The 72,089-nt window shown below is 36.7% G+C and overlaps 2 protein-coding genes across 2 annotated transcripts; one reads left to right on the plus strand and one right to left on the minus strand.

Annotated features, from left to right (window-relative positions):
• The first annotated feature begins 19,272 nt into the window (after window positions 1-19,272).
• On the plus strand, window positions 19,273-33,924 carry LOC131625958 (uncharacterized). Its single transcript, XM_058896797.1, has 3 exons — window positions 19,273-19,342; window positions 19,561-19,790; window positions 32,728-33,924. Exons 1-3 carry the CDS (start codon window positions 19,273-19,275, stop codon window positions 33,922-33,924), a joined length of 1,497 nt encoding a protein of 498 aa, XP_058752780.1.
• Window positions 33,925-51,246: 17,322 nt separating this feature from the next.
• LOC131625959 (uncharacterized) lies at window positions 51,247-52,119 on the minus strand. The gene is made up of 2 exons (XM_058896798.1): window positions 51,765-52,119; window positions 51,247-51,716 (listed from the first exon to the last, which is right to left on the minus strand). Exons 1-2 carry the CDS (start codon window positions 52,117-52,119, stop codon window positions 51,247-51,249), a joined length of 825 nt encoding a protein of 274 aa, XP_058752781.1.
• Window positions 52,120-72,089: the final 19,970 nt, after the last annotated feature.

Here is a 72,089-nt window from a genome sequence, read left to right on the forward strand (position 1 = left end):
TTGGCCCACAAGTAGCACTCATTTGAGAGATAAATCTGGAGATATAGTTCAATCGTCCGAGAAATCCTCTTACTTGCTTTTCAGTTTTTGGTGCAGGCATCTCTTGAATAGCTCTGACTTTGTCGGGATCTACTTCAGTACCTCTTTGGCTAACAAAGAAACCTAAGAGTTTTCCAGATCTAACTCCAAAAGTACATTTGTTAGGATTCAAGTGAAGCTGATATTTACTTAGTCGTTGAAACAACTTCAAAAGGTATTCAATATGTTCTTCTTCTGTGCTGGACTTGGCTCTCATGTCGTCCACATAAACTTCAATTTCTTTATGCATCATGTCATGAAAGAGAGTAGTCATCGCTCTTTGGTAAGTCGCGCCTGCATTCTTTAATCCAAATGGCATCACTTTGTAGCAAAAGGTACCCTATGGGGTGATGAAAGATGTCTTCTCCATGTCTTCAAGAGCCATCTTGATCTGATTATAACCAGAGAACCCGTCCATGAAGGAAAAGACGTTGAATTTAGCGGTGTTATGAACCAGCATGTCAATATGCGGTAATGGAAAGTCATCTTTTGGACTGGCTTTGTTCAAGTCACGATAGTCAATACACATTCTGACTTTTCCATCTTTCTTCGGAACTGGCACTATGTCGACTAACCATTGAGGATATTCAGAGGTGACGAGAAAACCTGCGTCAAGCTGTTTTTGAACTTCCGCTTTGATCTTGTTAGCCATATCAGGGTGAGTCCTTCGCAATTTCCGCATAACTGGCGGACATTCTGGCTTCAACGGTAAGTAATGGTGAACAATATTGGTATCCAACCCAGGAATGTCTTGCTAGGACCAAGCAAACACGTCAACATATTCTTTAAGAAGATTTATCAACTTACTCTTGATATCAGCATCAAGCAGCGATCCAATGGTCACTTCTTTTTTGTCTTCTTCAGAACCCAAGTTGATCTTTTCTAAAGGCTCTTTGTGAGGCATAATGGCTCTTTCCTCAAGCTTAAGTAATCGACACATCTCGTCCGGGATCTCCTCTTCTTCCTCTTCTTCGGCTTCGAACACAAGAAACTCAAAGTTGGGAGAAGGCATAGGGTTATTGCATTCAATGGGTTTATTAATAGTTAATCTGCACATATGATTTATGCTTGTTTCAGAAAAAACTGTGAATGCAATAGTGTATGCAGAATTTTTTTTTGGGTTTTTTAGGATTACCATTTCCAGAAAAAAGCAAAATAAAACATATAATGTAGGGAATTCAAAATGACACTTTATTTATGATTCATTTTTTAAACAAAGCCCTAAACACAAACTCTTTTTTCTTGGGCAGGATAAAGAGGGAAACTTTTAAAACAAAGCACTATACACAAACTTATTCGGGCAAAACATTCAAAAGCAAAGCCCTATAAAACATCTCTCTGCTTTGGGCCAAGCAGGAGGTCAAAATAACAGCGAGGTGATTACTTTGAGCGGCGAACAACATTCGGGACGTCGACAGCTTTCCAGTAGCAACGAACTCCTCTGTGTATTATGTATTCAGGAAAATTCTCCTAAGAATTATCTTCAGTATTGACATTGACCGCTGGTCGAGCAGGATTTGAAGGTCCTGGTTTGTCACCCTTGTTCTTTGTAGAGTTGAAACGGTCTTCTTCTACTTCTTGAAGAGCATAAGATGAGTCACAATCTTCAGAATTTTCAGGATGTAATTCCCAATCTTTAGGATGAAGAGACTCATTGTCAGAGACACTTTCTGAGTCAACTGCGGGGCCATCTTCCCCTTCATCTTCAAAAATGGCATTTATGTGATAATAACCATCTTCAGGATTATAAATCTTGGTAGATGTATTGAACCCGAAATCTTCAGTAATTTCAGGCTGCTGAGAAAATTGAGAGGGCTGATAAGCCTCTTCTGGTTGACTATTATATTCCAAGGAATCTCCCCATCCAGTTGGTTGGATATCTTCAATCGCAATCTTTGAACTTTCGGGTGCAGTATATTTCACCATATAATCATACTTGCCACTTGGTTGTCCCAAGGTGTCCCAGACTTCTGCAGGAACAGGCTCAGTTTTGTTGCCTTTGGATTTCTCTGAAGGAGGATAGAACGGTGCATACTGTTCTTCCTGAGATATATATCCCGAGTCATTGAGATAACACTTCCATTCTTCTTCAGGATCAGGTAGACCTTCTTCGATGCATTCTTCGATAAGGACATTGACCTCTTGAGGAATTGGGTTAAGGAATCCTCCACTAATGAATGTTTCTTTGATCGGACGAAGGGTTTCATCCTTCTTGGTGCAATTTGAGAACATTGGTGAACATCCGAGTACTGCTCTGGTTTCATTCTTGGTAGGGATCACAACTTGCCCCCAGCCAGTGGTAGTTCCATCCTTCACTACTTTCACTGCCTCTTTGTAAGAAGAAATTGACGCTTTTTTCTTGGAAGATTCGTCTTCTAAAGAGAGACCTTGGAACTGCGTTCCTTCCACATTATCAGCGCCAATGAAAGAGAAAGTGGATAAGTGGCTCACCATCAAGGCTTGTTCTCCACTTATTGTTACCAATTTTCCATTTGTTACAAATTTTAACTTTTGATGGAGCGTAGAAGTTACTGCCCCTGCTTCATGAATCCATGGTCGTCCTAACAGACAGCTATAAGTAGCTTGAATGTCCATGACCTGGAAGGTGATTTGAAATGTATGTGGACCAATTGTCATGGGAAGGTTGACTTCGCCAATAACAGATTTTCGCGATCCATCAAATGCTTTAACAACTACACCACTGAACTTCATAGGCATTCCTTGGTAAGATAAACAAGCAAGAGTCGTCTTTGGCATCACATTCAAGGAAGATCCGGTGTCTACCAACACATTAAAAAAAGAATCTGACTGACAGTTCATAGAAATGTGTAGAGCAAGGTTGTGATTTTTACCCTCCTCGGGGAGTTCTTCATCACAAAAGCTTAAATTGTTGCAAGTTGTTATGTTAGCTATTATCCCATCAAAATGGTCAACAGTCACATTATGATCTACAAAAGCTTGATCCAAGACTCTCATCAAGGCTTCCCTGTGGGCTTCAGAGTTTAAAAGCAATGAATGTATTGAGATCTTTGAAGGAGTCTGCATAAGCTGATCCACAATCTTGTATTCACTTCTTTTGATAAGCTTCAAAATTTCATCAAAGTCTGGATTGACATTGGTTCCACTGGATTGGCCAACATCAGTGTTTGTATTACTGACAAGAATTTCCTAAGGATTCCCCACTGGTGTATCGATAGGATTTTGTCCCGTTGCAGGAGCAATAGGCTGCTTTGGAGGTAGTGGAGTATACACGCGTCCACTTCTTGTTACTCGACTCACATCAGCGATGTTTACGACAGATGAAAGAGTAGGTAAAGGAACTTCTTGTCCATTCTTTAACATTGTTGCATTGTAGTAGTAGGGAACTGCCTTGTCAGAGTCATAAGGAATAGGTCCAGGTAGACAAATGATCAAAGGAGAAATAGGAACCTTTGGCTTGTTGTAGGTAACTTCTATACGCTCGGGCATGTTGAAATAAGGAACGATGATGTTAACTTTAGGCATTTCCGAGTTGATATCTGAGACTAAAAGCTCATGCGGATAACATCCTATCATGTTAACTTCATCTTCATTCCTATTTCTGTAGATATGAATAGTACCATCATCTAGCAAAACTTGAAGATCTCTTCTCACAATCGAACATCTGTGACGATCTATGCAACATATGCTATAGGAACCGTAGTGATGCTGGCGAAAATTCTGCCCTTGATAGAGAGTGGCGTGCATTTGTACCAAATCTGCTCTTGATAAATTGATATTATAGATTCGGTATGGACCAGGACATCCATACACCATGTTTACAACCTGCCCTCCATGATTGGGTAGCAGATATGCTTGCACATTTGGGTTCAAATTTCTGAAAGAGAGGAAATTATATCTAACCAACCTCTGAACTTCATATTTCAAAGCTATACAATGCTCAAGATTATGGCCAGGTGCTCCTTGATGATAAGGGCACGAGACCTCAGCTTTGTACCACCATGGGAGTTTCTCAGGTACTGGTAGTGGTGCTTTAGTTTGAACAAGACCTCTTTCAATCAAGGCAGGGTACAATTATATATAGGTCATTAGAATTGGATCAAACTGTGGAGCTTGTTGCACACGATTCTGATTATTATTAAATTGTTGAGCCTGTTGTCGAGGCTGTTGTTGTTGAAACTGCGGGGCAAATCCCGGATTCGGTGTTGTATTAACGATTGGCGCAATAGCAGAAATCTGTTGTTGACGATTGACGTACCCTCTTGACTTTCCTTGGGATACCATGTCAACACTTTGTTCTTTCTTCTTTTGGAAACCACTTCCGAACTTTGTGGTTCCGCTTGAAGATCCACCTTCTTTAGTTAGACATCTGGTTCAGACTCATTCTTCTAGATGCATCCCCATGTTTACCATTTCGGTGAAATCACTTGGAGCACTAGCAATCATGCGTTCATAATAAAACGGGCCAAGAGTATTCAAGAAGATCTTTGTAACACCTGTAACACCCCTCTAATAACCCGCGGCAAATAAATAATTAATAAATCAGAGTAGGCATGCAAGGGGGTATCACAATTCATAAAATAATAAAACACCACGTCAGTATAGTCATGCATTCACTGAAAACAACTGAAATTATAACTCGGTAATAAAATCATGTTTTACACAGCGGAATTAAAAACACACAGAGTCAACATTCATCATAATGTATTCTGACTCAATCAACAACCAAATAGAGTTATAACCAACTCAAAGACAAACGTGTTCCCAGTGTTACATCTACCAGAGCATGACACCGACACTATAACTAACAACCGACTTATGAGCTAATCCTCACCAAGTCGCGCCGCTATCCTCAATCTGAAAATGACAACAAGTAAGGGTGAGTCTCATCACAGTTAACCAATGTTATCACATCATAAATAATAACATATCATAGTTATATCATTCACCCAATCGTTTCATATTCAGACAATCACCGTTCATATATCCACAGATAAACAGACAATCAACACATAACATATACGATCATGTTATAACAAATCATGCACATGTATGAAACTGACACTATGCATGTGGTACCAATCATCACCAGTGGAATCATCCACCGACCGATCTATCATCAATTCAGAAACGGCCCTGCCAGCACGAATTCCACACAGTGGGAATTCTGCCCCTCGCTGAATCCTCTCATCATATAGGATTCAGCTCATGTTTATGAATGCATGTAACATATATATAACATACTTTCATCATTACCAATTTATGAGTAGCATCAACTATACTCATTTCATCATCATCATCATCAATAACAAGCATGTTCATATACATATCACATCATTCAACATAATCAATCATCAGTAAACCACAGAATCACATCACAAGGTTTACACAGTACCAAACAGTACACAAACAGGCATACCAACCGAAAGTTACACATCATCGAACTTTCCAGAAAAATCACAGAACATAAATTTCACACACAGCACGCCATACGCGTATCATATGGCCCATACGCGTCCATACGCGTTTCACCCTGCCTCATACGCGTATCATACGCAATCCACCAGAACACAAAATGGCCTATAAACCAACTCATACGCGTATCAGCTCGTCATACGCGTATCACCAGAATTATTTTCCTCTTTCCAAAATCCCATACGCGTATCAGCCTTGCCATACGCGTATCACCAGAATAATTTTCCTCTTTAATTATTCTCATACGCGTATGAGCATCCTCATACGCTCTCATACGCAACACACCAGTACATGGTTCTTGGGACAGGGCAACTGTGTATCATACGCGTATAGCCCCTTGGGAGTGTCCCCCATACGCGTATCAGCCTCATTCCATACGCGTATGGTACTGTTTCATACGCGAAACACCAGAAAACGCCCAGTGACCTGCAGAATTCGACACAGACCAAAACCCATTCGTTCCTACTCATACCAGTCCACGAATTTGAGTCCAAAAACCAGATAAATACATATAAACAGTGTACGAATTCATCCACAAACATAGCATGTGATTCTCTAACCAATTCTATTCATCATACCCTAAATCTATCAGTTATTAGGGATTAACAGTTCAAACCCAATGATGAACACAGATGAATATTTCAGAATTTAGAACCAATCAACCAAACAATACTCATAATCAATATCACTACTCATAACACGATAATAGAGATTAAATGGAGAGTCCCCCCTTACCTCAGATAATTGTTCTTGATCTTTGGTCTCTCCCTCTACAAATCTCCTTCAGTTCTTCGTGTTCTCAGCCCCTTTGCTCTTTCACGTTCTTTCTTCTTCCCAAATCCCAAATGTTTATGAAAATAATAATATTTTAGTAAAAGGACTATAAAATTATCCTCCCTCTTTTACTAATTACTCATATGGCCCAAAAGCCATAAACCATTATTTATTCATTATTTTCATCAAAATCCCTAATAATTCTAATTATTAATTCAATATTCCAATTAAATCAATATTAAAATTATACGGGTGTTACAACTCTCCCCCACTAAAAGAGTTTTCGTCCTCGAAAACATACCTCAGGTAAAAAGTTCTGGATAAGAGTCCTTCATCTGACTCTCAAGCTCCCAGGTGACATTTCCCCCAGCTGGTCCTCCCCAAGCTACTCTGACCAAAGCTATTTCCTTGCCACGCAATTGCTTCAGCCTTCGATCCTCAATCCTCACAGGTAAAGTCTCAACCGTCAAGTTATCCTTCACTTGTACATCATCTACTTGGATCACATGGGACGGATCTGAAATGTATTTCCTCAACTGAGATACATGAAACACATCATGCAAGTTCGCAAGCATCGGCGGTAAAGCGATACGATAAGCCACTTCTCCCACCCTTTCAGAAATTTGGAATGGTCCGATAAAACGCGGAGTCAACTTCTTTGACTTCAATGCCCGACCAATCCCTGTCATAGGAGTAACTCTCATAAACACATGATCTCCCTCTTGAAACTCAAGTGTTTTCCTCCTCTTGTCATGATAACTCTTCTGTCGACTCTGAGAAGCTTTCATCTTCTCTTGAATCATTCTAATCTTCTCTGTAGTCTGTTGTACAATTTCTGGACCGATCACGGCACTCTCGCCAGATTCGTACCAACACAACGGCGTCCTACATCTCCTACCATACAAAGCCTCAAACGGAGCCATACCAATACTCGAATGATAACTGTTGTTGTAGGTAAATTCAATCAAAGGCAGATAACTATCCCAAGTACCTCCTTTTTCCAACACACAAGCACGCAACAAATCCTCTAACGACTGAATCGTCCTCTCAGTCTGTCCATCAGTCTGCGGATGATAAGCAGAACTCAATCTCAGCATAGTACCCAAAGCTTTCTGCAAACCTTCCCAGAACTTAGATGTAAACCTCGGATCTCTGTCCGACACAATACTCGAAGGAATACCATGAAGACTAACTATCTTCTCAATATACAACTGAGCTAGCTTCTCCATCGGATAATCCATTCTCACCGGTATAAAATGTGCAGACTTCGTCAACCTGTCTACCACAACCCATATAGCTTCACAATTTCTGATAGTTCTCGGCAAACCCGAAACAAAATCCATTGATATGCTATCCCATTTCCACTCCGGAATAAACATCGGTTGCATAAACCCAGATGGTTTCTGATGCTCAATCTTCGACTTCTGGCAAGTCAAACAAGAATACACAAATTCAGCAATTTCTCTCTTCATTCCCGGCCACCAAAACAACTTTTTCAAATCATGGTACATTTTAGTAGCACCAGGATGAATACTCAACCCACTACGGTGTCCTTCTTCCAAAATACGCTTTCGGAGTTCATCAACATCAGGAACACAAACTCTGTCACCAACCCTTAGTATACCATTCTCGTCGACTCTGAATTCACCAGTCTTGCCTTGATTAACCAAAGTCAACTTATCAATCAATCTAACATCAGCTTTCTGACCTTCTCTGATTTCTTCAAGAATACCACTAGTCAGCTTCAGCATACCCAATTTGACACTAGTAGGAGTACCTTCACACACTAAACTCAAGTCTCTGAATTGTTCAATCAAATCCAATTCCTTCACCATTAACATAGACATATGCAAAGTCTTCCTACTCAATGCATCAGCCACGACGTTTGCCTTACTCGGATGGTAATTCAAACCAAAATCGTAATCCTTCAGAAATTCTAACCACCTTCTCTGTCTCATATTCAGCTCTTTCTGATCAAAGAGGTACTTCAAGCTCTTGTGATCACTAAACACCTCAAATCTCGAACCATACAAATAGTGTCGCCACAACTTCAAAACAAACACCACAGCTGCCAACTCCAAATCATGAGTCGGATAATTCCTTTCATGCACTTTGAGTTGTCTCGACGCATAAGCGACCACTTGTTGATTCTGCATCAATACACCACCTAAACCCATCAACGACGCGTCACAATAAACCACAAATGATTCTGTCGGACTTGGTAAAATCAAGATAGGGGCACTAGTCAATCTCCTCTTAAGTTCTTGAAATCCTTCTTCACACTTTGCATCCCAAATAAATGCTTGTCCCTTCCTGGTCAGTTTAGTTAACGGCAATGCTAACTTTGAAAATCCCTCAATGAACTTTCTGCTTCCCACTGAGATACAGCTTCTATCTTTGTAGGATCCACAGCAATACCATTCTTAGAAATCACATGTCCAAGAAAACTGACTTCTTCCAACCAGAATTCACACTTCGACAGTTTGGCAAAAAGTTGCTTCTCTTTCAACAATTCTAACACAGTTCTGAGATGCTCTGCGTGTTCTTCCTCATTCTTAGAATATATCAGAATATCATCTATAAATACCACCACGAACTTATCGAGATAAGGATGAAAGATCCTGTTCATATATTCCATAAAAACACCAGGTGCATTAGTAACCCCAAACGGCATTACAGAATACTCATAATGTCCATACCTCGTTCTAAAAGCAGTCTTCTGAATATCGTCATCTTTCACACGTATCTGATGATACCCAGACCTCAGATCAATCTTACTAAATACACGCGCTCCAACCAGTTGATCCATCAAATCATCAATCCTCGGTAATGGATACCGATTCTTGATAGTAACCTTGTTCAATTGTCTGTAATCTACACACAGCCTCATTGAACCCTCTTTCTTCTTCACCAGTAACACAGGCGCACCCCACGGCGAAACACTAGGACGAATAAATTTCTTCTCAAGCAATTCCTCTAACTGCTTCTTCAGTTCAGCCAATTCAGACGGCGACATACGGTACGGTGCCATCGACACTGGACTAGTTCCCGGAACCAATTCAATAGAAAACTCCACTTCTCTTTCCGGTGGTAATTCACTCACATCTTCTGGAAAAACTTCTGGAAACTCACACACCACAGGCAATTCGCCACTCGCCACTTTTTCCTTCACATTCATCAATGCAAACAACATAAACACTGTTGCACCATCTCCGATAGCCTCATTCACCTATCTAGCTGTCATCTCCAGATTATCATTACTAACCTCTTCAGGAAAGATTACCGTCTTTGTAAAACAGTTGATATGAACACGGTTGAACTCCAACCAGTTCATTCCCAGGATTACATCAAGTTCTTTCAACGGAAGGCACACTAAGTCCATCCCGAATTCTCTACCAAAAATGTCAACCGGACAATTCAAGCATGCAGACGAAGTAGTTACTGAACCCGACGCAGGAGTGTCAATAACCATACTTCCATTTATATCAGATATCTCTAGATTCAATCTCATAGCACAATCCAAGGAAATAAAAGAATGAGTTGCCCCAATATCAATAATTGCAACTAAAGGTGTGCCATGAATGAAACACGTACCTTTAATCAACCTGTCCTCTGGAGTAGTCTCTGACCCGGTCAAAGCAAAAACCTTTCCTCCTGACTGGTTCTTCTTTGGCTTAGGACAATTAGGACTGATGTGACCTTCTTCTCCACAGTTGAAACAAGTCACAATCCTTTTCTTGCAGTCAGCAGCAATATGACCCACTTGGTCACACTTGTAACACTTCCTCTGACCAACCTTGCATTCATTCCTACGATGTCCCATCTCGCCACAATTGTAACACCTGATACGAGCACTGGAATCTCCCCCACTGGGTTTCTTCCAATCAACAGGTTTACCTCTACCATATGGCTTACCTCTATCCATAGGCTTCTTACCCTTTCTGTCAACCAACTCGCGAGAGTGAGATGACCTCAGCTTGATATTATCTTCCTCAAAAATCCTACTACAGTCTACCAGGTCAACAAACCTCCGGATTCTCTGGTATCTGATACCCTGCTTGATCTCATCACGAAGACCATTCTCAAATTTGACACATTTCGAGAACTCACTGGCTTCGTCCTCATTATAGTGCACATAGTACCTTGCCAGTTCCACAAACTTGGCAGCATATTCCGGTACTGACATATTGCCTTGAACCAGTGCCAGAAATTCAACTTCTTTTCTTCCCCTGACATCCTCAGGAAAATACCTCCTCAGAAATTCCCTCCTGAATACAGTCCAGGTAATTGCTGTATCACCAGCATCCAGCTCAGCTTTAGTTGACAACCACCAGTCATCAGCTTCCTCAGATAACATGTGAGTGCCAAACCTCACCTTGAGGTTCTCAGCGCAGTCAATGACTCGGAAAATCCTCTCGATATCCTTGAGCCATTTCTGAGCACCCTCTGGATCATGCGTGCCTTTGAACATTGGAGGATTGTTTCTCTGAAAATTCCCCAGTTGCATATCAGCACCAATCCCTGCTCCTACAGTCCCTCCTCCGAGCACACCAGCAATCATGCCCAGAGCCTCAGCGAGTGCATCATCGTTTCTTCCTCTTCCTGCCATTGTTCTGCTTAATCACAAATAACCCAGTCAGAACAAAAGTATCGACAATAACTCTTATTAGTCGCATACACAGAAAGGCTGACACAAAGACTCTGGTCACAACGACCGACTATGCTCTGATACCACTATTGTAACCCCCCTCTAATAACCCGCGGCAAATAAATAATTAATAAATCAGAGTAGGCATGCAAGGGGGTATCACAATTCATAAAATAATAAAACACCACGTCAGTATAGTCATGCATTCACTGAAAACAACTGAAATTATAACTCGGTAATAAAATCATGTTTTACACAGCGGAATTAAAAACACACAGAGTCAACATTCATCATAATGTATTCTAACTCAATCAACAACCAAATAGAGTTATAACCAACTCAAAAACAAACGTGTTCCCAGTGTTACATCTACCAGAGCATGACACCGACACTATAACTAACAACCGACTTATGAGCTAATCCTCACCAAGTCGCGCCGCTATCCTCAATCTGAAAATGACAACAAGTAAGGGTGAGTCTCATCACAGTTAACCAATGTTATCACATCATAAATAATAACATATCATAGTTATATCATTCACCCAATCGTTTCATATTCAGACAATCACCGTTCATATATCCACAGATAAACAGACAATCAACACATAACATATACGATCACGTTATAACAAATCATGCACATGTATGAAACTGACACTATGCATGTGGTACCAATCATCACCAGTGGAATCATCCACCGACCGATCTATCATCAATTCAGAAACGGCCCTGCCAGCACGAATTCCACACAGTGGGAATTCTGCCCCTCGCTGAATCCTCTCATCATATAGGATTCAGCTCATGTTTATGAATGCATGTAACATATATATAACATACTTTCATCATTACCAATTTATGAGTAGCATCAACTATACTCATTTCATCATCATCATCATCAATAACAAGCATGTTCATATACATATCACATCATTCAACATAATCAATCATCAGTAAACCACAGAATCACATCACAAGGTTTACACAGTACCAAACAGTACACAAACAGGCATACCAACCGAAAGTTACACATCATCAAACTTTCCAGAAAAATCACAGAACAGAAATTTCACACACAGCACGCCATACGCGTATCATATGGCCCATACGCGTCCATACGCGTTTCACCCTGCCTCATACGCGTATCATACGCAATCCACCAGAACACAAAATGGCCTATAAACCAACTCATACGCGTATCAGCTCGTCATACGCGTATCACCAGAATTATTTTCCTCTTTCCAAAATCCCATACGCGTATCAGCCTTGCCATACGCGTATCACCAGAATAATTTTCCTCTTTAATTATTCTCATACGCGTATGAGCATCCTCATACGCTCTCATACGCAACACACCAGTACATGGTTCTTGGGACAGGGCAACTGCGTATCATACGCGTATAGCCCCTTGGGAGTGTCCCCCATACGCGTATCAGCCTCATTCCATACGCGTATGGTACTGTTTCATACGCGAAACACCAGAAAACGCCCAGTGACCTGCAGAATTCGACACATACCAAAACCCATTCGTTCCTACTCATACCAGTCCACGAATTTGAGTCCAAAAACCAGATAAATACATCTAAACAGTGTACGAATTCATCCACAAACATAGCATGTGATTCTCTAACCAATTCTATTCATCATACCCTAAATCTATTAGTTATTAGGGATTAACAGTTCAAACCCAATGATGAACACAGATGAATATTTCAGAATTTAGAACCAATCAACCAAACAATACTCATAATCAATATCACTACTCATAACACGATAATAGAGATTAAATGGAGAGTCCCCCCTTACCTCAGATAATTGTTCTTGATCTTTGGTCTCTCCCTCTACAGATCTCCTTCAGTTCTTCGTGTTCTCAGCCCCTTTGCTCTTTCACGTTCTTTCTTCTTCCCAAATCCCAAATGTTTATGAAAATAATAATATTTTAGTAAAAGGACTATAAAATTATCCTCCCTCTTTTACTAGTTACTCATATGGCCCAAAAGCCATAAACCATTATTTATTCATTATTTTCATCAAAATCCCTAATAATTCTAATTATTAATTCAATATTCCAATTAAATCAATATTAAAATTATACGGGTGTTACAACACCCTTCTAAACCCCCGCGGAAAATACAATAATAATCAGAGTAAACATGAAATACAAGGATGTCACAACTTTTTTAACATAAAATACCATAGTCATTTGTCATGCCACACGAGGAACCATTTAACATAAATACAATTCATGTTCAACACAGCGGATTATAATTCATAACATTGCATATTCATCATCATTCATGCGAGTTACTCTAATACAATTATAAAACAACAAAGCCAACAGAGTAATTCGTCTCTAAACTAGCGTTCCCCAGTGTTACAATCAGAGCATGACTCGACACGAACTACGGGCTAGCCTACAAGCTATCTTCACCCAATCAAGACGCCGCTACATCCTTAATCTGAAATCATCAAAGTAAGGGTGAGTTTCATTCGAATTAATAAGCATTATGCAATCATAAGCAATAAAATCTCATAGTAATTATCATCCACTCAATCATACACATAATCGGAATTATTACAACAAGCAAGCATCAATCCAACAATATTGGCCATCGTTCCACAACTCATCAATTTCATCAATGATCAAGTTATATTAACATCATCTTCTCAATACATCAATCACGTAAACACACCAAGGCATAACACTGGATCTCATCCAATCATGTTATAACCAATGCATATGATGCAACTGACACTATGCATGTGGTACCAAAATTCGTGAATCACATTCACAGGACTTCTCTCTTTGATACTGCCCTCTAGTCGCTCACACCCCACATGGGCACACGACTACTGCCTCATCGCTCACACCCCACATGGGCACACGATGACTTCCCGCTAATCTCCGCACAATGGGAATTAGCCTTCCAATGCAAATGATTTATGAATAATGCACACATGACACATACTTACATCTTCATACATCATCATCATTCCGATGCTTAACATCGCTTAACACCTCTTACCAATAAGGTCACAACAAGTATGTACATGTATAAGCATCATGCAATCATTCACATACATACACCACATCATCACAATAACATACACATCATTGTAATGTTAATTGCCACCATAACCAACATATTAATATTAACAACATATTAATATTCAAAATCATCAATCATCACCATCATCATACATCGTTACATCTATCATCATTACACACCATGTAATAAATTGATAAAACAACTCGACAACATAATCACAAAACATGTATTCATTTACGACATGTTATAAACCAACATCACCCAATGAATATCATAATCCCATCACCAGTACAAAACATGTATCAATAATCATATATAAATAAGCACATATACATATACTATATTCCAATTCATCAACAATCAAATCGAATTAAAATAAAGTCGGCCACTGCCCATTTCATCACTTCATCGAATAAAGCATCTCATTAGCTTCGCAACGCCCAAAACGGCACATAAAACAGATACACGGATCAAAAGTTACGGGTTTTTAAAGATAAAACATTTTTAGAAAATATGCTGCAGAACCCGGGTTGTCCCTACGTGGGAACCGGTTCCTGGCAGCTTCAAAAGTCTCGTCTCTGGTTTTTACTATGGGGAACCGGGTTGTCCCTAGATGGGAACCGGTTCCCAGCTGCCCAGAATCCATACTTCTCTGTTTTTACAAGGGGGGACCGGTTCGTCCCACATGGGAACCGGTTCCTACGTACCTGCACAGCAAAAATCACCATTTTGACAGCATTTACCATATCCCATTTCCCCAATTTCAGGTACATACGAACATACACACGATTATCATTGATTTTCACACAATTACACATTTCAAACAAGTTATTGACATGTATTAACATCATAAATCACAAGTATCAACAGAATCATGTTAATTCATACGATTCATCAAAACCTAACATAAATCCCAAACCCGACACGTACGATTGAACTAGATAACAATCCTAATCAATCCTACTACCTACAATCACATAAGGAATACTAACCCGAAGAATCCCCCCTTACCTCAGAGTCGAATCTTCGAAGTTCTTCTCCCCCTTTGGCTCTTCTCACTTTCACGTGTTCTCTTTTTCCAAAATCTGCTTCTACTGCTTCTCTTTTCCCAATTCCTTTATTTTATGAAAAATAAAATAAAATATTATAATGGGCTTGCTTAGTTAACACCCCCTTACTGCTAACCACCACTCTAGGCCCAATGCCAATATTTCATCATTTTCCAAATAATTCCAAATAAAAATACTAAAATTCCAATTATTTAATTTAAATCCAAATTAAATTAATAAACTGAAATTATGGGGTGTTACAATCTTTGTCATCTCTTTCTCTTTTAACGATGGATTAATCTGAGCAGCAGTTTCTCTCCATCGTTGGCATATTCTTTGAAAGCTTCATGATCTTTCTGAGCCATGGATCGGAGCTGTTCTCTGTATGGAGCAATATCCGAGTTGTATTTGTATTGTCGGACAAAGGCCTCACCTAGGTCGTTGAAAGTCCGAATATTGGTGTTATCCAAACCTGTGTACCACTTCAGTGTGGCACCAGTCAAATTGTCTTGAAAGTAATGGATAAGCAACTGATGATTATCTGCATAAGTAGACATCTTTTTAGCATACATTACAAGATGGCTTTGTGGACAAGAACTACCTTTGTATTTCTCAAAGTTAGGGACCTTGAATTTAGCTGGTATTTGTACACTGGGAACCAAACATAGCTCCTGGGCATTCTTTCCAAACAAATCTTTCCCACGAATAGCCTTGACTTCCAGTTGAATCTTGTTGAACTGTTCTTGGATATCTTTCACAAGGTTACGCTGATTTGTGCTATCATCTTGATCATGATAAATCTCATTGCCACCATAAGGAACTGTGTGAACCGTAGAGGTCGGAACTGTCATAGTGGGTTGAGAGAGTGCCATAGTGATTTGGTAAAAAGTTACCCCCTGATGTGGAGTGAACACTGAACCTTGTGTAGCAGGCGCTTCAGCTGTGGTTGTTTGAACCCCAGAGAAATTATGGCGGAAACCTGCACCAAAGCTGAAAGGCGTGCCCCAACCTTCTGGCATGGAGAAAGATGGAATTCTGAATTCAACTGTAGAAACTGGAGTAATCACCTCGTATATCACTGTTGCTTGACTGTTTGGTGGTGGCTGCTGATTCTATACGGCCATTAAGGAGTCAACCAGAGTAGTGAGACTTTCCAACTTTTCTTGAAGGGTGGTCATTGTACCACGGAGCTCAATATTCTCTTGGTCTATGTTTTCCATCACTTTTCTTTTGCTTGAACGAGTATTGTATCTATGATCTTATTGCGAGCGTGGTCGAGAAACTTTGAGACGCGATAGCTTGACGATCTATTGGAGAAAGATCCAAAAGATGAGACTCTATACAACAGACTCGATATGCAGAATGATGTATGCAAAAAGAAATTTATGATTTTTCCAAACATTTTAAAGATTATTTCCTTGCAAAGATTTGAACACAAACTATTCTTTTATTGAAATAACGGGGAATGTTACAACATTGGAGCGTAGCTCCTTACAGAAGCAAATGATAAATAAAAATCTAAACAAATCCTAAACATCCTCATCGGACGAAGAACCAAATGCATTATGCAGCTTGAGCTTCATGATTTGTTTCCCATAATAAGCTTTCAACTCGGCCTTTTCGGTCCTCAACTTGTCAACAACATTCTTCCAATCATCAGGCATCGGAGCGTTGCTTGTTGAACCTTCAAGATTTCTCTTGCTTTCTTTGATGTACCTCCTGATTGCAGCGTCTTTCCGACGAATTTTCTCATCTTTACTCATGATCCATCCATCTTGATTATAGAGAGTTTCTTCGTGATCTTTCACCCGTTTCTTCAACTTTCTGTTTTCCACATCAGTTTTACGAAATTTTTCTTCCCAAGTGTCTTTTTCTAACCTCATCTTAGCCAAAGTCTCTTGGTATTCTTCTATAGTGCCAATGGGAATATCGGGTAGTCGAGAAACCACAGGGAACATGGGTTTTTCATAATCATAAGGCATTTGAAACTCCCTTGCCCTTTTCTTCACCCAACAAGTATAGGTGTCTGTAGCAATGCAGTTTCTTATCCCACCTTTTTCTTTTCTTCGGACGTCGTACCAAGCTCTTACCATTCTTGTTTTCAACCCTTGAGGATCCCCCCTTCTTTGTAGAAGTAGCTTTCTAGTGCGAGACCAATGAGTTTAGCTGAATTTGCATACCCGAGTTGTCGTCGGGCTAGGACGGGATTGTAGTTAATTCCTCCTTGTGTACCAATGAGGGGTACGTTGGCGAACTCTCCACAACTATCAATGGTTTCTGTACCGCAGCGAGCCAGATTATACCAATGGATATCATTATTAGTAAGGGACATAAGTCTTCGAGGCCAACGCAAACCTTCCCGGTTTTTTGTGAAAATAGGAGACTTAGGTAAGTGTGAAACAATCCATTTGAACAAAAGAGGTGCACAACATACAATGATTCCACCGCCTTGGCGATTCCTATGATGAATAGAGAAATACATATCACCAAGCAAAGTCGGAACAGGATTTCCAATCAGAAAGATCTTTATGGCGTTGATATCAACAAAGTCGTTGACGTTGGGAAACAGAACCAACCCATATATGAGCAAGGCTAATAAAGCTTCAAAAGCTATCATGCTACCAGTTTCGATGAAATCAAAGGCTTTCTTTATTAGAAACTGTGAAGTCAAACCCGGAAGGTTTCCTTTGATAATCCAATTGCTCTCTACTTCATATTTCTTCAAGTGGATACCTGCTGCAATGACTTATTACTTGTCAATGGCTTCCAAGCCATTGAAAGGTATTTTGTCAGACACAGGAATACCCAAAAGATTGGCATATTCTTCCAAGGTTGGTACCAGCTGGTAGTCTGGAAAGGTGAAACACTGGTAGACGGGATCATAGAACTGAACCAGAGTTTTGAGAAGTCCTTCATCAACATGAGTGTTCAAGATAGGCAAAAGCTTTCTGTAACAGCCCGAATTTTATTATTTGACTAATTAAATTAAATAAGGATTTATTAACTTAATTTGGACGAAGTTTGATAATTAATTGGATCGTAAGTGTTATTGAGAAACGTGTTTGGATTATTAAGTGAAGTTGGAATTTATTCGATTAATCGAATAATTAATAAAGTGGAATATGTAGAGAAATAATATTAGAAATAATATTATTATTGGATTTTTATTTAGTTGAGATAAAGTCGGATTTAATTGGATTAATTGGATTAATTGGAAAATAATATTAAGGGTAATAATTTTATTTGTTGGAGCATAATTATTTATTTGAACTACTCTATTTCATCAATTGGGCCTAATTAGTTAGGAAGTGGAATTATATGGGTTAAGTCCAATATGAATAATATAGTAAGGGTTGGAAGAGTAGAGGTATCATAACTTTGTTCATTTGCAAAAGAAGAGGAGAAAAGAGACTAAGAGAGGAGAAAGAAGAAAAAGCTAGGGAATGAACAACAAGGGAGAAAGCTAGGGTTTGAAGCACATTGAAGAGGTTCTGGAGTTTAGTAGCTCGTGCGTGATCTAGCCGGAGATTCTTCCGTGTTTGTTAGATATTAGGTAGTGAGTCGATGCTCTGGTCATGTAACACTGGGTAGACTAGTCGTGTTGAACTCATGTTTCTATTTGGTTATGTATTATGTTATGACTTGAGAACCTGTTTATTTGGCTACTTGTTGTTGAGAGGCTTTTAAGCCAAATATTCTGATTATGTCTTATTTTGCTGAGATGAATATTGAGATATGATCATGGTATGGGACATGAATCATTTTATGAAATACATGAGTATTTTAGTATTTTCCGCTGTGAATGCATATTCTGTGTGAATTTTAATTAAATGTTTAGGTGTTATTTGAAAATGACCAGGTGTATCGTATATTGTAGATAAATGCTGTCGGTTTTTAAAAGCTTTTAGTTTTTGAAAACGTCGATGTGACGCCCTTTTGAATTATATGCATGCTTATTCTCTGATTATATGCTTATTTATTTTGGGGTATAAAAGGGGTGTTACATTAGTGGTATCAGAGCATGGTCGACCAGTTGGTCAAAGTTATTAATGTGTTTTATCCTGTTGTATTTGATTCGTGTATCTGACACGATCGATATTGTTTTGTCTGGTTGTTTGGTTGTTTAGGACGATGGCTGCAGGAAGGAATGATAACATTAATGTTGAGGCAGTGATGAGGTGGACTGGTGCGATTGGACAAGCGTCGCAAGAGAATGTCGATTATGGAGGAAAGGATGAGTTCCGTGCTTTTGGAGACTTTCAAAGGTTCAACCCGCCGATATTTGAAGGAGAGTATGGACCGAACAAAGCACAAGCATGGATGAGAGAAATTGAGAAGATCCTTCAAGTCGTGAGTTGCACTGATGTACATAAAGTACGGTTTGGTAGTCACATGCTGACAAAAGGAGCTGACGATTGGTGGAGTAATACTGTGCGGAGATTTGAAAGAGAAGGTATTAAAGTTACTTGGACTCTTTTCCGTGATGCATTTTTGGAAAACTATTTTCCAGAAAATGTGCGTGTAAAGAAAGAAATGAGGTTTCTAAAGTTGATGCGAGGAAGAGGACAATCCAGCAGGAAACCATATGATGACAAGAGAGAACAATCTGATTTTGGAAAGCTAAGTGGAGGAGGAACTTCTACTCCACTTAAGTGTTTCGGATGTTGTATTGAAGGTAATTGTGTCGTTGATTGTGATAGGACTCCTGTGATGGTCATAAAGCACACAAGTGTAGAATTGGTTTGAGTGTCATTTGTTACAATTGTGGTGAGCGAGGTCACATTAGTAACAAATGTGATAAGCCAAAGAAAGAGTAAGCGAAAGGAAAAGCATTTGCGTTGCCTGGTGCTGAGACCACTGCTAAAGAGAGGTTAATCTGAGGTACATATTTTATTATTGATGATGGTGCAACGCATTCTTTCGTTTCATTGGATTGTGGTGTGAGATTGGATCTTGTTTTATCTGTTATGCATAGAAGTATGGTTATGGATACAACTGTTGTGGTTTTGTTTCTACTTCTTTTGCGTGTCTGAATTATCCGTGGAGCATCTTGGAAGAGATTTTGGGATTGATTTAGTTTGTTTTCCGCTAGACCAATTTGATGAGAATTTTGGTATGAACTGTTTGGAGTCTAAGCAAGTAATTGTAATTTTAAGAGAGATGTTGGGTATTGGTGTTTTAAGTGATTTCGAGTGCGAGTTCTGAAGGAACACTATTATGGTTTAGTAACGATGGTTTATGTTTCGTTATGATTGTCGACTGTCTATTGACAAATTGAGGGCTTGATCACCCTTAATCTATTGTTGATAGGAGACGATATCATATTGAACGAGATAGACTTGTCTTACTAACTTGGTAGCGTGTAAAGCGACTAAGGAGAAGTTGGAGAGTAGATTTGAGGAATTGTTTGAGAAGAGGGTCATTGTATGAGTGTATGGTCGTAGAGTTACGCCTGTCTGTTAAGTAAGAAGAAAGAAGGTTCTATGAGGTAATTTTTCTTGAAGATATTTGATTCTAAGAGCGACGATGATCCTGTTGAACATTTAAGGATTGTGTTATCGGTGCTGAAAGAGAAGAAGGTCATGTAAAGCTTTCTGAATATGAGTTTTGGTTAGAAGAAGTGAATTTTCTTGGATATGGGATTTGGAGTTGAGGTGTATTGATGCAGATATCGATAAGTGGTAGCTTATGCTTCAAAGTAACTTAAAGTACATAAGAGGAATTATTCGATGTATGTATTGGAGTTGTTTGTCGTTGTGTTTGTTTTGGAGTGTAAGAGGCATTGTTTGTTTGGATCAAGGTTTGATGTGTTGAGTGATCACAAGAGTTGAATATGAGGTAAATAAGACGAGTAGAATTTCGAAGGATTTTAATCTTTGGTTTAAATTACCACCCTGGAAAAGCGAAGGTTGTGGCCGATGCATTGAGTAGGAAATAATTTTATAAGTTATGTTGAGAATTCAAGAATTGGGAATCGTTGGAATGATTTAGAGAGTTGAGTTGGTTGTGAAGTGACGTCTTCGTGTGTTAAGTTGGTATGTCGAAGCCTACTTGTGATATTTTGACAAGATTAGAGAAGGTTAGAAATTGGATATTGGCAATTGGTTGATAAGATCATATTGATTAATCAAGGAAAAAGTGATAACTTTTTGATTATCGAGAATGGTGTCATGAGATGTTGTGATCGAGTTTGTATTCCTGATGGTTCGAATTCGGACGAGGAGAGTTTTGGGTGAGGAACATCGTAATGATTTGAGTATTAATCATGGTGTTAATGATGTATCGAGATTTGAGGAAATGTGTAGTGGTAAAGTATGAAGAGAAATATACCAGAATTGTGTATTTGAGTTGGATTTGTTAGGAACCATTTCGTTTGGTGCAACAGTTATCTATTTTCGAGTGGAAGTGAGATAGTATCTCTATGGATTTTGTTTTGAGATTGACGAGGCATCGAGTGATTGTGAAGTGAGTTTGGTAAGTGTGGATAGTCGAGTAAATGTGCTCGTTTTATTCCGATGAAGATGAATTATTCGATGAAGAGACTTGCTAAGTTGAACATCGAAAGGATTATGTGTTTGCATGGTATTTTCTCCAGATATTGGAATGACATCTTTTGAAGCTTTGTGTGGTCGTAAGTGTAGAACGTTTTGTATCAGTATGAATTGAGATAGAGAGTGGACATGGTTTTGGTGTTGAGATGGTTGTGTCGACAGAATTTTCGAGGACGAAAATATTTTAAGTGGGGGAGAGTTGTAACAGCCCGAACTTTATTATTTGACTAATTAAATTAATTAAGGATTTATTTACTTAATTTGGACGAAGTTTGATAATTAATTGGATCGTAAGTGTTACTGAGAAGCGTGTTTGGATTATTAAGTGAAGTTGGAATTTATTCAATTAATCGAAGAATTAATAAAGTGGAATATGTAGAGAAATAATATTAGAAATAATATTATTATTGGATTTTTATTTAGTTGAGATAAAGTCGGATTTAATTGGAAAATAATATTAAGGGTAATAATAGTATTTGTTGGAGCATAATTATTTATTTGAACTACTCTATTTCATCAATTGGGTCTAATTAGTTAGGAAGTGGAATTATATGGGTTAAGTCCAATATGAATAATATAGTAAAGGTTGGAAGAGTAGAGGTATCATAACTTTGTTCATTTGCAAAAGAAGAGGAGAAAAGAGACCAAGAGAGGAGAAAGAAGAAAAAGCTAGGGAATGAACAACAAGGGTGAAAGCTAGGGTTTGAAGCACATTGAAGAGGTTCTGGAGTTTAGTAGCTCGTGCGTTATCTAGCCGGAGATTCTTCCGTGTTTGTTAGATATTAGGTAGTGAGTCGATGCTCTGGTCATGTAACACTGGGTAGACTAGTCGTGTTGAACTCATGTTTCTATTTGGTTATGTATTATGTTATGACTTGAGAACCTGTTTATTTGGCTACTTGTTGTTGAGAGGCTTTTAAGCCAAATATTCTGATTATGGCTTATTTTGCTGAGATGATTATTGATATATGATCATGGTATGGGACATGAATCATTTTATGAAATACATGAGTATTTTAGTATTTTCCGCTGTGAATGCATATTCTGTGTGAATTTTAATTAAATGTTTAGGTGTTATTTGAAAATGACCAGGTGTATTGTATATTGTAGATAAATGCTGTCAGAGTCTACATTTTTCTTTCGGATATTACCGGCATGCACGACTGAACTTGTGAGCTAGCAATATTCTCAAGAAAAACTCGTCTGAGTGTGGTTCTCCGCATGACAACTAATCCAAGTCTTCACCTGAATAGTTTCTGCGCCACAACCTAATAAGGCAAGGATGGGTTATGGGTTCTACAGCCAACTCAGCTTCTACAGTTCAATGAAAGCAATAATGTCTTCGAAACGAGACTTGCTAAACATATACTACCAACAAGGAACCTCCACTGAGCAGAAGGATTCTCATGCCAGCTTTTTAAGGACTGAACTCCTTGTATGCCATACATGACTACACCCTCCACCTAATTCTTATGTGTACTTAATCCGGGTTAGGATTTGTCCATAATGTATTACTTGTAACAGAACCACAGATGTAACAGAACCAAAAAACCACACATGTAACAAGAATGAAAACATAATAATTAGAATTAACCCTTTCTTTGGAAACAATAAAAAGTTTTGTCCCCAGTGAAGTCGCCATTTTTTCTGTCGCAGGGAAAAATCGATCGGGGATGAGACACCTGATGCCTTCTTTGGGCTCGAGTGCTCAAGAAAATGATTTTTCTTTTGTTTTTGTCACGACCAAACTTTTTATTGTTTCCAAACAGGAAAAGGAAAAAAGTTGCAATAACCTTAAAAGAAATGCAAAGCAAAGCAATGCAAAAGTGGGGGAGAGATTCCGGGTAAGAGGGTTGGTTATACGAAGGGAAGGAATTAGCACCCAACGTATCTATAGTACTCTATAGGCTTCTTTATTATGTTTGTTTCATTCTATGTTATGGTGGAGGTTCTTGTGAAATAGGTGGGACCTAAGGTGCTTGTTCGATTATGCTCGCAAAGATCATCGCGATCCTCTACATACATATCCCTTAGAGGGAATCAGAGCATCTGTAGCTCGGGGTCTACGGGTGCTAATTGTAACACCCCATATTTTCTAATTTTAATTTAATCGGAAATTAAATTATTATTTAGAATTATTTGGTATTTTGTTGAATTATTGGAGAATTATGGATTAAGGGCCATTGGGCCGGATGGTGAGATTAGTAGTATGGGGGTGCTAAGTGAGTAAGCCCATTACTAATTATTTTATGTTTTCATAAAATAAAGAAAATAAGGAAAAAGAGTCAGAACGTGAAAAATGAGAAGTGGAAGAGAAGAGCTAAGGAACGTAAAGAGGAACCAAAGAGGAAGAAGACCAATCAAGAATCTTTGGCTAAGGTAAGGGGGGACTCTTCCAATTATCATCTCTTATTGTGATTATAGATGATTGGTGCATGATAGTTGTGTTGTTGATTCAATTTGATTTGTATGTCAGATGTCTGCAGGTTCTGGGCATTTTCTGGTGTTTCGCGTATGAAACACTGCCATACGCGTATGGGATGAGGTCATACGCGTATGAGGGACATTCCACAAGGGCTATACGCGTATGATACGCAGCTGCCCTGTCCCAAATACCCTGTACTGGTGTTTTGCGTATGGAATTCTGGCATACGCGTATGGGATGAGGCCATACGCGTATGGGTCTGTTGATACTCGTATGGGAATTTTCAGTGTAAAATTAGTTGTGCTGATTCACGTATGGGATGCCTGAAATGTGTATGACTTTGGGCTATATGCGTATGGGAGGTGCCATACTCGTATGGGTTCTGTGTGTAAAAATTCTGTTTTGTGATTTTCTTCGAAAGTTCAATGATGCGTAACTTTTGATCCGTAACTCCGTTTTTAGTGCCGTTTCGAGTATGATGAACCTTATGAGATAACCTATGAGTTTAAATGATAAAATGAGGTGTAGATTTCAATTAATTTTGAATTATGAATTATTGTTTGATGAATGATGTATTGTACATATATATGATGAGATATGACAATACATGCTATGTTTTAAACATGATTCGTATGATGATCTTGTTTGATTGTGTAATGGAACTCATGAGATATTTCATGTGATAATATGAGTATGATTTGAATACTTTGTTCGTTTGATGGATGATATATTGTTGACATATGTGATGAGGTGTGACAATATAAGACGTGTTTGAAAACATGATTATGTGATGATTGTTGAGGATTGTACAATGATGATTGAATTGTTTTGGAAGATGTGAATACATGTATATTCTTACTTTTGATGATGATGATTAGTGTAATACATGTATGTTCTGTAATGATGGTGATGATGATTGATTGTATTGAATGATGTAATGTATATATGAACATGCTTAGTATTGATGATGATGATGATGGTGAAATGAGTATAGATGATGCTACTCATAGAATGGTGACGATGAAAGTATGTTATATATATGTTGCATGCATTCATAAACATGGGCTGAATCCTATATGATGAGAGGATTCAGCGAGGGGCAGAATTCCCATTGTGTGGAATTTGTGCTGGCAGGGCCGTATATGGATGATGATAGATCGGTCGGTGGATAATTTCCACTGGTGATGTTTGGTACCACATGCATAGAGTCAGTTGCATTCATATGCATGGATTTGATAACGTGACTGAATGTATTTCATTGTTATGATTGGTATTGTGTGTTTTGTGTGATGATGGATTATCTGAATATAGATGGATTGGGTGAATAATATAACTATTGATGTGTTGTTATTTATAATGCAATAATATTTGTTAATTGCGAATGAGACTCACCCTTACACTATATTTTTCAGATTGAGGATAGCGGCTCCGACTCGGTGAGGATTAGCTCATGAGTCGATATGTTGTTTAGCGTCGGGTCATGCTCTGATAGGTGTAACACTGGGGGAAACGCTGTTTTTGAGTTCATGATAATAACTCATTTTTGTTTAATTTATTTGAGGATTAATACATCGATGATGTGATGTAATTTGATGATGTTATTCCGCTGTGTCAACATGATATATTATGAATTATGAGTTATAATGAAATGTCCCTTAGTGAATGCATGACATATGACCGATGTTATTTATTTTATTTATGAATTGTGACGCCCTTGTGCATGTTACTCTGATTTATTTTGAATAATTGCCGCGGGGTTTAGAAGGGTGTTACAATAGTGGTATCAGAGCAGGTCGGTCCGTCCGGCCAGTTGTCGAGTCAGTTGAGTTGCACGACAGTTGTATACTGTCGATGTATAATTCCTTGGTACGCGACATGTGAGTGAATCACAATCGGTACTTGGTTGTTTGTTGCAGGTGTTAGATTGAAATAAGTGGGGGAGAAGCTTTGCTTCTCGGTTATGTTTCAGTTGTAAGATGATTGATTCAGTAGGCTGTTGTTGGCAACAGTGCAAGCGTTGTGGAAGTTTGTTGTTTCCCAAATTGAAGGTGACTTGGAATTAAGACCTGACTGGTAATTGAGTTGGGACATCTTGAAGGAAGATGATTAGAGTTAATTGACAATTATTGTAAGAGAAGGAAATTGGAAAGTTGCGATGTGTCAGCTTTGCTAGTGTGCTACGAAGTTGTCAGTTGAGTAGTCTTGGGTCTTGGAGGAGGATCATTGCAGGTTTGCAAAGAGGATTGCGGTCGTAATGTTTCAGAAATCGCACTTCAGCGATGGGATGTGTTGCTCAAGTTATAAGGATGTTTGGAAGTGAAGAGATATGATAAGGGGCTGTTTGGAATGTAATCGAGTTGAAGAGAATGAGTTTTGGAGTGAGATTTTCGTAAGAAAAACGCAGGAAAATTGCTGAATAGCTGCGGAACTTGGAAAATTCATAACTGGAGTTCTAGACATCCGAATTGAGTTCCGTTTGAAGCGTCGGAAAGCTAACGAGATGAACTTTGTTATAAAAATAGTTGCAGCAGCTGTAACATATTTAATTGTGACAGGATGACGTTGGAAAGAGGTGAAGTTGCGGTTACTCTCGTTCTTATAACTAGACTTGTTTATTGGTACTGCACGAGATGTCAGTGTCAGTGTTGAACGGATTGAAGGAATAATTAGAAGGTTTGTTAAGAAGTAATTTTAAGAATTGAATATAGCATTTGAAGAGTTTTGGATATATCGTATAGAGTGTCGCTGCATGATGTCGGTGTTGCATTTTTCGGGCAATGACTGGAAAATTCATATCATGAGTTCCGAGTGTCGGGTTAATGTGCCGTTGGAGCCTACGAAGAGGTGAAATTATGTTATACCTTATGGGAGAGTTATAAATACAGTAGATTGATCCTATAAGGAGATATTGTGAAGTCGGTTAAGGAAGAGTGAAACTTGTTGAATAGGAATGCCTACTACCGTGATTGTTTGAAACAAAATTGAGTATAACATGTCGTTGATAAATAAGTTGATGAGATGTTCGGTAATAAAGATGATTTGAGTGCCGATGGATTTTTGTGAGAAGAGACTTAGTAGTAAAGATGAAATAAACTTTAGAACTCTTGGAGTCGTATTTGGGAGGCCAAAGTAACGACAAGTATAAAAGAAGAATTGTAGAGAACTTTTAACACCTATTGATGTGAGTGAGACTTTGTTGAGATTTCGAGTGGAATGATATTTAGGCGCGAAAGATGTCAGGGGATTTAGAGTAAAACCACGAGTTATGAATGTTGTCGTGATTTTTTTGCTAAGACGAGGATTTTGATTTGGAACGAGATGAATAGTAATGTACGAGTATATTAGTGATTGTGAAGTTGGAAGTACTTAACAAATGTGTGATGCTAAGTGACTATGAAGAAGATTTTTTTTTTAATGTTGGACATTGGTGTCTCACCAATAAGATCCAATGAGAGGGAAGTGTGCGAGTTGTAAAGACTCAAAGTGAATTATTGGGCTATGACGATGTTAATGAGTTTGAGTGCAAACTCGGAAGGGACACTATTATGTAGTAACGACGGTTTATGCTTAAATATGGTTGTCGACTATCTATTGACAAATTTAGGACTTGATCACCCTAAATCTCTTGTTGGTAGTAGACGAAATCATATAAATGGGATGAACTTGTTTTGTTACCTTAATAGTTTGGGATGTGAAAAATACTAAGCCGTGAGAATAATCATTCGCCATGTTGTGTGAACTTATGAAGAAGTGAATACGAAAGAGTGCAATATATTGGATGATGACTTAAGATGGGTAATCAGAGTCGCGCAACGAAAGTGTGATGTGGAGTAGTGTTATGAGTACTACTTGTGGGAAGTGAGGAATTAATATGTCGGAAGCCTACATAGAGAATATGTGTTGGTCTATATGTTGGATTTAGAATCCAGTGGATGTAAGGATGCCGTGTCGAAGAATTATGACTCTTTTGAATAATTGCCGAGATGATGAATATGTTATTACAGTTGTACGTAGTTAACGAGTATGTACTCGGCGAAATTAAAACGAAGAGTTGGTGCTATATGATATTGTAATAATTTTGTGCTGTTATTGAGGTGATATTGTAAATTCCAGATATAACGAGGAATTACACTCTATGAAGGACGAAGTTGATTTAATTTTTAAAGAAGAGTGGGATTCAGTTTGAGCTATTATGTAAGCAATGGTATATTGAGGCTAACGAGTGTGATTATAATTACTTGTGTGTACTTGTTCTGATGGTTAGGATGTTTAAATAGAGGAAGTAAATCAGGAATTGATTTTGTTGGATGCGAGTAAGGATTGCTGAGTAGTGAATTAGTACCATGGATGGTAAGAATGATTCTTGAACGAACGAGTAAAGAAGGCCAGAGTTGGGTATAACTCAAAAATCTAATTGGTAATGATGGTTGTAATGAGTAATCAGAATAGTGCAGCAAAATCAGAGTGTAACGTGTTGGATAATTGCTGGTGTGACTTGTGAGGAGTTAGATAGTTGAAATTCAATAGTATGAAGAATATGAGTATTGAGTTTCTTGAAGGAAGCGGTTGGTGAAAAGTGTAAGTATTATTTTATCGCTCAGATGGAAGAGTGTGTCTAAGGTTGGTATGCTTGGTAGATGGAATGCATTACTGCATTGTTGATCAAGTGTGATCATACTATGGATTGTGTAATTGTATTACTCAGTTGTTGAGTGTATTGTATAGGTTGTACCTCAATGTTCTATTGTAGTTAACCTTTTGGAGATATAACGAGTGGTATACTTTTGGATGGTCAAGTACGACGCAAGAGCCGAGAATTGAATATGTGAGACATGTTTTCTGTTGGTAACATTAGATGGATTTTGATGATCGACTGATAGGAATGTTGCTTAGGAGCTAGAAAGATAGACGAAGGACTCCTATCTGGAACTTTTCACTGGAAGTATGTTTTCGAGGACGAAAACTCTTTTAGTGGGGGAGAGTAGCTCAAGTGGTAGCAGGAATTGCTATGAATACGTACTTAACCCCTAGGTACGTGGTTCGATTCCTGCGGGAGGCAAAAACAATATTTCCTGGGCAGCCGATAAGCGGACCTAGGGGGGATTATTGATTAAGCTGGTGACATGCTTGGTAGGCCGGAAGCCCTGCGGGGTAAGCGGAAATCCAGGGTGTTACATTAAAAGGCGCCTTTTAATGTAACACCTTGGATTTCTGCTTACCCCGCAGGGATTCCGGCCTACCAAGCATGTCACCAGCTTAATCAATAATCCCCCCTAGGTCCGCTTATCGGCTGCCTAGGAAATATTGTTTTTGCCTCCCGCAGGAATCGAACCATGTACCTAGGGGTTAAGTACATATTCATAGCAATTCCTGCTACCAATTGACCATATGGTCAATTGGTAGCAGGAATTTCTATGAATATGTACTTAACCCCTAGGTACATGGTTCGATTCCTGCGGGAGGCAAAAACAATATTTCCTAGGCAGCCGATAAGCGGACCTAGGGGGGATTATTGATTAAGCTGGTGACATGCTTGGTAGGCCGGAATCCCTGCGGGGTAAGCGGAAATCCAAGGTGTTACACTAATGTTTGAGTGGTTTGAGGGAGAAGTTTTGCTCGCCAAGGATACGACCTTGTGCCAACGTATTCTCAAAGGGATGTTGAGAAAGTCAGAGCAATCGTAGTTCCCACTTATGCTAGTGGAAGCAAAGGATAAGAGACAAATGTCATCTTAATTCTCGATGTATCTAATCTATATCATCACATACATCTGTTTGATTTTTGTTTGAAATCTTTTCATTATAAGACCTGGGTTGTGCCACTTATGGTTCTTATAATGATAAAGATGTTTTTGTTTAGCCAGCCTTGTGGCAAAAAACTTTTGATAAGTCAGCCTTGTGACAAAAAGTTTTGATTAATCAGCCAGCCTTGTGGCAAAAGTTTCGACGAAGCCAGCCTTGTGGCAAAAACTTTGGTTAATCAACCAGCCTAGTGGCAAAAGGTTTGATTGATTAGCCAGCCTTGTGGCAAAGAGAAATTTGATTGATTGATTGTGATGATATAGATGAGATACTCCTATCATAGAGATGATAAATGTCTAATCTCCTAGGGTATTTGTTTTGGATATTGGGGATGCTTATAAGAAGCCCGTGGGTCCTTGTACGAAGCCCAAGAGGAGGCTATCTGAGGGTCCTTTCATTGTAAGCCCAAGAGGAGGCTATGGGAGGGACAATCGAGGTTCCATGCATTGTAAGCCCAAGAGGAGGCTATAGGAGGGGCAAGTCGTTTGTATGAAGCCCAAGAGGAGGCATGGTATAGTTGGTTTGAGTTCTTAGAGTGAACAGTTATATATGACAAGGTGTGTGTGTGTGTACAATGGAGTTTATGAAGGAAATATACCTGTAAGGATGATCCATTTGCATAAACGGGGCTCGGGACTTATACTCGGGGAGAGGCCCATGGAGTTTATTCAAAAGCTATCTAAACAAGTATTTACAAGGGAGGTTGGGACTTATACCTACATGGAGGCCCATGGTATTTTTGGGAAGATTTAAAGAAAACCTTCATTTTTGATTTGTTATTCGAGGTCAAAAATCAAATTGATCGAGGTATGTACAAAAAGGTGTATGTACAAATGAAATACCTAATTTCATGTAAGGCAAGTGGACTTATACCTATGTGGAGGCCCATATTTTATTTTATAAAACATGGTTGATTATTGATCAAGAAAAGAGTTAATCAAAAGTTTGAAAAGAAAACCAAAGAAAATAGTTTTAAAACTTATTTTTTTAATTATTTTTATACAAGGTTTATGTACAAAAAGGGTTTTGGGACTTACACTCTCTAATATTCAAGAGGCCCAATTGTTTTGAAAATCAATTGATCAATCCAAAAAGATTTATTCAAGAGTTTCTTTTGAAAAGAAAACCAAAAGGAAATGGTTTATCGTTTTGAAAAACTATGATCGTTCGTTTTAAAAAGGTTTGAAATTTTGAAATAAATCAACTTAATTAAGATAAAAACAAAGATTATACTTAATTAATACCTAAATGATTAGGGTTTGATCACAAAATATTCACAAGTGATTAGGTTAAAAAAAATCAAATAAAAAACAACATTTAAAGTATCAAAAAACACTTAAAAACATGTCATTTTAAATTTAATAAAAATATATCAAATAAATATTATTTTTGTGATTTTTTTGGATATTCATAAAATATATATATATATATATATATATATATATATATATATATATATATATATATATATATATATATATATATATATATTAAATAAAGGGTGTACAAAAAATGAAGTGAAAATGAAATAATTTGATTGGTTAATTAATTAGTTAAAGTTGTAAAGAAAAATGAAGAAAATAAGTGTTTAAAAAAAGGTTTTGTCTTCACAAGGGTTTGAACCCACGCCCTCACTCTCACTAACCAAAACACTTGCCAACTGAGTCATGCTTGTGGCTTGTAATACATGCGCGTTCAATTAAATATATTTTCCAACCAGAATTCAAAATTTATGAACAAAAAGCGCGCTAAGAACACAACCCCAATTTGAAATTGAAAATTCTCAAAACTGAATTGTTTGGATCAAGTGAATAGCCTATCTTGCTCGATTTTTCACAAGGAACATGATGGTACCATTTAATTTCATTTATTTTTGCTATAAGATCATTGATTCTCTGATGAACACGAAGAACCCTAATTCTATGATTCAATCTGAAATCGTGAATGTGCAAGTTATGATGCAATTGATTGAGGGTTAATGATCCATATGTATGCAGAAACATGATGGTAAACCAATTTTTCATTATGATGCACAACTGGGGAGCGTACCATACGCGTACCACCCCCCTATACGCGTATCATACGCGAATGGACAGCAGTTCCAAAAACCTGCAACTTACCCATTCGTCTTCTTCGCGTATCCATTCGTTTCAGCCTGCGATTTGGGTCTAAGACCAGAAATTCCATTTTCTAAATAGCATAAGATTCATCCAACATCAATAGTATATGACTCTATATTCGATTTTACTCATCATAACCTAAATCTACTTAGTTATTAGGGATTAACAGTCATAGATTTCTCCTTAAATGATGAACACAAATAGTAAACTCAGAATATAGAACCTATTGATCTAAACAATACTCCTAATCAACATCATCATCCACAATACGATAACAGAGGTTAAACGAGGAGTCCCCCCTTACCTTAGCCAAGATTCTTGATTGGTCTCTCCCTCTTCAGTTCTCTTGTAGTTCTTCGTGTTCCAAAAACCTTCAGTCTCTCTTTTCACGTTCTGCCCTTTCTTTCCCAATTCCCATTATTTTATGAAAAATAACATAAAAAAATTAGTAAAGACCTTAATACACCACACCCCCTCTTTTACTAATCTCTCACATGGCCCAAATGCCATAAACCATCTTTTCTCCGTTATTTTCATAAAATCCTTAATAATTCTAATTAATCCAATATCCAAATTAAATTTAAATTATAATTATACGGGTGTTACACCAAACCTTCTTCATCTAATACCAGAGAGGAACTTACTAAAGAAGGAATCAGATATGTCCATAACTCTATTGCTAAGATTGTTAATCGAATTTTGGAGGAAAATCATCAGGTGCCTAGGATATTTGTCCCACTTCAAACCATAATTCCTGATCCTCTCAAGAACACCAATTAGGCTAAAGTTCCTCACACTTCCGATCATGACCCAGCTGAAAGGGAAACCAATAAGGATGGACAAGGAGGTGATGAGAATACTAATGTCACTGAGGATGACAATGACATCGAAGCTTCTGAAGACAATGAGCATAACAAGAATAACACTGAAACAACTACCAATGTGGTGGAGTTAGATGTGTATTCCGACAACGGATTGCTTGCCTCATTGAATCCAAGTGTAGCCAACACGCTAATGACTAGAAGAAAAGGAAAAGTTGTTTCCCAAAGTTCCCCTGAAAAGAATGCAAAAGTTAAGAGTCCTGTCAAAGACTCTCTCAAGAAGAATAGTACTTCTGGTGGTCCTATCAAAAGCAGAGTTGTGGCTAAGAGTGTAGGGGTTGGTCATTCAAAATCCTGGAGCAAGGTTGTTCCAAGGAAAAGAAAGGAGAGGGAAATTGTTGAATCTGAGTCTAATGTTGAAGTGGATGTTCATGACATTCCATCAAGGAAGAAGCCTACAACCAGCAAGCTTGCTGCAAGTATTCATGAAGTCCATACTGATAATGTGTCATTCCATTATGCCTCTAGTGCCAGCCGGTGGAAATATATGCTCCAAAAGAGACTAGCGGTTGAAAGTGAATTGGCTCCAAATGCTCTTGAAAACAAGGAAATCTTCAAGATAATTCAAGAAGCTGGACTATTGAAGACTATTTACAAACTTCCCAAATGCTACGAAAGGCTAGTCAAAGAATTTGTGGTGAACCTATCTGAAGAGTGTGGAAACAGCAAGAGCGTGGACTTCAGAAAGGTGTTTGTGAGAGGTAAGTGTGTATCATTCTCTCCTTTAGTGATTAATAACTTCTTGGAAAGAACAGATTTAGCTCAACCTGAGCTTGAAGTAACAGACAACAAGGTTTGTCAAGTGATCACAGCCAAGCAAGTAAAAAGCTGGCCTCTTAAAGAAAAACTAAATGCAAGTAAGATGAGCATCAAGTATGCAATGCTTCACAAGATAAGAGCATCTAATTGGGTGCCAACGAATAAAAAATCCACTATCTCAGCTGTTCTTGGAAGATTTCTGTATATTGTAGGAACAAAGACAAAGTTTGACTATGGAACATATATTTTTGACCAAACTATGAAGCATGCTGGAAGCTTCAGTGTTAAGGGCCCGGTGGCCTTTCCATCCCTCATGTGTGGCATAATTCTGAATTAGTAACCCAACATTCTCAATGAACGTGATATAGTCAGCAAAATAGAAAGCCCCTTGGCTTTCCACTATAAACTTTTTCAGGGTACGCATGTTCCAGACATTATCATGACATCGGCCGAAACATCCAAAGCTGGAGCATCAACCAGCAAAGCAGAAGTCATAGCAATGTTAAAAGAGACTTGCAAAGAGCTGGAAGCTAGGAAGATATCCCTTTAAAAGATGATAAGTAATCTTGGAATCGATGGGAATGAGAAGTTTGCAGATGTTGTAGAAATGGAAGATGAAGATGAACAAGAGAAGGAAGTAGAACCAGAAGAAGAAAGTGCTAGTCCTGCTGATGGCTCTGAGAAAGGAAGTGATGCAGATACCTCAAGTAGGTCTAACTCTGTGCAGTAAATGCAGCCGGAGTTTGTTTGTTTATTTTTTGTTTTTGTTTGTTTTGATCTCTTCTGTTTAGTTTTGTTTGCATTTTATTCTATTTAGTTTAGTTTAAGTTTTGTTAGTACCTATTTGAATATTGGGGAGAAGACAGTTGTTTTCTTTGGCAACTTTTATGGCCAAACAGGGGGAGAAGTAGTGTCACCCCAGAACAACAAGTATGTGTTTTTGTGATCAACAATTCTGATGTTTTTATTTTGTGTTGATTTGTTTGTGTTGCTTTTGTGGTGTGGTTGGATTAGCTATGTAGGCACTATGTGCACATTGCATTTGTGGTGTGATTTATAATGTGTTATGCACGTTGCATTTGTGTTTAGCTAATACAGGTTCTGTTGGTTAATGTCATGACCGATGTCAAGACATTTTTGTCTGACACGAGGGGCCGTTATATTTTATTAATGTGTTTCCTGATTTCTCTCAATCTACAATTTAGGAAACCATTTATTGTGTGCTGAATATTTCGTCTAGAAGATTTCGCTGACAGCATATTCTATAACAACCAGATGGCGTGTAAATTAGGTTAACTTGGTTAACCCTAATTTGATTCTTGAAAAGCCCAAGGCCCAAGATCTGCATATAAGAAGACTGCAATCCTAATTTGGAACACAGAGAGAGAATTGTTATTTGTGAAGAACCATAGTTCTATAGCTGTCTCTTGTACTCCAAGCAATTGTCTTTTGATGATTTGTTGTGAAAAACGATACCAATAACAAAGTATAATAGGGAATTAGGTAGGAGAGGAAGAACACAAGAATTTGTTATAACTGCTATTCTTTTACTTTCTCTTAAAACAGATTACAAGTTTACAAGAATAACAAATAACCTCTCTCACCCTAAATTAGGATTTGCAGTTTAGCAATGATGAGAGACTAGTATGCTATTTATATTAAAACCTAACATAATAACTAATGGGCTTTTTCAGCAACGCCCATTACACAAGCCAACTTAATACACAAGCTAACTTAACAAATTAGGGTTTAAACACTAAAACCTAATTTAACATGCTAACAACCCTAGCATCTTCGACATCTGCATGCTAGACCTATCTTCGACTACAGCATGCACACTTCGACAACAGCATAAGAGCAACCTTCGACTTCATGCTTAACTTTGTCGAACTATCGAACCAAGAAGCTACCTTTCGACCATACTAGAGTTCGACCCAATATCTCACAAATCTCCACCTTGGATCTAACTCTACAACATCAAAGGGAATAGACTAGCTTTCTTCATGCAGCTTTATCAACTGCATACAGTGGAAAAACTTGCAACTCGGCAATGTCTTGGTGATCATATCAGCAGCATTGTCTTCAGTCGAAACCTTCAGCACTTGGACTTCTCCACGCTCGATTACTCCTCTGATGAAATGCAGCCTCACATCAATGTGCTTAGTTCGCTCATGATAGGCTGAATTCTTCGACAGGTGTATTGCACTTTGACTATCACATTTAACAGTGATACCTCGACCTTGAAGTTTCAGCTCCTTTGCAAAACCTTCAAGCCACAATGCTTCTTTCACAGCTTCAGTTAAGGCAATATATTCCGCTTCAGTGATTGATAGAGCAACAACCTTCTGAAGTGTTGCTTTCCAACTAATTGTTGTGCCAAACATAGTGAAAACATATCCAGAGATAGATTTTCTGGAATCCATACAACCTGCATAATCAGAGTCGACATATCCTTCGATTGCTGCTTTACTATCTTCACCCAAGGCTCCACCATAAATTAAGACTCTGTTCAGAGACCCATTTATGTACCTTAAAATCCACTTTAACGCTTTCCAGTGAGCCTTTCCAGGATTCGCCATGTACCTGCTTACAAGACCTACTGCATATGCTATGTCGGTTCTAGTACAGACCATAGCATACATCAAAGAACCAACTATATTAGCATATGGGATGCTATTCATATATGCTCTTTCGACATCAGTACTGAGACACTGATCAATACTCAGCTTGAATTGAGGGTTTGTAGGAGTCACAACTGGCTTCGAATTCGACATACCAAACTTTTCAAGAATCTTCCGTAGATATGCCTCTTGAGATAAACATAACTTCGACTTCTTTCTATCTCTTCGAATGTCAATTCCAAGAATCCTGGAAGCAGCTCCCATATCCTTCATATCGAACTCCTTATTGAGTTCAGCCTTCACCCTCATTACATCTTCAACATTGTTGCTTGCAATGAGAATATCATCCACATAAAGCAACAAAATAACAAATGAATTACCAAGTCGAAATCTGAAGTAAACACAGTGGTCGAACTGACTTCTAATGAAACTTATGCGTGACATGAACTTGTCGAATCTCCTATTCCACTGTCGAGGAGATTGTTTCAGCCCATATAAAGATCTCTTCAGTTTGCACACATATTCTTCCTTCCCCTTTTCGACATACCCTTCAGGTTGCCTCATCAGGATTGTTTCATCTAGATCACCATACAAGAATGCAGTCTTCACATCTATCTGTTCCAGTTCAAGGTCGAACTGTGCCACCATGGCAAGCAACATTCGAATGGACCTATGCTTCACAATAGGAGAAAACACATCATTGAAGTCGACACCTTCTTTCTGAGTGAAGCCCCTTGCAACTAACCTTGCCTTGTATCTTTTCGACGTCACTCCTTCAATTCCTTCCTTAACTCTGAAAATCCATTTACAGCTGACTAACCTTGCCCCAGCAGGTTTCTTGATCAGTTCCCAAGTGTGATTATCATGAAGAGATTTCATCTCATCATCCATGGCCTTCAACCATTCAGTCTTATATCGACTCCTCATAACTTCCTTGTAGTCTCTAGGTTCTTCGTCTAGAACCTCACTTGGAGAGATTAAGGCATAAGCTATAAGATCTGCATACCCAAGTCTCTGAGGTGCCTTGATGACTCTTCTCGACCTATCTCTCGATAATAGGTAGTCATCGACAGTTTCCTCATCCTCAGCATCTTTTGCTTCTTCTTCGACTTCGTCTAGAATATGCAATTCAGCATCAACATGCTCCACCTCAACAAGAATCTCTACATGTTCCAGCTCTTCGTCAGATGTTTCTGTACTTCGACCAACATCATCAGTTTTCTTAAAAGCCATTTCAGCTTCATTGAAAACTACATCTCGACTAATGATACACCTCCTGTGACCTGGCTCTAGGCACCATAGCCTATAAGCATTGACTCCCTCAGGGTATCCCATGAACATGTATTTCAGAGCTCTAGGTTCGACCTTGTCTTGCCTAATGTGAGCATAGGCTATGCAGCCAAATACTCTCGGTTTGTCGAGATCCGGTGGGTGTCCCGACCAAACTTCTTCAGGTGTCTTCATATCTAACGTTGTCGAAGGACATCTGTTTATCAGATATGTTGCTGTCGAAACAGCCTCAGCCCAGAACACCTTCTTTAACCCTGCACTAGTTAACATGCATCTGACTCTCTCCAAAATAGTTCGATTAAACCTTTCAGCCAAACCATTTTGTTGTGGAGTACCTGCAGTAGTTCTAGGCCTTGCAATACCAGAGGCAGCACAAAAGCTGTCGAATGCCTCATTGTAAAATTCAAGGCCATTGTCGGTTCTCAACCTTTTGACCTTTCTGCCAGTCTGATTTTCGACTAAAATCTTCCAACTTTTGAAATTCTCAAAAGTTTCATCCTTAGTCTTCTGGATGAATACCCATAATTTTCTGGAATAATCATCTACGATGGATAGAAAGTACCTTTCTCCATAATGTGATGCACACCTTGCAGGCCCCCAAAAGTCAGCATGGATGTAGTCAAGGGATCCATGTGTTCTTTGTTTGCCTTTGTTGAACTTCACTCTGCAAGATTTTCCAAATACACAGGGTTCACAAAACTTCAGCTTTTCGAATTTGTCTCCACCAAGCAGATTTTGTTTCCCTAATTCGACCAGACCCCTTTCACTGACATGACCCAATCTCATGTGCCAGATTTCTATCTTCGACAACGGTTTCGTGGATGCAACATTAGTCGAACCACTTACAACTTCAGCCTCGAGGGTATACAAGCCTTGTTTCTTCACGCCTCTCAAGACTTCCTTCGAACCCTTCATGACTTTTAGGATACTTTTCTCTCCTTGGAAAACATATCCTTTCTTGTCGAATTCACCAAGAGAAAGCAGATTTCTCTTCAAATCAGGAACATACCTGACTTCAGTCAACAACCTTATTGACTCATCATGGAGCTTGAATCTAACAGATCCAATACCAGCAATCTTGCAAGCATTGTTGTTTCCCAGCAATACTGATCCCCCGTCTTGATCACATAATTCCTCGAACAAGTCTTTGTTTGGAGTCATGTGCCAAGTGCAACCTGAATCCATAATCCACTCTCTTCTCGATTCACTGCTTGAAACCACAAGAACATCAGATGATTCAAAATCATCTTGAACAATGGTTGTATTGCCATTATCCTTACCTCCATGATCTTTCAGGCGTTTAGGGCACACCTTTCTTGTGTGACCCTCCTTCTTACAATGATAGCATTGAATGCCAAATGCTTCGCCACTGTAAGACTTCGACTGGCTTTTGCCCTTCTTGTCGAACTTACCATTCTTTCGCAAGAATTTTCCTTTAACGGCCAAACCTTCACCAACAGTCGAAGGTTTATGCTCCTTTCGTTCATTCAAGTCCTTAGAATACAAGGCTGATTGAACTTCTTCAAACGTCAGGGACTCCCTTCCATACAAGAGAGTTTCTTTGAAGTGAGCATGTGATCGAGGCAAAGAACACAATAGTAACAGCGCTTGATCTTCATTATCGATCTTCACATCAATATTTTCAAGATCAAGAATCAGCTTGTTGAACATATCCAACTGCTCAGCCAACACTTTGTCTTCAGCCATCTTGAATGAATACAAAGCTTACTTCAGGTAGAGTCGATTTACCAGCGATTTAGTCATGTACAAACTTTCACCCATAACCCTGATGTCGTCGTCTCCTTTGATACCTGCCGAAGAACCTTATCACCAAGGCTCAACAAAATTGCGCTGTGTGCTTTCTCGATCATATTCGTCTTCTCCGCTGCCGTCAATTCTGCATTCATGGCTGCCTCCCCCTTCAACGCTTCCAAACAACCCTGCTGAACCAGTAGGGCTTTCATCTTCAAGCGCCACAGACCAAAATCATTCACTCCGGTGAATTTTTCAATCTCATACTTTGTTGAAGGCATCTTCTCCACGCTCACCGCACCAATTTGTTGTGAAAAACGATACCAATAGCAAAGTATAATAGGGAATTATGAGAGATAAGAAGAACACAAGAATTGGTTATAACTACTATTCTTTCACTTTCTCTTAGAACAAGATTACAAGTTTACAAGAATAAAAAATAACCTCTCTCACCCTAAATTAGGATTTGCAGCTTAGCAATGATGAGAGACTAGTATGCTATTTATAATAAAACCTAACATACTAACTAATGGGCTTTTTCAGCAAGGCCCGTTACACAAGCCAACTTAATACACAAGCTAACTTAACAAATTAGGGTTTAAACACTAAAACCTAATTTAACATGCTCACAACCCTAGCATCTTCGACATCTGCATGCTAGACCTATCTTCGACTACAGCATGCACACCTCGACAACAGCATGTGAGCAACCTTCGACTTCATGCTTAACTCTGTCGAACTATCGAACCAAGAAGCTACCTTTCGACCATACTAGAGTTCGACCCAATATATCACATGACTGTATTGGAATAGGTTGGTTATGTTATTTTTAACTCTAAGTTTTTAAGCACAAGTGTGCGTCTCTTGATTGAAGCTTTTAAGCAGATAAAGGTGTGTTTTTGAAGTGCGTCTTCTTTCTGAATTTGTTTAATGTTTGTTTGTAACCACTGATGTGATTAAGGGGGAGTGAGTGGAGATACTCATGTATAGGAATAGATTGGAATTACATTGGGTAGGTTTTAAGTGAGAAGTTGTAAATGGGGGAGTTTAACTCCGAATTAATTCTGCTTATATTGGATTCCCTCCCTAGCTTGGTAGCCCCCAGAGTAGGTTGTATGAACCGAACTGGGTAAACAGTTATGTGTGTTCTTTATTGTTTTTATGTGTTTCTGTTTTAACGTTTCGTGCTACGTAATTGTGGATGTCATAACATCCGTTATGACATCTAGCGTGAGTTACTAGAATTTTTATCCTTTATTTCTTCAGTAACTTTAGATATAGCCCATCTTCTACATCATCATGGGAAGAAACGTCCAGTTTGGAAAGCTTTGCAAGGTACACGTGGAGCTCGTGAAGAAGAAGATAACTGAAAGCATCTTCACCTCTATGTTGTCGAACCATCTTGTTCGACATCTTGAACAGCATTCTGATTCAGCTCCATCTGCTCTAGATATTGAACACCAAGGAACAACAATCTTAGGATTATTAGATAGAGACTCCTGAAGAACTACCTGAGGAAGAAAATATACAGTTTTCCCCCTCACTCGAAGAACTACCTGCATCATATGTTATACTGGATACACAAATGGTGTAACTCAGATCACAAGTCACAACAATTCTCCATAACTCAGAACACAAGTCACAAACAGACACCAGACAGTCTTGTGATCAAACATTGTTTTCGACATGTTTGGATTTCAGATGTGAGTATAAGCTTCTGACTGAGCATTTGAGCAACACACCCATTCTCCCCCTTTTTTGCCAAAAATTGACAACTCAAGCCATCACAAAACCAAACCCAAGAACAGCTTACCCAGACCCTCATGAACCTCATAGTGATAAGCACTAAACTGATGAAAGCAGTAGGCTCCATAAATAGGTTGAAGGCAGACTTGGGGAGTAATGATTCTTGAACTATGGCAAACTGAATGGTTAAAGAAAGCGTTATTTGAGAAGAAAACCGCCACAAATAAATGTGTAAAATCCAAAATCTTTGAATGCTTCTAATAATTTTGGACTGTTTCTTCTGAGCAGATAAAACATCCACGTTCGTAGTCAATCCGAAAAGTATTCCAATTCCAATATTTCCTTTTGACTACCTTTTTCTGGCTGTAGACCAATTCTTCTGGAAGAACCAATTTCCTAAGATAGCGTATGCATAGTCATGGACACGACCCCCTGACTAAGCTTTGATGTTATCTTCCAAAATGTTTTTTTCCAAGATTACCATTCTCTGCTTGAACCTGATATTATTTGAAGAGACTTATTTCTAGTAAAGTTGCCTGCACAGTCACCGACACCTCTACTTGATGGTGCTAGACCTTATCTACTGAGTAGATTCCTTGTTTGACCCAACGGAGGCATGTACTAAAACATGTCCTGACATCTGGTCAGACATTTCCTCTTCTTCAGTTCTTCAAGATTACTATTTTTTCTTTAATCAGTTCCAGCTGATATGAAGCATGATACCATCAGTAGTTGCCTTCAGATTTCGTAGGTAACAAGCATGCTGATAGGAAACTCCTGAAGCAAACCTCCACAATCCCTAGATAGTACAAACTTGGCATAGACAGGATGTTAGAACATTCTTGCAAACCGACCGCAAAGACGGACTAAAATCTCTGGACTCACATGTTACTTCACTCAAATAGTGTTACAAAGTGTTAACCCAATACAAGACACAAACGACATTCTTTTTCTCCCCCTTTTTAGTCTAACTTGACAAAAAGTAATAAGAAAAAAATGCAAAGCAACAAATACAAAAAAACTCAAAAAGATAACAAGCAAACCCTAAGAAACAAAGATTAAGTCTAAGTTTTTTCCCAAAAAAAATAACCCAGGAAACTAAGAGTAAGTCTAGGTTTCCAGACACAGAAGAACTCTAACAAGAACTAAACAAAAATACATCCACACCAGATACACTTGGTTAGGAATTTCTCACATATTCCAGAGCAAATGTTCCAGCTTGCTCCACAGGGTCTAGAATGATCGGAAAAATAGCAAGTGTACTATTTTGCCTCTGTAGTAATAAAATGGAAATTCCTTGAATGTCGATCTCAAGGACTGCACGTTAATATCGAGTTTCAATAATGGTTCAATTAAACAAAAACTATATTTGGAGTTTTGATTTGCAATTATAAATTAACAATAAATAAAAATGACAGAAAATTGACTAAGTGGTTTTAACAAATATGAGAGTATGCTAGGGTAAAGTGTATAAGTTGCCCAGTAATAACCTTGAATTTTAATTTCTTCAAAAAGTTCATAACCTTTAATTACCGCCCTTTAGATTATTTTCCCCTAAGTCCTTAGTGGGAAAACCTTTGAACATTCATCCTAAATCCTATGTCCTTAGAGAATTATGATGAAATCAAGCCTTTATGTTATCAAGAGTTAATCGGTAACTATAGGGTATCCCTAGTCCTAGGTGATATCTACTATAGTCTAATCGTACAAAAACCTTAACAACCGCTGTCTAGCAGGCTGTTAACCGTAAATCAATCTGGTTGGTCCGACAAAGAAAGCATAAGAACCTTGTACAATTAAATTAAATAAGAAAACAAATCTATTGATGAACTCAAAAATTCAAAATCATTACATAATCAAATCAGGGACACCCCCTGGCATTAGGGTTTAGTTACTCATATTGTTCAAAGAAAAAAAAATATAAAATAGAGACATTACAAGAATTGAGATGAAAGTTGATCTTCAATTTCTTCCGTTCATGAAAACCTTCTTCTCTCCCAAACCCTTGTTTTCTCCAATCTTCAATCATGTCTTCTCCTGGCCAAAAAGTCTTCTAATTCATCGTTAAAACTCTTCTAAATAGTGCAGACTCACTTAGGTTGGTTGGAAGTACCCAAAACTCCCATTTTTGTACTTTTTCGCATAGATTTGTCTCGATTTATTCCTTTGAGCCTGCAAACAGTAAAATACACAACCAAAGCATAAAATGTAGAAGAATGAAGTAAAACACTTGACAATATAAAGCAAAGACGACTAAAATCAACGGTAAATAAACGTGTAAAAACCACTGATCATAGAACCACCCCATCTTCATCAGTCATTCAGCTCTAGCCTTTACTAAGATAACAACCATGTTTTTCCAGGACATGTGACTATCACTAAGATTACATACACCTCCATACCATCTGAACTGCCATTTCTGACACTATTGTTGAGTGTCAAGATCTTCTTCTTATTCCTAGACAATTGATAAGAGCTCACAACCACATACTTGATGTTATGACAACGCTTGTGACATCACCTTTTAGAGTCTCACACCCTATGGAGCTCAGTCAGATTTTCACACATCTGAACTCCTTAGAGATAAGTAAACTCTCAGAAATCGGCTCACCCATGACAAATTCTGAAAAATGATATTCAGAACACAATGGACAAATGCACCATAAGAACTTAAGACAAAAATTGGCCATAGTAACAGCTGCATACCGAAGAATTCCCAATTACAATGCCTTGGAGTAAACTCCAAGGACTATAGACAAAGTATGAAACTCAAAATAACCTGCACACAAAGTATAAAACTCAAAATAACCTGCACACAAAGAAAGCCACAAATGATCGTTTTTCGATACATAAAAAATTTAGCGCTAGGTTAAGAAATCACCAAGTAACTAATATAGACGTCACCCTACAACGAGGCCGATCACTAAAAAATTATGTGTTTGATAACAAGTGAGAGAAATGATATAGAAGATCATTCTCCAAAAACTTGCAACACATGTAAAATAACAAACAAAAACAATAAGGTATTGAGACGGAGAGGGAGGGAATGGATTGAAACTAAAACCAAAGGTTTACAGATGAACTCTTTTTGATTTTTATGGGATTTCATCTTAATGATTCATCAGAAGAATGATACAATCATAACCTCTACACAATGGATTCATCAAGACTTACACCCACTAATCTAAAAGATAATAGATGGAGGAAGAAACAAATAATTAAAGAAAATAAAAAAAGGATTTTAAATGGTCAAATAATAAGAAATTATTAATGAAATACTTAATGAGTACCATAACACCAAATAAATTTCAAATAGGGCCATAATAAAATCAGTAAAACTATATAATATTTTTCAAAAAAGGTTTGGTAATTTTCAGAAGTATAAAACTATTTAAAAATGGCCAAAAATGATTAATTAAATTGAATTTATTGATGAAATACACAAAGGGTATCAAAACACCAAATAAAAATCCAAAAAAATTAATCAGAGGTCAAACACAAGTCAACAAGTGTTGACAAATCAGAGGTCATAATTTTTTAAGGTCGGAAAAGTTTTTTAAACCAATCAAAATAAAGCTAACAAAGAAAAAATCAAGAAAAATAATAAAAACAAATATAAATCAGAAAGAGGAATAAAAACTTTGGTATTTTTTAGAATTAAAATGAAAGAGATATTAATTTTTAAAGTTTAAATCAAATAAGAAAAGAATATAAAAACAAAAAATCTGAAAAACAAAATAAAATAACAACAAATTTGAAAAAGAAGCGTGGCACAATGTCATTGGTTGAGAGACGCCAGCGTGGTCGTCTTCAACCTCAACCACTACGAATTTGCAGGTTCTCAAATTGTAACATCAGGAGCTCAAACCGGAACCATTCTCTTGGTCTCATCAAGACGAAAACAAATATACCTTCGCAAAATATTTATATAAACTGTAGCTCAGTCGTTTTGGAAAAGACTAGAGAATTTTGAAAACTTAAAACTCAAAAGAGATGCACTAAATGCATCAATCGTTCAAAATTAAATCATTGGCAAGCATTAGTGATCATCAGAGATCACTCTAGTAATTTGAGTTAGGAGAAATGATGTCTTAAACTACCTGAATGAAGTAGCCAAATTTTGCTTTAAAAATCAACTAGCTAGCACGATTTAAGATTCCTCAAGATTTGATTCTTGTTGAAGAAGCTTCAGTTGATCTCAAGGATGAAGACTTAGGTGAGAGATTTAAACGGGAAGGTCATTTTGTAAGAAAACAAAGTTAGGGATTTCTCTAAAATTTGAGAGATGGAGATAGGTTTGTTGGCTCTCTAAAGTTTGTCAAATGAAGAGGAGAATGTCTCTATTCAAATTTTGGCATCCAGAATGACCTATAATGTCTTGCTTTCATACATGGCATTCCACTCATATTTTGCTCTTGACCATAAAATATGAAATGAAGTAGACTCCTTAAAGACTATCATGGCTTTGGAATCACTCAAAAATCATTAAAATTGAGAGATTTATGGTTCCTTGAAGTTGGTGAAAATATCTTGAAAAAGCCTAAATGACCAATAATCTCTTCAATCCTTTTAGGGTCTTCCATGCATTTTTTGATCTTGTCATATTGAAATGAATTGTAGTAGACACCTTGAAGATCAATTTTCAAAAATATTAGGCTCAAGGTGATAAAAATTGACCAAGTTATGATCCTTTGATATGGACACATAATTCCTTGAACTTTCAAAGGAGGACCTATAATGTCTTCTCACTTTTGATGACTTTCTTCACAAAATTTCCCCTTGACTTATAAAGAGAAGTTGTTGGTGGTGTAGAGGAGAATCATTTTAAAATAGAAGCACTTAAAATGTTGAAAATTGAGGGAGTTAAGCCCTTGTGATCATAGAATCGAGAACTTGCCTAATTAGGTCAAACTTCTTGAATCAAATTTGAATCTCTTGAACTTTCTTTGCATGATAAGGCATGAGGAGGTACATAATATCTTTAAATTATGTCTTCTTGAGGCATACTTGATTGAGAGGCTCATGGCTTGATGAAACATGTTGAATAAGGCATGAAAATAAACACATGAACCTATGAAGCTTCTTGATGAACCAAGCCACATAATCTTGAGATGAATTTGACCAAATGAAGTTGATAGATGCTTAAAATATGACACTTGATTATAAGAATATCTCTCTTGAAATCTTAAGTCATTTAGCTTCCATGAATGATCAAATGATTGAGGGTTGATCCTCAAAAACCTAGCTTTAGGAGAGGTGTTAATGCACTTGATTCAATCACCTACAATACACAAAGCTTTTGAAATAAAAAGACATATTTTTGTATTTTGGTTCGTAGAACATAACAAATAAGTATTCACAATTTTTCAACAATCGTGGGTGTTTGGTGATCCCTCCAAGACAAGATTAGCACAAAGCCAAAGGTCAAACTCAAGACTGTGATCTTGATATGAGGTACGATTGGGGACTGTAGCAGGGTAAAATTGAGACCAAATCCATTGATTGACTTGACTTATTATTTTATTGACAAATTTTTTGCCACACTAGGGTTGGCTTAATTTTTTATTTCATGTAAATGAAGTTTACTCTACATATCGATATCACTAGGGGACTATCAAATATAAATTAAAAGAGGAAAAACTTGAGGGGCTAATATCAAACAATTGAAATTTTAGAGCCAAAATTAAACAAAATATAAAAACTATACTATATCACACAAACTGCACAATATATATATTCTATTTTGTAATTCAAATTGGTTTGTAATTTCTTTTTTAGTCGGATAATCTTGTTAGAAATATCGGAGAGTTCGAATGGATCCAGGCTGAATCACGAACGGAATCACTTTCCTTAAAAGTATTTCAAGCACACTCTCGATTGTCTTAGAGTTGGAACGGCCTGAATACCCAGGATAATTCAGCCTTACTCGAGTTTGTACAAGACCGGTGAAGAAACTCGAATGCAAGGAACCTGTCTGGAAAATATATCAGAGGATAATGATTTTGTGTGTTGAATCCGAAATAGCAGACTTGTATTTATAACCCATGCAAATGTCTGTTTTATAAGGTGCAACTCTTCATGAAACAATATTATTTACAATATATAATTGCAATGGTTCATAAAAATACAATGCACCACTTCATGAAATGTCATGTATTTCGAATTCAAATTCAAAAATCAAACTTTAGGCAATAATTAAAACATATTCGCAGTATGCCGGCCGAAGGCCAAGCCGCCCGCCAGAGGCGGTCGGAGCGCCACCGGCGCCGCCTTATTAACGCCGCGAATAGCCCGATCGCTCCGATGCGACGTGCCTAAGTGCTCAAGTGCCGTCTACAAGCCGCCACTAGCGCCTCTACGCCCACGCCCTCGGACCCGGTCCCGGAGCCAGAGCCGGTGTCGCCAGTGGCGACACCGGCGAGGGTGTTTTTGGTAGAGACAAGTGGCATAAGGCTTGGGACCACCACATATGACTATGTGGCACTTTATCCTCTTTGGCTCTTTTGGAATGTACATTGTTCCAAGTGCTTTATAAATGCTTTTAAAGTTTGCTCCACTTTCTATGTGGGACTATTTATGAAGCATTTATTGCCATTCTCACATTTGTCATTTTGGAACATAACTTGATGAAATTAATGCTCATAATTTCCAACAATCCCCCACTTGTTCTAATAATGACAAATCTAATAATTCCAGAAATATAATATAAAGAGTGTTAATACAGTTAGGTATCTTTCGATTTAAAACTTAACCTTAGTGAGGACGACACAAAGTTTAATCGGAATATTAGGTAGCAAAGCTTTTAAACCATGAATCCATATGATTAGACCGGTGTCGCCTTACACACACTCTTTAAAGGTTCTATCCTGTTTCATGAATTTTCCATGAGAGAAACTCCAGCTCTCACTTTGAGACGGCACCATCTCGAAATTCACATAGGTGAAGTTCATATTGTGTCCTTTTCCACAAGACACGTACCCTTGGTATTGAACTTCATTAAGATTTTTTAAAGTAAACTCAACCCTCGTTTCAAAGTCAACATTATCACGAAATGTTCGACAATTATCCAAATCAACGACTTGTTGTTACCCATTGAAAATCTTGAAGTTAATGTTCTATTAACATAAGATTGGGTTGCCGCCGTTGTCGGAACTCTTACTCAAGGAGTTTCAACCCCATGCCTCTCGAGGTTGTTTTTACTAAGTCTCTGGCCAGTGGCTTAGTAAACGGATCAGCCAAATTATAGCTTGTTCGTATATACGTGAGTGAAATGATTCCATCCTTAATCAACTTTCTCACGAACGAATGTCTAAGTCCTATATGCCTAGACTTTCCATTATACACTTCGCTGAATGCTCTTGCTAGAGTGGCCTGGCTATCGCAGTGTATCATAACTTTTGAAACATTGTCTTTAGTCAGTGGAACTTCCAAAAGAAGATCCCTCAACCATTCTGCTTCTTGACCAGCGGAAGCGAGAGCCACAAACTCTGATTCCATGGTCGAAAGAGTGATGCATGTTTGTTTCTTGCTCCTCCAAGAAATTGCTCCTTCAGCTAGTGTAAATATCCAACCAGTTGTAGATTTATGATCTCCAACATTTGATATCCAACTCGCATCAGTATATCCCTCTAATATGGCAGGAAACTTACCATAATGAAGGCCTAGATTTTTGGTTTTTAGTAAATAGCCAAAAATTCTCGTGATTGCCTTCCAATGTTCATTACTTGGGTTGCTAGTAAATCTACTCATTTTACTAACTGCAAAAGGTATGTCAGGTCTGGTACATTGCATTAAGTACATAAGACATCCAATTGCACTTGCATATTCTAGTTGAGCCACTACTCTTCCATCATTCTTTTCAAGCTTGATTACATGATCAAATGGAGTGGTTACTTCCTTGAATTGTAGGTGTTTGAACTTATCAAGCATTTTCTCAATATAATGTGTTTGATTAAGTTCATAACCCCCACTATTTCGCTTGACTTTTATTCCTAAAATTGTGTCAACAAGTCCAAGATCTTTCATCTTGAAAGTGGAAGTTAGAAATTTCTTTGTTTCTAAAATTCCATTCATTTTGTTTCTAATTATTAGCATGTCGTCAACATAGAGACACAGAAATATTACAGTGTCTTTGTCCACTTTTGTATATAGACACTTGTCGCAAGAATTAGGAATAAATCCATTTGACAATATTGTAGAGTCAAATTTTTGATGCCATTGTTTTGGTGCTTGTTTTAATCCATATAAAGATTTGACTAGTTTGCACACTTTTAGTTCATTTCCAGGAAGTACGTAGCCTTCTGGTTGTTCCATATAGATTGCCTCATCGAGATCTCCGTTTAGGAACGCTGTTTTAAGATCCATTTGATGAACTATAAGGTCATTCAAAGGGGCTAAGGCAGACAACAATCTAATTGTGGTTGTCCTTGCAACTGGTGCATAGGTGTCAAAATAATCTATACCTTCCTTTTGTCTGAATCCCTTTGCCACTAATCTTGCTTTATAAGTGTTTAAGGTACCATCACTATGATATTTCCTTTTAAACACCCATTTGCATCCAATGGGCCTTGATCCCTTTGGTAAGTCAACAAGTTCCCAAGCGTGGTTGGACATAATTGAATCCATTTCATCTTTGATAGCATCCTTCAAAAAAGAGGAGTCCCTGGAAGTTATTGCTTCCTTATAAGTTTTAGGATCATCCCCTACTTGAAGTATGACCGGAATACTTTCAACAAATTTTGTACTATTTCCTTCGACCAAATAAAACGAAATGGATTGAGAATCAATTTCGTCTGGTCCTAAGTTCTTTGCTTTCCGGACTCTTTTGCTTATCCTAGGTTCGGGTTGTGATTCAATGATCCGAGGAGTGCCTTCAGGTTGTATTTCTACAATCCGAGAAGAACCTTCTTCACAAGATTCTTTATTTGTGGCCGACTCCGATTCTTTATCCTCAGTGATAAGATTTTCAAAGAATTCTACATCCCGGGATTCAACAATGATATTAGACTCTAAATTTAGAAGTCTATATGCTTTACTATTTTGTGCATATCCAACAAAAGCACATCTTATCCCTCGAGGACCCAACTTGGTTCTCTTTTGATCCATATTTTTGTAGTAAGCGACACACCCCCACACTTTGAAATAACCAATATTCGGTGCCATGTTTTTCCATACCTCATATGGAGAAATACCAGTTTTCTTCAAAGGAATTCTATTTATTATGTGACAAGCAGGTAGTAACGCTTCGCCCCACAAATTGAAAGGTAATTCTGAATGCATTAACATGGCATTCATCATCTCTTGATATGTTCGGTTCTTTCTTTCGGCTATGCCATTTTGCTGCGGTGTTCTAGGCGCCGAACATTCATGTATTATGCCATGTTCTTCACAAAATGCATCAAATTCAGTAGAGAAGTATTCACCGCCCCTGTCACTTCTAAGGACTTTTATACTTCTACTTAATTGATTTTCTACTTCTGCTTTATAAATCTTAAAGGCATTAAAAGCTTCATCATTATGCTTTAAGAGATATACATATGTGTATATAGAAGCATCATCAATGAAAGTGATGAAATATCTGTTTCCCCCATGGGTTAACATGCCATTAAATTCGCACAAATCTGAATGTATAAGATCAAGTAGATTTGTCTTTCTTTCAACACTTTTGAAAGGCTTTTTAATCATCTTTGATTTAACGCATAATTCACATTTGTTAAAATCATTGATGTTACATGATATCATTCCAGATTTAATTAGTCTCTTCATAGAACTAATACCAGTATGTGCTAATCTATTATGCCATAAAGAAACAGAATCAAGCATGTAAGCAGAATTAGAAATTTCATTAATCATATTGTTGGTAATACATAGTTTGATCATTCCCTCAGCGGAATATCCTTTTCCAACAAATACACCATTACGGGTCAATATAAGTTTGCCCGATTCATAAACAGATTTAATACCAGGTTTTCCCAATAAATCCCCACTAACAAGATTCCTATTCATGTCTGGGACATGAAGCACATTGACAAGAGTAATTTTCTTTCCGGAAGTGAAGTTGAGTTCAACCGATCCAGTTCCAACAACCTTAGATCGTACTTCATTTCCCATTTGTACCTCTTGTCCATCATTTGTCTCAGAATAGGTTTTGAATGTAGCCCTGTCATAGGAGACATGCACCGTGGCACATGTATCGTACCACCAACCTTGCACTTTGCCCTTGATTGCCATAATCTCGCTCACAGTAGCGATTATGTCATCATTTGAATGAACAACATTGATCCCATTCTTTGATTTGTTGTGCTTGCAATCTCGAGCATAGTGTCCAGGTTTTCCACAAACAAAGCATCCGGTCTTTGGACCTTTTTGACCCCAGAATTCTTGAACTTGTTGAGTTCCTTTTTTGGTCCTAGATGACGCTTGTTGCTATCATGCTTCTTTCTTTCTTTGTTGGTCACAGCATTGGCTTTGGAAAGACCTGCAGATTCTGATTTTTCCCTTGCCTTCGATTCCTCCTCGATTCGAAGGTGTTTCTGGTTTTTCTCCAAGTAAAAATCCTCGGAACTGTGCAGCAATTTCTTTCTATAGCCTTTCCACGAAGGTGGCAATTTTGCAATGATTGCACCAACTTGAAAGGTTTCTGGGATGTCTATTTTCACTGCTTTGATTTTGTTCACCAGGACTTGCAATTCGTGCACTTGGGGAAGAATTGGTTTGCCGTCTATAAATTTAAAATCAAAGTATTTAGAAATTAAAAACTTTTTCGTACCTTCTTCTTCGGCCTTGAACTTAAACTCGAGGGCTTTCCATATCTCAACCGCGGAGGGATTGTCCGTATAGAGGTCGTAGAGACGATCAGATAATGTATTTAGGATATGTCCACGACACAATAATTCGTCCTCCTTACGTTTCTTGCGTTCTTTTTTGACTTCGTCAGAATCATCATCTATTGGTTCTGGAATTGGCGGTAAGTCAGGATCTAAGACATATTGAATCTTCAGGGCAGTCAGAAGGAATGTCATCTTGTCTTGCCATCTGGTGTAATTAGTTCCATCAAAGCGATCCAATTTGACAAGATCCTGGTTCATAACTTTGATGCTTGAAACTGCAGCGTCAGAAGCCATTGAAGAACAAATACTTTTAAGATTGTTAGAAATATCAGAGAGATCGGATGGATCCAGGCTAAATCGCGAACGGAATCACTTTCCTTAAAAGTATTTCAAGCACACTCTCGATTGTCTTAGAGTTGGAACGGCCTGAATACCCAGGATAATTCATCCTTACTCGAGTCTGCACAAGACCGGTGAAGAAACTCGAATGCAAGGAAGCTGTCTGGAAAATATATCAGAGGAAGGTCGGGCCGCCCGCCGAGGCGGCCGGAGCGCCACCGGCGCCGCCTCATTAACGCCGCGAATAGCCCGATCGCTCCGATGCGACGTGCCTAAGTGCTCAAGTGCCGTATACAAGCCGCCACTAGCGCCTCTACGCCCACGCCCTCGGACCCGGTCCCGGAGCCGGTGTCGCCGGTGGCGACACCGGCGAGGGTGTTTTTGGTAGAGACAAGTGGCATAAGGCTTGGGACCACCACATATGACTATGTGGCACTTTATCCTCTTTGGCTCTTTTGGAATGTACATTGTTCCAAGTGCTTTATAAATGCTTTTAAAGTTTGCTCCACTTTCTATGTGGGACTATTTATGAAGCATTTATTGTCATTCTCACATTTGTCATTTTGGAACATAACTTGATGAAATTAATGCTCATAATTTCCAACAATCCCCCACTTGTTCTAATAATGACAAATCTAATAATTCCAGAAATATAATACAAAGAGTGTTAATACAGTTAGGTATCTTTCGATTTAAAACTTAACCTTAGTGAGGACAACACAAAGTTTAATCGGAATATTAGGTAGCAAAGCTTTTAAACCATGAATCCATATGATTAGACCGGTGTCGCCTTACACACACTCTTTAAAGGTTCTTCCTCTGCATAACTCGCTTAGCACTTATTTAAGGCCTTGTGTTATCCTGTTTCATGAATTTTCCATGAGAGAAAATCCAACTCTCACTTTGAGACGGCACCATCTCGAAATTCACATAGGTGAAGTTCATATTGTGTCCTTTTCCACAAGACACGTACCCTTGGTATTGAACTTCATTAAGAGTTTTTTAAAGTAAACTCAACCCTCGTTTCAAAGTCAACATTATCACGAAATGTTCGACAATTATCCAAATCAACGACTTGTTGTTACCCATTGAAAATCTTGAAGTTAATGTTCTATTAACATAAGATTGGGTTGCCGCCGTTGTCGGAACTCTTACTCAAGGAGTTTCAACCCCATGCCTCTCGAGGTTGTTTTTACTAAGTCTCTGGCCAGTGGCTTAGTAAACGGATCAGCCAAATTATAGCTTGTTCGTATATACGTGAGTGAAATGATTCCATCCTTAATCAACTTTCTCACGAACGAATGTCTAAGTCCTATATGCCTAGACTTTCCATTATACACTTCGTTGAATGCTCTTGCTAGAGTGGCCTGGCTATCGCAGTGCATCATAACTTTTGAAACATTGTCTTTAGCCAGTGGAACTTCCAAAAGAAGATCCCTCAACCATTCTGCTTCTTGACCAGCGGAAGCGAGAGCCACAAACTCTGATTCCATGGTCGAAAGAGTGATGCATGTTTGTTTCTTGCTCCTCCAAGAAATTGCTCCTCCAGCTAGTGTAAATATCCAACCAGTTGTAGATTTATGATCTCCAACATTTGATATCCAACTCGCATCAGTATATCCCTCTAATATGGCAGGAAACATACCATAATGAAGGCCTAGATTTTTGGTTTTTAGTAAATACCCAAAAATTCTCGTGATTGCCTTCCAATGTTCATTACTTGGGTTGCTAGTAAATCTACTCATTTTACTAACTGCAAAAGGTATGTCAGGTCTGGTACATTGCATTAAGTACATAAGACATCCAATTGCACTTGCATATTCTAGTTGAGCCACTACTCTTCCATCATTCTTTTCAAGCTTGATTACATGATCAAATGGAGTGGTTACTTCCTTGAATTGTAGGTGTTTGAACTTATCAAGCATTTTCTCAATATAATGTGTTTGATTAAGTTCATAACCCCCACTATTTCGCTTGACTTTTATTCCTAAAATTGTGTCAACAAGTCCAAGATCTTTCATCTTGAAAGTGGAAGTTAGAAATTTCTTTGTTTCTAAAATTCCATTCATTTTGTTGCTAATTATTAGCATGTCGTCAACATAGAGACACAGAAATATTACAGTGTCTTTGTCCACTTTTGTATATAGACACTTGTCGCAAGAATTAGGAATAAATCCATTTGACAATATTGTAGAGTCAAATTTTTGATGCCATTGTTTTGGTGCTTGTTTTAATCCATATAAAGATTTGACTAGTTTGCACACTTTTAGTTCATTTCAAGGAAGTACGTAGCCTTCTGGTTGTTCCATATAGATTTCCTCATCGAGATCTCCGTTTAGGAACGCTGTTTTAACATCCATTTGATGAACTATAAGGTCATTCAAAGAGGCTAAGGCAGACAACAATCGAATTGTGGTTGTCCTTGCTACTGGTGCATAGGTGTCAAAATAATCTATACCTTCCTTTTGTCTGAATCCCTTTGCCACTAATCTTGCTTTATAAGTGTTTAAGGTACCATCACTATGATATTTCCTTTTAAAGACCCATTTGCATCCAATGGGCCTTGATCCCTTTGGTAAGTCAACAAGTTCCCAAGTGTGGTTGGACATAATTGAATCCATTTCATCTTTGATAGCATCCTTCAAAAAAGAGGAGTCCCTGGAAGTTATTGCTTCCTTATAAGTTTTAGGATCATCCCCTACTTGAAGTATGACCGGAATACTTTGAACGAATTTTGTACTATTTCCTTCGACTAAATAAAACGAAATGGATTGAGAATCAATTTCGTCTGGTCCTAAGTTCTTTGCTTTCCGGACTCTTTTGCTTATCCTAGGTTCGGGTTGTGATTCAATGATCCGAGGAGTGCCTTCAGGTTGTATTTCTACAATCCGAGAAGAACCTTCTTCACAAGATTCTTTATTTGTGGCCGACTCCGATTCTTTATCCTCATGATAAGATTTTCAAAGAATTCTACATCCCGGGATTCAACAATGATATTAGACTCTAAATTTAGAAGTCTATATGCTTTACTATTTTGTGCATATCCAACAAAAGCACATCTTATCCCTCGAGGACCCAACTTGGTTCTCTTTTGATCCATATTTTTGTAGTAAGCGACACACCCCCACACTTTGAAATAACCAATATTCGGTGCCATGTTTTTCCATACCTCATATGGAGAAATACCAGTTTTCTTCAAAGGAATTCTATTTATTATGTGACAAGCAGATAGTAACGCTTCGCCCCACAAATTGAAAGGTAATTCTGAATGCATTAACATGGCATTCATCATCTCTTGATATGTTCGGTTCTTTCTTTCGGCTATGCCATTTTGCTGCGGTGTTCTAGGCGCCGAACATTCATGTATTATGCCATGTTCTTCACAAAATGCATCAAATTCAGTAGAGAAGTATTCACCGCCCCTGTCACTTCTAAGGACTTTTATACTTCTACTTAATTGATTTTCTACTTCTGCTTTATAAATCTTAAAGGCATTAAAAGCTTCATCATTATGCTTTAAGAGATATACATATGTGTATATAGAAGCATCATCAATGAAAGTGATGAAATATCTGTTTCCCCCACAGGTTAACATGCCATTAAATTCGCACAAATCTGAATGTATAAGATCAAGTAGATTTGTCTTTCTTTCAACACTTTTGAAAGGCTTTTTAATCATCTTTGATTTAACGCATAATTCACATTTGTTAAAATCATTGATGTTACATGATATCATTCCAGATTTAATTAGTCTCTTCATAGAACTAATACCAGTATGTGCTAATCTATTATGCCATAAAGAAACAGAATCAAGCATGTAAGCAGAATTAGAAATTTCATTAATCATATTGTTGGTAATACATAGTTTGATCATTCCTTCAGCGGAATATCCTTTTCCAACAAATACACCATAACGGGTCAATATAAGTTTGCCCGATTCATAAACATATTTAATACCAGGTTTTCCCAATAAATCCCCACTAACAAGATTCCTATTCATGTCTGGGACATGAAGCACATTGACAAGAGTAATTTTCTTTTCAGAAGTGAAGTTGAGTTCAACCGATCCAGTTCCAACAACCTTAGATCGTACTTCATTTCCCATTTGTACCTCTTGTCCATCATTTGTCTCAGAATAGGTTTTGAATGCAGCCCTGTCATAGGAGACATGCACCGTGGCACATGTATCGTACCACCAACCTGGTACTTTGCCCTTGATTGCCATAATCTCGCTCACAGTAGCGATTATGTCATCATTTGAATGAACAACATTGATCTCATTCTTTGATTTGTTGTGCTTGCAATCTCGAGCATAGTGTCCAGGTTTTCCACAAACAAAGCATCCGGTCTTTGGACCTTTTTGACCCCCAGAATTCTTGAACTTGTTGAGTTCCTTTTTTGGTCCTAGATGGCGCTTGTTGCTATCATGCTTCTTTCTTTCTTTGTTGGTCACAGCATTGGCTTTGGAAAGACCTGCAGATTCTGATTTTTCCCTTGCCTTCGATTCCTCCTCGATTCGAAGGTGTTTCTGGATTTTCTCCAAGTAAAAATCCTCGGAACTGTGCAGCAATTTCTTTCTATAGCCTTTCCACGAAGGTGGCAATTTTGCAATGATTGCACCAACTTGAAAGGTTTCTGGGATGTCTATTTTCACTGCTTTGATTTTGTTCACCAGGACTTGCAATTCGTGCACTTGGGGAAGAATTGGTTTGCCGTCTATAAATTTAAAATCAAAGTATTTAGAAATTAAAAACTTTTTCGTACCTTCTTCTTCGGCCTTGAACTTAAACTCGAGGGCTTTCCATATCTCAACCGCGGAGGGATTGTCCGTATAGAGGTCGTAGAGACGATCAGATACTGTATTTAGGATATGTCCACGACACAATAATTCGTCCTCCTTACGTTTCTTGCGTTCTTTTTTGACTTCGTCAGAATCATCATCTGTTGGTTCTGGAATTGGCAGTAAGTCAGGATCTAAGACATATTGAATCTTCAGGGCAGTCAGAAGGAATGTCATCTTGTCTTGCCATCTGGTGTAATTAGTTCCATCAAAGCGATCCAATTTGACAAGATCCTGGTTCATAACTTTGATGCTTGAAACTGCAGCGTCGGAAGCCATTGAAGAACAAATACTTTTAAGATTGTTAGAAATATCGGAGAGATCGAATGGATCCAGGCTAAATCGCGAACGGAATCACTTTCCTTAAAAGTATTTCAAGCACACTCTCGATTGTCTTAGAGTTGGAACGGCCTGAATACCCAGGATAATTCAGCCTTACTCGAGTCTGCACAAGACCGGTGAAGAAACTCGAATGCAAGGAAGCTGTCTGGAAAATATATCAGAGGAAGGTCGGGCCGCCCGCCAAAGGCGGCCGGAGCGCCACCTCATTAACGCCGCGAATAGCCCGATCTCTCTGATGCGACGTGCCTAAGTGCTCAAGTGCCGTCTACAAGCCGCCACTAGCGCCTCTACGCCCACGCCCTCGGACCCGGTCCCGGAGCCGGAGCCGGTGTCGCCGGTGGCGACGCCGGCGAGGGTGTTTTTGGTAGAGACAAGTGGCATAAGGCTTGGGACCACCACATATGACTATGTGGCACTTTATCCTCTTTGGCTCTTTTGGAATGTACATTGTTCCAAGTGCTTTATAAATGCTTTTAAAGTTTACTGCACTTTCTATGTGGGACTATTTATGAAGCATATTTATGAAGCATTTATTGTCATTCTCACATTTGTCATTTTGGAACATAACTTGATGAAATTAATGCTCATAATTTCCAACAATAATCCTGTTTCTGAGTCTAAATAAATGGGAGAATCCTTAGTTCTCCCTTATATATATTCTGGCTTACACAAAAAGAAAACAAATTGCACAATGTTTAAAAGTTACATTTTAACCATACGATCCACTATGTTATAAATACACCATTTTTAAATATAATTTAGCTTTTTTGTTTTAATCTTTCATGCCATAAAAGGTTTGAACTATTTAACAAAATTGATTAATTTTTTAAAATTTAAAATGCCTACTAACTATGTTGGAGGGGCAAATTCAACATATCGATGTATTTGTAAACAATTGATTATATTTTTAATTTTAAGAAGGATTTTTACAACTATATAAAGGACAATAATATTTAATAGATGCAAAAAGAATTCATACTATAAAAATATAAATTATTAAAATCATTTTTTGAATACGAAAGAAGAAGTATGGTAAAAATTGTCAAGTTTGTTTATATTATAATTATTTTCATTTCTTTATTGCCGGTGCCATCCAACTGTGGAAGAAGTAATATTTCTTAATATTTACAAATTTTGTTTGTTAATTTATGCAAAATATTTTATCAAATATCATCTAAATTTTTATTCTCATTTTGTAATATAGGAAATGCTAAATGTGTAAAAGATCATAATTGTTACAGTCTGCAATATTTGTGCCCGCCACCACAGATAATAAAGTGTGTCAGGAGACTTTGCGGATGTGCCAGCGTGACCGCTCTCATCTATTATGTTCCCGAATAGTTCCGTATTAGTTTCTTATCAATACACTTATCAACTTTCTCACCGTCGATTCATATTTCTCTTAGATTTTAATTTTATATTAATCTCATAAATGTCATTCAATTTAAAAAAATATATAAAAAAATAAAATTTTCAATACCACGAAGTTATAATCTATTACAATAACTACATATTTATTAGAAGATATGTATGTGTTTAATATTATTATGCAAGGTTATATTTAATAAGATTTACATGCGATTTAAAATGAACTCTAATATAATTTTTGCGATTCACGGGCAAATATTTAAAATTTATTAACTTGAAATATGATAAACAATTAAATTAAATCATTCAAAAGGTAGTATATATTATTAAGAAATGTGAAACTTAAATATATGGTAATAATATTTTAGAACTTGAACTTTCTTAGTTATTCTTCAATGTGTATGCATTTAAATTTAAATACAATACATCTTACTCATTAAAAATAAAATATAGTAACATAATAAAAGAAATAGTACTGTTGGCACTTAATATAGAACATATGTTTGTAATTATTTAGGAGAAGAAAGTTTGCTCTTTTTTTTCTTGTAAATATATATTGATGTGTACTAAAAACATTAAAGTTCTAAAATGTAACAAATTAGGTTTGAATGTATGGTAGAAAGCAAAATAAGTTGTGGTAATATTCTTTATCATAATTTTTATACAAATTTATGGTAAGACATAAAACATTTAAATATTTATATAACATTTCATTTATAAATTTATATTTTAGAATCAATTTTATATAATGCAATTGAGTTTTATTTATTGTAAAACGTTAATTTAAAATGGGGCAAAATGAAACATCAAAAATAAAATAAAAAATTTTAACATTTATCCGACATATATAAGACAAAATAATAAAACAAAAAAGAATATTAATTTTTTTGATAAACAGAATGGTGTGAAAATTTTTTTTTGGTGATTACATGTTGTTGTAGAACGATTTCTTGTTTATGAACTTAGCATTTGCTACTTATATAAATTTTTAACATAAGTATATTATAACTTATGGTTTTGACAAATTGCGGTTAATTATTAGAACTATTATAAAAATTAGGATTCTGAGAAAAAAATTAAGATGTAGGCACATTCTGTTGGAAATTATTAATATTTAATAATATTTAATCACCATAGGTGTGTTCCAAAATGACAAGAAAATATCTATGTGAAGTATGTATTTTAATATGAAAATAGGCAACACTTTGTGAAGTGTTGCAATAGGCTGTTTGTAGTTTGAATCAGAAATATGTAACACTTCGTGAAGTGTTGCAAAATGAAAACATGCAACTCTTGGGTAAATGTTGCAATAGGCCAAGCATTGTAACTTTTGGAAAAGGAACTGTTTCACGAAGGGTCGCTACCTTATGAAACAATACTAAAGTGGCCTATAAAAACCTCATTCTTGATTCAGAAATAAATAACAAAATGTACATTTGATAAGCCTATCATCTTCACTAAAATTCCAGACACTCTTCGCTACATCCGAGTTTTCGTCGGTCTTACGCAAACTCGATAAAAGGCTGAATTATCCTGGGTATTCTTGCGTTCCAACTCTAAGACATATTGAGAGTGCTTGAAATACTTATAAGGAAAGTGATTTCGTTCACGATTCTAGCCTCGATCCACTCGGTTTAAATTGATTTTCTAACAATCTTATAAGTATTATACATGTAATGGCAACCGAGGCTTCCGTTTCAAGCATCAAAATATAGATTGTTGAATCGCAAACACATTCTAAACACAAGAAGAATTTATATTATAGATCCGGGTATGTTTTATAATTTCTCATTGGAATTAGAACATTGAAAATCATAATATTATGATTCATTATGAAATTTTTCTAGTAATTAATATTAAAACATGGTTATTGATATTATGATGTTTCGTGATCACATTCATTTCAACAAATTATTGTATATTATCATTGAATAATTTTAGTATATATGATTATTTGAATTATTTATATATGCATTGTTTCAAAATGATTTATTATGAGATTCGTTATAGTATGCGTTAACGTTAACATTATATGATACCTTTTGAAACGTATATGTATGGCAAATGGCAAATGAATTTACAGGATATAGTAAATTGTATCAGACAATTTTGTGTAATATATTGATACAATATTTACTATGTTGATATGCACTTTAATTTCTATAACAGTGCATAAATACATACAGGAGCCACTCAATTGATCATAAAAGCCATTTTTTTGTGAAATATATATATATTAGAGAACAATCCTGTAAATATTATGCATATTCAATTTATTTTGAAAAGTGCAACCTGCGCATGATGATACGTCGCATACCGATTCAAATAAATAAAAAGTTCCTTTATTTAAAGTCAATATACGCGTTTATTTATTTGAAATAAATATAATTATTTGTAAGTGGATACAATTAAGTGCCATAACAGATGTTAAACAATTTACTAGATTACGTAAATTGATTCTTATAAAAATTATTCTGTCGGTACTATATGGTATATATAGTTTCTAAACTTTATCAGAGTTGATGATAATGAATTAAAGTTTATAATTATGAATTATACAAATGAATTATGATCTATATGGTATTTAAATTTTTTGTGTTTCATGAAACTTATTATTATAAGACATCTAAGATCATTCAAAGATGATTTTTAACGAGATGTAAAATTTTGAGAACCTTATCATGGAGGATAACGAATTTGAGATTCCTACAAATAAGAATCTCGTGAGGAAGGTTTTGCACGGATTGTTGAAATACAAACCGAAAGTTCGTCAATGATTGTTGAAAATCAAATGAACTTAGAATGAAAAGAAAATCTGAAAGGCTAAGGATCTAGGATCGAACAAAATCGATTGTCGGCATATTTCTTGTATCTAGTAGAAGAAAATAATGAAAATTATGTTCGTAAGATTCCTATTATTCTTCAAGTGGAAGATGATCCTAAAGATTTTCAATGAAGATGTAATTTCAAGGGACTTCTCTATGAATGATGTTATCCAAGATGAAATAAATTCAATAATGTCAAACCATATTTGAGAACTTGTCGATCTACTTAAAAGATCAAGATCCATTGGATGCAAATGGATGTTTAGAAGAAAGTATCATAGTGATGGTACATTAAACATCTACAAGGATTGATTAGTAACCAAGGGTTTTAGACAAAAGAAAGATGTTGATTATTTTGACACATATGCACTAGAAGCAAGCATAATGAAAATTATAGTTTTGTTTGCATTAGCTTCATCAAATAAATGTCAAAGGACATTCCTAAATATAAATCTCAATGAGGAGATTTATATGGAGCAATCAAAATGTTATATAGTTCCTACTGATGAACAAAAGGTGTATAAACTTATTAAATCCTTGTATGGATTAAAACAAGCACCGAAACAATGACATTAAAAGTTTGACTTTGTCATTGTAAGATTCTCCGATTAAAGAGGAACCACATAAATTAAAGGGGAGACACACAAGTTAGGGGGAGAATTTTTAATATCATCAAAATAAGAATTCAAAGAGTTTGTCATCATCAAAATGGGGGAGATTGTGAAGAATACATCTTATACTTAGTTCTGATGAAGACAAAGGTTATCAAAGGATAAAAGAATCAAAAGTGGCATGCCCATAAATGATGTAGTTGATCAAGAAGGTTGAACATAGAAGTTCAAGAGAAGATTTGAGAGAAGTGAACATAACTAAGGTACTCATCGCAATTCATACTATTTATTTTAAATTGCTCATAATTTTATCTCTCACTTCATCTAAAAACCTTCTTGCATCATCATGCATGATTATCTAAAAAAACCTTCTTCATCTAATTCTTGGGATAAGTGTTTGTACACAAAGTTGAGTAAGACTATTGTGATAATCCTTTGTCTCAATGTTGATTACATGTTGATCATTAGCAATGATATGAATTGAATCTTAGAAACAAAGAGGTTTCTAGCTTCCACATTCAAGATGAAAAATCTTGAAATAGTGGACACTCCTTTCGATCAAAGTAAAGCGAAAGAGTGGGGGTTTAAAACATAGTCGAATACACTATATTGAGAAAACTTCCACATTCAAGATGAAAGATCTTGGACTAGTTGACACTTTTTTGGGGATCAACGTAATGCGAAAATAGTGGGGGTTATGAACTTAATCAAATACACTTTGTTGAGAAAGTTCTTGATAAGTTCAAACTGTCACGTTTCAAAAAGTGAATATTCAATTTGATCTTAGTGCCAAAATGATAATGCGAGTGTTATGGCTATATTAGAATACACAAGTGAAATTGGTTTTCTAATGCAATATACTATATGCAATATAGAAGTTGCAATTAGTAAATGAGTAGATTTACTAGAAATCCAAATAGTGAGCATTGGAAGGCCATCACAAGGATTTTCGATTATCTTTTTAAAGAAACCAAAATATTGACCTCCATCATGGTAGGTTTCCTATCATATTAGAAGGATATACCAATATGAGTTGGATATCGAGTGTTGGAGATCATAAAATTACAACTGAGTGGATATTTACACTAGTTGTAGGTGAGATTTCTTGGAAGAGCAAGAAACAAACATGCATCACTCTCTTGACCATGGAACCATGGTGTGTGGATCTAGCTTACACCAATAAAAGAAGTTAAATGGTTGGGGGACCTTCTGTCGGAAGTTCCATTGGCTAAATACAGTGTTTCAAAGGTGTTAACACAATGTGTTAGTCAAGCCAATTTAGCAAGAGAATTCAGATAAGTGTATAATGGAAAGTCTGGGCACTGAGGCCTTAGACATTCGTGAGAAAATTGATTAAAGATGTAATCATTTACTCGCATATATACGATCGATCTACAATTTGGGAAATTCATTTACTAAGCCACTGGCCAGAGACTTAGTAAAAACAACCTCGAGATGTAGGAGGTTGAAACTCCTTGAGTAAGAGTTCCGACAATGGCGGCAACCCAATCTTACGTTAACAGAACATTAACCTCAAGATTTTCAATGGGTAACAACAAGTCGTTGATTTGGATAATTGTCAAACATTTCGTGGTAATGTTGACCTTAAAACGAGGGTTGAGTTTTATTTCACACTCTTAATGAAGTTCAATACCGAGGGTACGTGTCTCATGGAAAAAGACACAATATGAATTTCACCTATGTGAATTTCGAGATGGTGCCGTCTCAAAGTGAGAGTTGGAGTTTCTCTCATGAAAAATTCATGAAACAGGATAGCACATGGCCATAAATAAGTGCTAGGCGAGAAATGTAGGCGAAGAACCCTTAAAGAATGTGTGTAATGTAACGCTGGTATAATCATATGGATTAATGGTTTAAAAGCATTGCTACCTAATATTCCGATTAGACTTTGCGTTATCCTTACTAAGATTAAGTTTAAAATCGAAAGATACTTAATTGTATTAACATTCTTTGTTTCCCTTTTTTCTGGAATTGATCTTGTCATAATTAGAACAAGTGGGGGATTGTTGGAAATTATTAATATTTAATAATATTTAATCACCATAGGTGTGTTCCAAAATGACAAGAAAATATCTATGTGAAGTATGTATTTTAATATGAAAATAGGCAACACTTTGTGAAGTGTTGCAATAGGCTGTTTGTAGTTTGAATCAGAAATATGTAACACTTCGTGAAGTGTTGCAGAATGAAAACATGCAACTCTTGGTAAATGTTGCAATAGGCCAAGCATTGTAACTTTTGGAAAAGGAACTGTTTCACGAAGGGTCGCTACCTTATGAAACAATACTAAAGTGGCCTATAAAAACCTCATTCTTGATTCAGAAATAAATAACAAAATGTACATTTGATAAGCCTATCATCTTCACTAAAATTCCAGACACTCTTCGCTACATCCGAGTTTTCGTCGGTCTTACGCAAACTCGATAAAAGGCTGAATTATCCTGGGTATTCTTGCGTTCCAACTCTAAGACATATTGAGAGTGCTTGAAATACTTATAAGGAAAGTGATTTCGTTCACGATTCTAGCCTCGATCCACTCGGTTTAAATTAATTTTCTAACACATTCTATAATAAAAAACTTTATCTTGAAACAAGTTTGAAAATTTATTACATCTTTTAAATATACTACGAGTCTCGTGATTTTCTCAACAAAGCCTAACAGATATCTACCATTATATGGTGGCACGATAGAACAAAGTTTTCCTTTTCGATTTGCTTTAAACATAATATCACATGAGTTATTGACCTACCAATATGTGTCAAATATGTCATACACTAATCGGCAACTGCCAGCTCGTGTGTTCCTTAGCCTTGCGCCTTGCATGGGTCTTCAAAAGGTGGAGTCTTTTCTGCGTAGGATAATCCTATAAATAGCCCTCTAGCCCTAGAGGTCAAGGTAATCTCTTTTTCACCCAAAATCTCGCACTTTGTTGTTGTACCTTGTTGCCCAAACGCTTACTTTGGCATCTGAGTGCCTTGCAGGTACTACAATCACCTTTTTCTCCTCTAACCGTCCGGATTTCAAGCTTCACTGTTGCTAGCCACCTGTTCTGCTTGGAAAGATCACTATGTAAACTTTTTTACTAAACTTTGCCAAAGAAATGTGCATGATAATTTTTTATGGGCGCCTCCTTATGAGAGTAGGCAACAACTTTTTATAAGTGCATTGAATTCATCGATAGCCATGCTTTGAAGTTGGTTCTTTGATTTTTTTAAGAAATAGAATCTCCATGCCCATGCAAGATGATCCATGGTGGGCAGGTAGTCTCACTTATCAGGTGTCTAACTAATGGGGATGCTATCAAAGGAATTATGTTTCTTGACTGCATGGAACACCCCAATTTTCAAGAAGGGTCATTTTATCGCAAAAGAAAAATACTTTCTTATAAAGATATTTTCATAAATTTCGTCAATGATCTAACCTAGATCAACATATCTTAATTATGAGTTGAAGATCTATAAAATGACAACTTCAAATGGTGGGTTGGGTTTGCGAGATCTTTCTCAGTTCAATGGTGTGGTAGAGAGTGATACTTTCAAAAACAGTAATAACTCTCAATTTAGTGGAATATAAAGAGTTAAATTATTTTAGGTTTTCAAGAGTGTTTATGTTTATTTGAAACACATTTTTCCTTTTATAAGAACACTATTTGATTCATGGAAGTTCGTTTATACTAGGAGATAGATAGTAGGAAAGAATGCATTATATGTTATATCTAACAGTCTTGCCATGATTTTTCTTGGACCATGTTCTTTAAAGGACGGGTCTACGGTGCTCCAAAGGTTGTAGAACCTTCCTCTCTATGATATAAATACAGCACCTAATTTATTAAGTAGAAATAAAATTGGATAGTTTTCTTGAATGCATACACATTTTTATTATGGAACTCAAATTTCACGAAAAGTTGAGTAATTTTACTTCTCAAAAAGACTTATCACTTAAAACATTTCATTTAAAAGGAAGCATGATAATCTCTTACACCTCAATATTTTTGAAATTAGAATCATAAGACTAAATTCGGTTGTGATTCGACTTCGTTGGACTTGGAGGAAAAAACTTACACCTGAAAAATAATCAAAAGAGTGTGTTGAGATACTACGATGTCAATGAGCTCTCATAGTGGAATTAAAACTAGAAAGCTAAATTTAATAATATAACTATAGGACTAGTCTTAGAAAATTAGGATCGGTTAGAACATTTCAAAAAAATTATAAATTTATCTAAAACACTTTATATTAGATACCTTAATTCATCGAGGTTTTTCCTACGATTCTTAACATTCTTGCACATTTACATACATGTAACACACAATAATTTATCTTGTTCATTTTATTTCCACTTGAAATTACATGTTTCATACATGTTTGAGCTAGCCGTGACACCAACACATGGATTATTAAGCTATTGAGCCAATTTCAAACCCACTCTAGTCAAGGTAGGATAGGGATCCGACCAATACAAAAATATAAAAAACAATTGGTATGCTTTTTAAAACTACACTTCATGTTTTGTCTTTATCTATCTTATAGTTTTTTTTTTTTGTTTTATTTAATTTAAGGAGAACTTTTAAACTAGAATTTCAATCTGTCTTTATTTCTCTTTTAGATTATTTTTATGATAATTTTTTGGTTAATTTTATATTCCAATCCTTCAAATAGTAAACATATCCTCGAAATAAATATTTATACTTTTAAATTTGTAAATAAAATGTTTAAACAATCATTTTAATTAATTGAAATATATATTATTATCAATCATGAACTATTAATACCATCTTGAAGAACTATTGATAAATTTGAAATCCTAAATTCATATTACCTTCAACCTTGATGTTACATATCATGCAATCAAAACTAATAAACTGTTCTTGGTAGTTAATCTTGATAAGTAATAATAGGTTTACATGCAACTTTGGCCTTAAATTTTCCAGTTATTTGATTCTAACTTCTCAAGTTTCAATTGTTTGATTTTAAATCCAGAACTATGTCTCTTCAACATATGACTTATGGACAAAATTAATAATATAAGTTTAAAAGTAAAGGTTATGATTATTATTTGTTATGAGGTTAAATAGAGAATTTAATTTGGCTTTCAAAATAAAAACACGTCTAGAACAAAAATCAATTTTGTTTTGTTAAGACTAAATATCATACATTTTTAATAAATCACAAAAAGGTTATGCAAACTCACATACAAATGAAGTATCAAACATAAAACTCTAACAATGGTGGAATCTCAAAAGATAATGAAAAAATTTTACTTTGAATGTATTTGAGAAGAGTATATGTTGATTAACCGCCTTCCCCAATGAAAACAATAAAAATCATAGAGAAAGTGTTCAGAAACTTCCTGTGGAGTGGAGATGTTGACAAACAAAAATTCTTAACTGTTTCTTGGCATAAGTGTTGCAAGTCTTTTAAAGAAGGGGGTATTGGAATCAGATCCATTAGTAACATCAACAAAGCTGCTAATCTAAAGATGTGTTGGGAGTTCTTTAGGGATGATAGTAGTTGGTCTATTATGCTCGGAGCTAGGGCTTTAAGGAAAGGTAAGGCCATTGTTTCCTATCTTGGTTCTTCTTTATGGAGTGGCATCAAGCAACAAATCACCAATGTCTTGGATAATTCTTTATGGAACATTGGCAATGGTAAATTTGTGAAATGGTAAATTTGTGAACTTCTGGTTGGACTCGTGGTGTGGGGAACCTCTAGCCTCCGAATTTCTAGTGTGCAAATGAAAAATCTTCATGGGAGAGTAACTTCAAATTTCTAGTGTGCAAATGAAAAATGTTCATGGGAGAGTAACTTCAAATTTCTAGTGTGCAAATGAAAAATCTTTCAACATGTAAGTTGTAGATCTTGATCCAATAAACAACTTTGTCACATATAACTTTTTCCCAGAAAATGAATCATTTGAGAGTTATGGAATCATTTGTGAATAGGGCACCATAACACTTTAATTTCAAGCCATGAACATGAAGAACAAGGCTTCAAATCTAATTGAAATTTGCATGGACATTACTTGAAGACCCTTTTGCTTGTTCTAAGCACCATAATCAGTTGATTTTACTTGCTTTTGAGCTATGGACCAAGTGATTCAACTCTTAACCAATGCATAATAACATTTCAAGCATAAAGCCATGACTTCCATTTTGGAAAATCTACTTTAATCACCAATAACTCTTGCTTGGATCTTCCAACTTTTTTGCTCTGCACCAAAAGTGATTCAAATCTAACAAGCAACAGTCTAAGCTGCAGAGAAGCCACCCTAGGTTCATGTTTAAAGCATTGCAAGTACTATGGGAACCATAACTTCAAGCTTTCTTCACCGAGAAGCAAAGTTTGATATTTTTTACATATGATCACCAATTAATCTGATTTCTTCACCCACAAACCCTAATTATTTCCAATAAATAGAGACCATAGTCTCTTGCATCAAGTACTTCAGGATTCTCTAATTCTCCCCCTCACTGCATTTCAATAGCCATTTCAAGTTCTAAGAATTCTAAGTGTCAAACAACCTTTCAAACACCTTCTAAACATCATTTAAAAGTTGTTCATCATAATCACCACCTTCAAAAACACCTTAAAGCCATAATCACCATCAAACCTTAATTAAAGAGCATCCTTGAACCTTAAACTCAAATATTTCATTTTGTTTGATCATTATCCAAAATACCAATCCAGATACCTTCTATATAATATATAGAAGCTATCCAAATAATTGAATCACATCTGTAACACCTGGAGCCAAGTTTTCTATTCTTAATTTCTCAGTTTTGCAGGTCCTATCAGATTCACGCTTCCAGACTTGCTCAAGCTCAAGTAAGCATTCCAAAAGCTTCCCTAAGTTTCCAGGAAGCTATCCAGACCAGTAATCTAGCTCTGCAACACCTACAATACCAGTTTCAATTTCCTGTTTTTAGAGGTTAAACCTTAAACTTGAACTCATTCATAGAGGTATCATTTTGATTAAAACTTAATACAGTTTGGTTCAGAATCATGTAGGGAATAAAAGCCCTAAGGTTGTAGGGATTGATTGTTCATATTTGTCATTTAATTTTAAATTGAAGTTTTAGGGTTCATAGCTTGTTTCTGGAAATTAGAGAGTTACAGTTGAAATAAATTAACAAATGATTCATGTTTAGAATCGCGGCAAAAACATGAACATGTTTCCCTATTGAATTTCTAGAAATGGTTAATTTTTGATCATGTTTAAATTTCTTCCTGGAGGTTGAAGATGAAGTTCAACTCAGCTTTAGAATAATATTTATAGCGCGTTGGTTCAGTGGTAAAGTTTTGAGTTGGTAACCTTACTGGCGTGGGTTCAAACCTTGATAGGGTCAAACTAATTTTTTATCACTTGTTTTATTCATTTTTCTATCAACTATTATATTTTTATTTAAAATTGCAAAACAATTAATTTTTAAACCATTTTTTGCACACTTCTCGTTTAGTGTATCTATTTTATGAATAAATTTTACAAATCCAAAAATATAATTTATTTAGTCATTTTAAAATTAAAATAAAACAAGTATTTTTATGTTTTAAAACCTTTAAAAATCATTTCTTTTTAATATTTTCACCAAGTAAACTCCTAATATTTTTGTTTGAGCTATTTTAGGGCTAGGTTAAAGTTTCCTCGATGATATCATGCACCCTTAAACCAACTCTCTTTTAGAGTTTTTTATTTTTACCAAATTAAAATCAATTAGGTTTAGGTGTGTTTAAAATCCTAATCTTTGAAAACCCTAATTTGAAACCCTTGATCTTTAGCTTCACCATGTTGATATGACTTGTTGCTTTGACCTATTCTGTGTTTGTACATATACTTGTTAATTTTTATCCTTGTACACTTGTACATTATTTTAAAGTATTATCACTGTATATATATTTTGTTTACTAACCCACATGCATGAAGTATTTATCCATACATCATCCATCATATTCATTCACACATGAAATGATTCAAAGGTATAAACATCCTTTTACCCATCATCATTTGAGTTTACATTAATCTCTTTGTTATACTCACTTGTTTACTTTTATAACACATGATATCACATACACACACACACACACACACACTTGAGGTAATCATGATTGATTGCTTAAGTTGTTGTTGAAATATTCACAGGAATGAGAATGGTATTGACTAAAATTATCAAGGTACTGAATCACTCTTTCAAATATCTTTTATATTTGTGCTTAGTATTGTTAAAGCTTTGCACCCCACTTGTTTTTGAAAATGGTTTTGTATTGTTAAAGCTCAAACTTTTTAAAATCAACCCTTGGTTTTGTATTTTTAAAGCTCAACCAACTTCTTTTAACCCTAGTCTTGTATTGTTAAAGCTTGACTCTTTTATTAAAACTTATTAAGTATTGTTAAAGCTTAACATTTTAAAAACTCGTTGAGTATTGTTAAAGCTCAACACCTAACAAGATTTTGGCCACTTGGTTCTTTTATTTTTCCTTTTAAGAGGAACTACAAAAGCTCTGACTTCCCTATTGCACTTAAGGGGTAAGTAGGCCTGAGATGCAATATCTTACCGAGCTCACTTTTAAAACCTTCTTTTCTTATCCTCCCACTCTATTTAAACAAAAACACATAAACGTAAAAACAATTTTAAATAACAAGAACAACAATAATAATATTTTCAAAGAGGTTCCTATGGAGTACCATAGATGTGAGGGGTGCTTAAAACCTCCCCCTTGCATAACAAACCCCCTTACCCAAATCTCTGTTTATTTATTAGTTTTGATTTTAAAAAGCTTTTGTGGGTTTTATTTGCTCTTTCTCCCATTTCCTATGGAAACAATAAAGCGCGGTGGCGAATCTATTTAAAACATATGAGCTAAGTCAATTCAATGGCTTTAGTCTCACAAAATTCACCACTACAACATGGATTAAGGATATTTGTTTGTTTGTTCCCTGTGAAAATCGGAGTCATACATTCATATCATATCATACATGTTGGCTCTCGGAGTCCAAATTGTGTTATCATTTTGTATTTAAGTCCCTCCTACCATGCTGAGATGAAGATCCCAATCTTCCCCTCCTCAAGTAGAAGAAACTTAAATCTGGGCAACTATTGTTCCCCAATTTTTGACCCTGAGATCCCACCTCATTTGCGTTAGATCTCAAAGAGTGTGATCAACATTATCATCATTATCTTCATTGATAATAACTCGTTCATCATTTGCTAACTAAAAAATATACAGAAATATCGTGCTTTCTTATTTCTTGTTTCTCAAGGTAGGTGACTGATCAAGAAGCTCAAGGCAAATTAGGGTTTTAAGGCTCATAAAGGAGCTTAATATTATCATATTCTCAAGTGATTCCCCTTATTAATAAGCCCAAGTATGATTCTATTGAAGATCAACAACTTTCAAATTCATCTGGTACTAATTAGGGTTTTTGACCTAATTCTCTAGAGAGTTGACTTTCGGTCAAAGCATGGTTCCATGGCTCAAATTTAAATGGTTAGGTTTAATGTATATAATCAAAACCCTAATCCAAGATCCTTTGATTTCAATGCTGATACCATGTTGATATTAACTTGATTTCCATGTTCTTTATCAATTAAAATTCCTTTTCTTTTTCTTTAACGTCTTTTCTTTCACTTAATCATCTATTGGATTATGCTTTGATGTTGCGGAAGCATGAAGTCTAGAACTTCTAACTTGCTCAGTACAGTTCTGCAGATTAAATCTTGGAAGTTCTAAGTTAAAATGACATGCAGAAAGTAAAAAACACGTTCATTTTTATCCTGGTTCACCTTCTAACTAAGGCTACCTCCAGTCCACCTTCTTCAGGTGATTTGCCTCTCATCTGAGGTATTAATCCACTATAACCAAATCATGATTACAAATGCACGAACCTCCATCGTGACTAACTATCCTACACAACCAACTGTT

This window comes from Vicia villosa, unplaced genomic scaffold (assembly GCF_029867415.1).
Source record: "Vicia villosa cultivar HV-30 ecotype Madison, WI unplaced genomic scaffold, Vvil1.0 ctg.000252F_1_1, whole genome shotgun sequence".
Lineage (NCBI taxonomy): Eukaryota > Viridiplantae > Streptophyta > Magnoliopsida > Fabales > Fabaceae > Vicia > Vicia villosa.

Coding starts and splice junctions, on each gene's coding strand:
- LOC131625958 (XM_058896797.1), top strand. CDS start 19,273: ATGGAGGAAAGGATGAGTTCCGTGCTTTTGGAGACTTTCAAAGGTTCA. Junction 19,343..19,560: donor CCGCCGATATTTGAAGGAGA/GTATGGACCGAA, acceptor ACTATTTTCCAG/AAAATGTGCGTGTAAAGAAA. Junction 19,791..32,727: donor AGCACACAAGTGTAGAATTG/GTTTGAGTGTCA, acceptor AACACCAATTAG/GCTAAAGTTCCTCACACTTC.
- LOC131625959 (XM_058896798.1), bottom strand. CDS start 52,119: ATGGCTTCTGACGCTGCAGTTTCAAGCATCAAAGTTATGAACCAGGAT. Junction 51,717..51,764: donor GTTCAAGGCCGAAGAAGAAG/GTACGAAAAAGT, acceptor TTAAATTTATAG/ACGGCAAACCAATTCTTCCC.